Source organism: Parus major, chromosome 1A (genome assembly GCF_001522545.3).
Source record: "Parus major isolate Abel chromosome 1A, Parus_major1.1, whole genome shotgun sequence".
Lineage (NCBI taxonomy): Eukaryota > Metazoa > Chordata > Aves > Passeriformes > Paridae > Parus > Parus major.
Window position 1 is genome coordinate 62,250,710 of NC_031773.1, and position 72,089 is coordinate 62,322,798.

Here is a 72,089-nt window from a genome sequence, read left to right on the forward strand (position 1 = left end):
GGTAAATCCCCTCCCTGGCCACGGCCGAGGGGAGCAGGGGGATGCCAAGGGGGACAGCGGGGCACCGAACGGGGAAAGGCGGATGCTGGAGGGGCCGGGCAGGTGAGGAGAGCGGGCGGGGAGCCGGGGCACAGGGCCGGGCTGGGCCAGGCAGGGCTGGGTTGGGTTGGGTTGGGTTGGGTTGGGTTGGGTTGGGCAGGGCTCGGCCCGGCTCCGCCCGCTCTCCCAGGCTGCTCCGCGTTGCAGCCGGGGGAGGTGGAGCCGCTTTATCGGCAGCCGAAGTGGAAATTTCCCCGTCAGTTCCCGGCTCCGCCGCGAAGGAAGCACTGGTGGGAGCCGCCTGCCCTCGTCTCCCCGTGCCGCGCCGCGTCCTGCCTGCTGTCATGTCCAACTACATCCACGTCCCGCCTGGCTCGCCGGAGGTGCCCAAATTGGACATCACCGTCAGCGAGCGGGAGGGGCTCGGGTATCGCCAGGGCGCCCTGCAGCTCCTGCGCCGGCTGCGCCCGCACTGGAGACCCGAGGAGGTGACGCTGCAGGTACGGCGGGGTCCGCGCCCCGCTTGGCGCGGGGGATGCGGCAGCCGGGGCGCGGGGAGCGAGGGGAAAAGCAAGGCAAGGAAGGGGGGAGGGCGGGCGGCCATTGTGCGGGGGAGCTGCCGCCTTGTTTCCTCCCCCTCCCTCCTTCCATCCCCCGCTCCCTCCATCCCCCGCTCTCCGCCGCAGCCCCCTGCGCGGAGCCCCATTTGCCAGGCGGCCCGGCGGCGGGGCGGGGCGGCGTGGCAGCATCCACGGCTCCCGCCTTCTCTCCTTCCTTCCCGGCGCTCCTCCTTCTCCCCACCGCCTGCTTTCGGCCTCCTCCTCCTCCCGTACCCCCCCCGCTGAAGCTCGGCCGCTCGCTATAGCGGCAGGGAGAGCTCTGGAGCCGGGGGCGAGGGGAGGAAGGCGAGGTGTTCCCGAGGGTCCCCTCTGTCTCTGCTGGGTGGGGAGTGTTGGTGAAGCGGGGGACAGGCCACCGGAGGAGGACACACCGCCGCCGCGGGACTGGAGCGCTCCCACGGGCGGTGGAGCCCTTGTCGGGTGTTTCCCGTAATAAAAAGATATAATAAATAGGTGTCTGGTATTGGCAGGCGGGCTGGGGTTTAGGCTGGCGGTGTCGGAGCGCCCCTTGCTCGCCGCTCCTGGCAGAAGTACCGCTGCTCTCCGGTGTTCTCTAGGTGAGCAGTCATTCGTACTCATGACGAGTCATCTGCCGGAGGATTGGCTGCTTTCGTGCTTCTAGAATATACTTAACATGGCCCCCTGCACTTAAAAACTCTTCAGCCAACTTGCGTGGCTAAAATAGCGCTTCAGCCTGTGGTTAGTTGAGGATTTTATTTGACGCTCAGCTGCGTTATTCAGCAGTTGTTATTACATGGCGGTGTCTTATTTCAATTAAGTTCCTCTTCAGAGGGCTGCTGAACTAATTTGTACAGGAAAGCTGAGCACATTGAGGTAATGGCTCATAATTTGACTGAAATTTTCTGATGTCATGAAAGAAAAATGAAACTTGACACGTGCCAGGCCAGTTAGCATGCAAATAAAGCTAATGAGCTTTTTCTAAATAATTTGTTTGAGGCAGCGGCCATAAGTTATGCACAGTCCCAACATCTTGAGGTGCAATGAAAACAGCTTTACAAAATGTAATGCTAAATGAGGCTATTCAAGTTCATAGAATATCTTGAGTTGGAAGGGATCCATAGGCATAATCCAACTTCCTGCTCCTTGCAGAGTTACATTAAAGTTATACGTGGTTTTAATTTTTTGGTTCTTTGATCAGTGCAGTTCTCAGCAGAATATTTTTCTTTCTTTCATTCAGGATTGTTGAAAAGTGAAACCAAAACATTATCCTGTTAAAGAAGTAAGACTTTATCCTTTGGGTAAAGTTGTAGTAGGCTCAAGAAGAAAAATAAAAATTGCTTCCTTCTGCCACTCACTTCACAAGAAACAATTAACAGAATAAAAAACACCAGTACCATTGGTGTGGAACAGGGACTCTTGACTGGTCACACAGAAGTGGAGATTACTGTCTGTGGTTAGAGGTTTCTGTCTAAAAATGTCTTGAGTTTTGTTTTAACCTATTTATTTTAACAACACAACTTTTCAGCTTGGTATTTTCCTTTTGAAAAGTGGAAGAACATTCTATTCAAAAGGCCCTTAATGGCCTTTTATTTTTAACTCTTTAGCTCGTGTTTAAGCTGCTGTAAGTGTGTAACTAGCAGGAATGCCTGTGGTTTGAAACAGATTCCAGCAGCAGTGATGGCAGTACAACCAATTACAGATTGATGTTGTACGTGCATCAGATAGAGAAAGGTGTTGAAATGAAAGGTGGCTCTTTTTGTGAGGATGAAGGAGGGAACAGGAGGATGCCTTGGAGTTCTCCTTTAGACCCTCTGTTTAGGAGGGAGATGAGGATGGGACTCCTCTTGTATTACGTGGAATATATGCCTGACTAATCTGAAACAGCAAAGCAGACAAAGAACAGTGATAGGTTTGATGAACTACTGCTTCCTCTGGTGAACTCTGCCATTTGCTACCTTTGCTCTTAGTAATTCGTGGGTCAGAACAATTAGTAAGAAGCTGAAGAGTCCAGAGTTTGATTTGAAAGTTAATTAACTTCTCTTGTAAAAATTCACTGTTATGTGTTAATTTGTTTAGTCAGCTGAACAATTTTGAAACTGTAGTTAGTTAGTATATGTTAATGCTTAATCCTCACTTTTCCTAAGATTTATAAGTACCTAAAATGAGGAACATATTTTAACATTTAATTTTTTTTACACCATAGCATAAAACACAAATGTAGGACGGAAGATGAAAATCATCAAAATCTTAAGTGCTTAAGTTATTCTTTTATTATGTTATTTATCAGAAAGGCTATAACATCAGAAGCCTTGCCCATTACTTTTTGAAATGGAAGCAGCTATACTGTAATACATCTCCTTTATATCAAGTTGTATGTGAATTTTGTCCCTTCAGGGCAGTACAAATGTTGAAGTTATTCTACATTGCTAGGGAGAAACAGAATTTTTCTGTCTAAATGCTCATCTTCATGTACATTGTGCAGTTGTCAACTGAAAATGTCCTAGGAACTGTATAGAATTGGGTGCTTGATTTTCTGACTTCTGAACTTTTGATGTTTGCTTTCTCTGCTTTTTGCAGTAGTCACTTAACAGCAATGTTGGGTAGTTCTGGTTGGAAGGAGTCTCTAGAGGTCTTCCAAACTTCTGCTGAAAAACTCGCCGCTTGCTAGATTGAGAAATTGGCTGTTGTGAACAGGAGAAACAGGTTTTTAAAATTATATTTAAAAAGTGCTCTTCGAACTCAAAACAGGGCTTCTGAGTTTTGTAAGCAGCCTGAATTTTGATGGTGGGCATCCCAGTTCTTATATTCTGCACAATTATTAATGAAATATAAATATTTAATAGTTTTAACTCTTTTAAGGAGGTTGTATTACCTTTCCTAATTTAAAAATACACTCACAGATTGGATTTTGTTGCCCATCTTATTTTTCCTCTTTTTGTGGATATTCAAGGAAGATCAGTGTTTGCTTACAGTATGGGAAAATTAGTTACCACTTGAGTAGTGCTGATTCAGGATTCTTTTATCCCGTGACTGTCTAGCTCTTGTAAGTCTGGTGGCAAAGAAGGATTCAGTAGGATAATACACAATTTCTTCTCTGCAGTGTGATATAGTGCAGGAAAAGCCATTAGTACTTCTTACCATTCTGAAGTAATATTTAATATTGAGAATAAAGACTGCCTGTTTTTATTGGTGAAAAGGCTTAATACTAATAATGTTAATTTATGCCATTATTTGGGTAGACCAGAATGATATATATGGGAAAAAATTGGCTGAAGAATCACTCAAAGATCTAAAATCATGAAAATGTTAGGCTGGCTAAGAGTGCTCCTGTCCCAGATGAAACCTGGAGAGGTGGAAAGAATGGGTTTTACAAAGGGGATTAAATTTTTTGTAAAGACACCCCCATAACCTCCCCTGTAAATATTGCAAGCAACTATTATCTCCAGATAAGTTGGATTAATAGGCTTTTTTAATTCTCTGAAATAATTTGGCCTTGCTTGTTTTCTGGTACTGTGGTGGTTTTCTGGGATTTTTCCCTGAGATTTACATGTCTTCACACTTATCAACACTTTGCAGGATTTTACTACTGCAACACTTCATAATTTGCAAAGATTTGTTCCTGCAGCTATGGAATGTGAACAGGATGGACTCAGGCTTATAAAAAATTGTACTTTCACCAGTGAAATGACCACCTATTTAATTTTATGTTTACCAGATTAGCTTTTGTCCTTGTTTCTTTCATTTTTCATCCTGATTTGCACTCAGTAGCTTTTCTTCAGGCAGTATTTTCTGGCCACTGCTCTAATTTATTTGCTTGTGTTGATATTGTTATTCTTTTTATAACAAACTTTAATTTGGTTCAGGGTTCTGAACTTGTTGGAATATTTTTTAGTTTATTTAAACAGACTGAGTGTGGGTTTAAAAGCATTGAAATAATTGAAAATGTTAGTTTCTGGGAAACAAAGCAAACTAACTTTTTGTATCTCAGTGCTGTTACATTTTTCAAGTGAGTTGTTTATTGCTCTGCTGGTTTTGGCACATCACCCACTTCAGCAGTTGGGAAAGCAGTTGCCACATAAAGAGGAAGGACTGAATCCACAGAGAAGTGCTCCAAATGGAGAAGTGATGAGTGAGGAAAAGAATAAGAAAAGTTAGAATTGCAGCATGGGCTGAATTACTGATGTTCTGTGGAAAAACTGTAATTTGAGGTGTGCCTTGGATGCAATGTCACAGTAAGTGGGAAATGCCAGCAGTATTGGATGTCCTTGGAGGCTGGGTTGGTTTCTCCAGTCTCTTTAAGCTTCTGATGAAGTTTGAAGATCTCAGTCTGCTGTTTCTAGAGGTTTTTGTGGTGTCTGTGTGGGGCAGAAACTATAGTGGCATTTTATGTAACTGATGTGCCATATGTGCCTGATGTAATTCAGCTGTGCATGATAGAGGTGTGTTTATTCATGACTGGGGTTCGAATTTACAGAGAATCAGTATTTGTTTAGGTACACCTTGAATGAATCCATGTAAAGGCATACAACTTATGCTATAGGCTTGTAACATTGGAAAGGAATAATCCATGACAGTTTAGTTCCTGTCCCTCTGCCCCTCCCTCCCCAGCCTGCAGGCATTTCCTGTCAAAATCTTCCAGGGGGAGGAACAGCAAATTAATTATTTGATTCAGAATAAAGTTTTATGCTCCTTTCCTATTATTATTATGTCTGTAGCTGTTTTAATCAGTATCACAAAATTTGTAAAGCAAATTAATCACTTTCAAAGTGTTAACTAGCTACCTGATGTTAACTCTTTTCAGGTAGAAGACTGTTCTTCAGAAACAAGGTGAAAAATAAATAACTTTTTTTTTTCCCCCCTTGGCATTAAAAAACCCCCAAAACAAACAAAAAAAATCACTAAAGACCAAACAAAAACCCAACAAAACAAAAACACCAAAAAATTTCACATATTGTCACACATTTCAATCAAAACCAGCCCTCAACCCAAAAATGTTCAAAACAAAACCCACACACACCATGAAGCTGAAGTGTTTATGGTTTGGGAGCCCAAAAAAAAAAATCCATGTGAAAGTTATACTAGCTCAATCTATGTTGGAGAAAACATTGCTTTCTCCATGCTGCTGTCATGCAGAGCCCCCCAAGAGCTCAGCAGAAACTGCTAGCTCAAACTGTGGCCAAACTTAGCAGAGAATAGTGCTGCAGACTTGCTTCCTGTTTGTCTTGGTGTTTTTATTATCAAATGATCCTGCTCCTGGTCATCTGAGCACCTGAATCATGCAGACAGTGACTTTCACCTGCTGAGTGTAAAGAACTAGAGGATATGGCTCCAGAGCCTGGAGACCTTGGAATGAGGTTTCTTGTGAGCCCTGCTGATCATGTGAGAATTTACCCAAGGCATTTTCCAGTAGTTGTACTTTGTCCTTCTTTTATGAATAGCTACAGAAAGAGAGCTGCAATAGCTGCAGAGAGAGAAACAACTAACCTTGTTTCAAGAAATTAAGTTCTTGATCTGTGCACCTGTGGATATGTCTGTGTAGGCTAGACTTCCAGAAGAGATCAACTTAGATTTACAATATGAAGTTGAAGTTTTGTGCACTAAAGAAGCATGTTATTGACGTCTGTTCCTTTCTGGAGATCTTAAAGTCAGTCTGGGTTTAGCAGCAGAATCCGGGGAATTCCTGCTTGTTTATGCTGCAACGTCACATCACTGTTCTGTTTTTATGGCACTACTGTTTCCTGCATTCTCTGCCTATGTATGTAATAACTCAATCTAGAGGGGAAAAATCAGCCCTTCTGAGTCATGAGTACTTTCTACTTTGCCCCATGACATTTTTATTTATGTCTGTTCGTTCTTGTTACGTGTGATTGCAATTTTGTTCTCATTCTTTTGAACTCTTGGAGCAGTGGGATGTTTTGCTCTGCTTCATTTCAGGTTATGTTTTGTGCAAGGCCTTCTAAGCTGATTCTTTAAATGCTGGAGTAAAGGCATTCTGAATAAAAGAATGAAGTGACTATTATGTTATTTTACTGTTGGCAGTAAACACTAGATGCTTTCTTTTGATGGAATATGGAAATTGTCTAGTTTGAATAATGTTATTAGAAAAGTAAGTGAACCCTTCTGCCTTTTTAAGAAGCAGGAGCTAAAATGCTCCAGTGTGTAAATAATTATTTGTAGCAGCATGCTACAAATAGATACTAATAAGTAGAGTTCCTAAATTAACAGTTGAGGGAGTCCAATTTCCTTGTTCCAGATTTCTTTTTATTAGTGCTAATGAAACTGGTTTTAAGGGGATATTAGACCTATGACAGAAGGTGTAATGTGCCCAGCAGTTTCTCTTCAACAGCATAACAACTCAAATTCTTGCTGTTTCTTTGCATCAGCATTATTAACTGTTATTTTTTTTAGCATCACTATTTCTGATGACGTTAGGACCTGTGTCTTTTTCATAGTACATATTTTTTTTCCTTTAAACTGCATTTTGGAAGTTTTTATCTAAGTATAGCAGACAAGATGCTTTTTAATTTGAACAGCTCAACATGAATCACTTCTGCGAAGTGCTCTTCATGCTTTTTAACAAATTAATTCTGGGTTTATGTTAAAAGGTATAAGAATCAGTACTTGTATGTTGATTTTCTATCTTTAAGTGTTTGTGACCTGCTCTGTGACCATACACTTATGACTGGGAAGGCTATGAATGGATACATTTATAGGATCAGGGTGTAATTTGTGATTTACAAGCATTTTGAAATGCATTTAAGTACTGCTTGTTCAAATACATGAAACACTGCTCAAGCCCAGTATCTATGAGGCTGTTTTCTTAGTTGCAGTGCTTAACATTGTTACAGTTACTATGAAGACTGTTCAAGATTCTTCATTATTCGTCTTGAGTTGTTCAAGTGATAGCTAATAATATGTGCCCACAAATGGTAAAGTCTTAATTTTGAGTCAGTCAAAGAGGCCTTATAAGCAGCTTTGTTTGAATTTATGGTTACCCTGTTTAGATGGAAGTGAAAATTTGCTATACCTGCTTCAAGATTGAGTGTTTATAACTGTTCAAGAAAATAGAATACCTTTGTATCTTCTGCATCTCTCCTCAGGAGCTTGAGCTATTTCTTCTAATTTGTGATGACAACTGGAACTTTCCCACTTCTTTTCTGCATGTTGATGAAACTGTTGGCCACATCAAATTAGTTGGAGAAAGCAAGGCATATGAGCTAAAACACATCTACTGTAAAAGTCTCATCTTTTCCTAAACAGGGAGACTTGACCTGACTTCAGAATTATTTTTTCTTTAGTAATTAAAAAAAATTGCTCCTAATACTCAATTTTTCTAAACCCTTGAGATGTGGAAATAATCTGTCACTTGTGTTTGAGTGATATTACTTTTCAAAATAAAGGCTTTATCTTGAAGGGAAAGGGGGAGTAGTAGTCAAACTTTCTGAATTGTGTTTTACTGGTCTATAAAACAAACAAAACTAAAAAAAACCCTCCCACCCAAAAACCCATAAAACTCCACCCAAACTGTCCAAGGTTCTAAAGAATTATGATTCCTGTAGATATATTTCCTGTTGTTGGCATGTGTTTTTAGCAAAAACACTTTTTAAAATTGTTATTTAAATTAAATATTTTAAATTATTATTTAAATTAAATATTATGGCTCAGAATAATGTCTGACACAGAACAGATCACTGCATTTGTCAGTACTTTTGTTCTAGGCTTGACTTAGGGGTTCAGGGAGAATTCATACCTCAGAGGGTGCATGACTGGACATGAGTAAATAAGGAAATCACACTGTTGCCATTGAACACTTAGTATTCTGATCCTGATAAATAGGTTTCTTTTTCAGCTGGTTTTCTGACCTCATTGCTGTTAAGAATGAAAAAATGTATGTTATCCAACTTAAGGCTACTTTTGCCTGCTTGCTTGTTTTACTGTGAGGATGTTTTGTGGGAGGGTTTATTCTTTTTGAATTAAGGATTAGGGTTTTGAGGGCAAAGAGTGGAAGAAGAGATGTAAATGTAAATATGAAAAATACCTCACATTCATATTCAAGTATTTTCTCTGTGATATTCCTCTGTCTTAAAGGTTTCTTCATGCTCGATCTAGTAAACATTTATGTTTTGGGAACTAAAGGACAACTTGGCATTCTCTTCCTACTTTTGGAAGATGCAGAGTTGAGTTGCTTATTGCCTTATTTTTGCTTTTCAGCTGTTCACTGATGGTATCACCAATAAATTAATTGGCTGCTACGTAGGTGACATAACAGATGATGTTGTTCTAGTTCGGATCTATGGGAACAAGACCGAGCTCCTGGTGGATCGGGATGAGGAGGTGAAGAGTTTCCGCGTGTTGCAGGCCCATGGCTGTGCACCTCAGCTCTACTGTACCTTTAACAATGGCCTGTGCTATGAGTTCATGCAGGGAGAAGCCCTGGATCCAGAGCATGTGTGCAATCCAGATATTTTCAGGTAAGCTTTTAAAAATTTCCTTTTAAATCTCATCATTTCATTGTGTGTTTATGAAGCTCTGCCTGGCCTGAAGGGCTTTGAGTTGAAGTTGAGCAGAAAATATCTATTTCTATAAGGCTGCACTTAGCTGATGTTCACACTGTCTTAGTTACAGTATTTCAGTGCTGCACAAATGATCCTTGGTGCTTCCACAGAAGACTGTGCTCATTAAAATTCTGTTCATTTCTATTTATTGTATTTAACACTTGCACATCACAATTACAGAGGTCATCAAATATGGTGGAGTTGTAGGGGGCTGGACTTGGTTAAAGTACTTCCAGCTGTTTCCAAGATACTCCTTTTGTGAATAGATACCATTTCTCCATTGAGAAATGATTTTTTAAACTGTTATCAGCACTTTCTGTTCTCTGCTGTCTTAAGATTTTAGTTTTTCATGTGTGTGCTGAACTGTATTTGCCTAAAAATAGCAGTTAATTCAAATCAGTACTTCAAAAAACAAGCAAGAGTAGACTGTGAATGCAGGTAAAGTTTGTGTGCTGTAACTGAGCTTCAATCCTTCCCCCTTCCCTTCCCACAGGTAGGGATCAATGATCCTATTGAACTTTTGAGTCTTGAAATGTGCTACCCTGTGGCTGTGCTTCTCTTGTTTAAATCTTTGAATTCCTGAGCTGTGTTTTTTGAATTTTTCAGTTAAATATGACATGAATTTAATTTTATTTTTTTAGGCTCATTGCTAGACAGCTTGCTAAAATCCATACTATTCATGCACACAATGGATGGATCCCTAAATCTAATTTGTGGCTGAAAATGGGGAAATACTTCTCTCTCATACCCACAGAATTTGCAGATGAGGAAGTAAATAAAAGGTGGGTATTTTGTCATGTTCTTTTCCAGACTTCACATTCCTTCTGCTGGAGTTGTTGTTTATACAATATCATCAGACATTGTATGGTTCAGAAAGCAAATTCCAGCTTAAAAATACTCTTCATGTGACTTTGAAATCATGGATGCCCCTCTTGTTGCATTGTAATTAAAGAATGCTCTAGCAAAGTTGTTTTTCTTTTACATCAAATTCTTCAGAAAACTGAGAAAACATAACTGAAAATGTAGAGGGAAAATGGCTATTTAAGTGCATACTGTGGCTAGACTAAAAATTAGTGTTAATTTGCTCAGTTATAGATACATATAGTACATAATAGTGTTGTGTAATCTTGGAGGAAGTAATGTGAACAAAAAGTGAATGAAATTCATGCAATAATTCTTTTAATCTTTTCACCTTTAAAATGTGTGGGAGTGTATTCATATTCTGCTCCTGATTTTTGGACTACTGTTGTGTTTACAGCACAGATAATCTTCAGAAAGTTATTTTCCAGGGAGGACAGAGAAAAATGTCATAACTTGACTGCTGTTGTGCCTTGGGAAAGAATGCCCTGATTTGGGAGAGGGTCTGTTGAGCTATTTTTAGGAAGAATGTAGAGAAAAATACTTCATTACAAATGCTTGATATGGAACACAGAGTACTAAATGTTAACTCTGTTTCCTTGTACCTGAAAAGATTCTTAAGTGACATTCCAAGTCCTCAAGTTCTTCAGGAGGAGATGGCCTGGATGAAGGAAAGACTGTCAAATTTAGGATCGCCAGTGGTGCTCTGTCACAATGACCTGTTGTGTAAGAATATTATTTACAACAAGAAAAGAGGTAGGTGTTGAACTAAGCAGTGAGTGGCTTTATCTGTGCTGTAATTGCATGTGCTGCATCAGTGGTGTTGTCCTACTCATTTGTGGAGGTGAACTCAGTCTGAGCTTTTAAGACCCTTTAAACTTTTAATGGTAGTGATACCTGTGCAAATACTAAGTTGCTTAATTAGCTAATTTCTCATCTGAATGCTACAGTATAGAGGAAGAAAATCAGTGTTCTTTGCTTTTCTTTAATGAACTCATGAATTTGTTAATCCCCAGCTTGCCTGTATGCCTAGGCTTCAAAGTATGTAACTGAATGTAAATTCTATTCTGGTTTATAAAGCTTTTAGGAAGAAAAGAAAATCGTGCAAGTGTAGAAAATAACATGAAAATTGTCTCCTGTATTGTTTTGATCTGGTTTGTAATTGTGGGGAATACCCTTTCATAGTGAAGTATCTTAATGATATTAACTGCTACATTCAGTAGCTCAGTTTGTTTTCTGCATGAGCCACACAGACATCTTAGAAGATTTCTTTTGTTAATGCATGCTTTGTTTAAACAGTTGTAGGCAGCACACATCTTGGTAAAAATTAATCAGTTTTTTGTTTCTATTACCATATATTTAACTCTTAGTTCGTGTTATTAAGATCTGTGAAAGCTTCCATATGAACCCACAGCTTATTGATTTTAGTGGTTCAGGGTTTGGTTACTGAGTGAATCAATCGGGTATTAAAACAAACAAGGCAAACTTTTGACACTAAAATGGCCATTGTGCAGTAAAAATACACAATTTTCCTCCCATTTCAAATACCTGAGCTCAGCTAAGTGTGACTAATCAGATTACAAGGTTTTATTTTGAAATAAGGATGACTCATTCCTTCTACTGCATATTTTTGTGTCAGTTGAGAAAGATTGTTGGTATGTGAGTTATGTGACTTAACTACTAAAGAAAAAGAAAAACAAAACCAAGCTGGTGCTGGTTCTAATATGAAAATTGGCTGTATGTGCTAACACATTTCTGCATCATATGTGAATTCTGCATCACCATGTGAACTGAGGAAATAAACTCTTTTGGTGATTTGTATGCAAGTTTCCCTCTGAGTAATACTGCTTCGAAGTAGTATTGAGAATTGCTGGTACTTTTAGTTATATATTGCCTATATGTGTATATGCACCCTAACAATGCTGTTAACATAAATTTTAAATTCTATGAAAACCACCAAGCTTGAGTGGTTTTACTGATTTTCAATGATGGACTGTAGTTGTGCTTAAAAAGAGGAAGGGGAGAAAGCATGAAAAGTATACATAAGACTGGACTTGTGGTCTTATACACTTGGAGTTGTGATTCTGTAGTACCAAAAATAAATCTCATTACCATGTGTTTTTATTAGTGCTGAAATTACCTTGAGTTTTAGCATTCCAGAGCAGACCCACTGAGGTAAAAGTAATTTTTGTAGTCACTTTTCAAAGTAGAACAATGCAACAAAAAGAAAAAAAATATGAGGAATTCCTTGAAAAGCTTCACTGTTATGGTCAATAGGCTTGAAGCTCCTAATTGAAAAACAAATGCTGTGTGCTTTTCTTTTTGTAAACAGAGTGGAGGAAAAAGCAATGCCAGTAGTGCATCACTTGTGAGCAATCCTACAAGTGTGTGAGTGGAGACTGGGTGGGGAGGAGGGAGGTGTGTAAAGTACTTAGGCTTCAAGCAAGCTGTAAACAGCTGGGGGAAACACTTGGAAATATGAAGTAAACATATTATTAAACTTGTGTTTAAGTATTGTACATGTACTGTGTTGTAAAATTTGTGCAATCTGGATACAGCAGGGATCATTTTCATAGTAACCAAACCTCCACGCTATCTGTAGAAGGGATGATTGTCATTTGGAAGCTGTTCTTTATAACACACTTTTTACAGAGCATAAATGGGATGCTCAGCTTTAACTGTAAAGAAGCATGTATAACTGGAACTGTGTTTAGCAGAACAAAAGCTTTTCTTGGTATAAAAAAGTAATTTTGGAAGAGCACAAAACATAATATTTTTAAAGATGAGCATTACTAGGAATGGCATCAAATTGTCTGAAGGTAGTTAACAGCTTTGGTGAATGCAATACTCTTGACTGAATTCACTCTTCCATCTAGAAAAGCTTCTGTGTATCCAAAAGACCTTGGTGGCCCTAAAGTGAAAACAAGAGAGAATTGATTTTCTAGATTAACTACCTTATTTTTTCTTTATTCTTCAGTGAAATTTGTGCAAAACTGGTAGTATTGTCTGGCTTTTCAGAAGCTGGTACAAAGACAACCTAGTTTATTTGTTTTAGTGATACTGTATTTATAATTTTGTTTTTGAATGCTTAATTTGCACATTTACTAGTCAGGGGGGTATGTGTGGCTGTGTGTTTGAGCTACAGACTCTCAGGATGTATTAGGACTTGTGTCCAGTGCAGTATGAATAATTATGGCTTGTTCCTGAGCTTTGCCTTAGACTTGTCCTCTGCATTAAATTCACATTAAGTTTTCAGACTTGAAAGAAAAATCACAGTCATGCCACATACTGCTTTTAGGAAAAATCAGTCTCCGGTCGTTATTTATGAGCCTGGAAGAGTGTGTTGAGTGTTAACTTCATTTAATGGAGTTTCACTCATCTGATTTGAATTTGTTCCTGCTGTGGCTGAGAGAACTCTGCCTCTTGCTGTTCTGTTAATGTCCATTCTCAGTCACTCAGGATATGAAAATCTGCAAGTGTTACTTTACATAACTTATAATTATTGCTGTCATCTACCCTTTGAAGGATATAGTTCAGCTCTTCACATTGCTTTTTATTGCAGCTTTGACATCAATAATACTCAAAATATGCTTGAAGCTTGGTACTGCTTATTTATAAACCTTGTGTTCTGATGCTCCTGAATTTGTTTGGGTTTGTTGATTTGGTATTTTTTTTTGTTTTGTTTTGTGTTTTAGCATGACCTGGGAATTTCAAAAAATAGCTGGTATTTTAAGAGTATTCAAATACTTGCTATTCAACATGATCAAGTATCAGAATTTTTTTTCTGCTTCTATGTGTGCTCTTTTTGCATATATGAAAATCAGTTGGCAGGGAGTTGTGTGTAGGTAGATGGATACTTTGGTTCTGTTTACTCCCTCTGACTGCTCAGTGTTTTCTGTGATCTTTGGTAGGAGTCTGTGGGTGCTCGGTGCTTCTGAAGACTGAGGTATTTTTAAGGCTTGTGGTTTTGATCTGAAAGCCTGTTTTGTTTTGCAGAGCTCTTTTGTGTATTTACAGCTAGAATTATCCTTTGGGTGGGTGACCTGTTTGTGAATTTTCAAGTATCTTCCTAGCACAGATCCTTGTCTTTGAAGCTGTTTTCTAGGGGCTCAGTGGCTCACCTGATGAGCAGGATGGGACAGAACTCAGGATACATAATTCAGGTGTAGTAACTACAGCCAAGACTTGGACAGGGGAAGTGTTTTCCCTATTAAACCATTAAAAAGAAAAAGCAGCTAGATAGAGAGGTGTCTTCACCCTCCTACCTGTCAGAACCCTGAGGAGATCTCACAGATGCTTTTGTTGATTACCACTTGATCTATTTAAAAGTGGATTTCTGGGGTATGCAAACACAATGAATTCCATTCTGTATCTTTCTGTGGTTTTGTGGGGTATGTTGCATATTGTCTGTCCTAGGAAATGCCCAGTAAAAAGAAATGTTTCAACTTGAAATGTTCCACACTCTTGACGTGTCTATTCCTGTCAATAGCAGTAACTTCTCCAGAGAGATGGCAGAGCTTGTTTTTAAATTTTTTCATTTCAATAAAGCACAGATGCACTTAGACCAGTGTCTCTTGTTGGGCTGCCTGCTCTCAGGGATATTGATGGATTGTACAATTTGTGGATAGCTTTTAGAAACCTTGAATCAACAGTTTCCTGCTAAACCAGTAATGCAAGCCATAGCTTTTAGAAGTGTATTTCTCATATGAACTGCAGTAAGTCTTAAAAGTAACTTCTAGTACAATGATTATTTAAACAATAACTGCAAACTTCTGCTTTTTCTAAAGCAGGGTAGATGTGTGCATGTGTACATTTAAGTACAGATGTTGCACATTTTTGAAGCAGAAAACTTCAACGTTGTTGCTTTCTTTCTGTTCCACAGGAAGAACTGTGCCTCTTTATTTTGAGCCTTTGTGCAAAAATTAACTTTATAGGTTGAGTTTCACAGTAGTATGAGTCTGAAATGGATCAGCATAAATGCAAAGCTTTTTTTGCTTTGAACTTTTGTCTTATCAAATGGGAGTTTGCCAAGTTTTCTCCGTCTGCTAGCCAAGGGCTGGGTATGCCCTTGTTCCTGCTTTGTGAGGACAGCTCCTAGTAACAGCCCCAGCATCTTTTTGTTAGCTTCAATTTTGGCTTGTATGTAATATTCTTTATATCTGGAAGCAAGTTTTTTAAATGTTATCTGTAATTAAAAATTCGTGGTGGCACATAGGGATGTTTTAGGTGAAATCTGCACGTGAAAAATTTAAAGTATTTTATGTATGTATTTTACGAGCAGACTTGGTGTGTTTGGATTTTATGTGAGGAAGAAAGAAAAACTTCTCTTAGTACAAGCAATAGTACTTGTTTTGGGGGGCAGAGGGGGTTCAGGAGGTCAGTTGTTTAGCAGAATGTTGGACAGGCTTGGGATTTTAGCTGGTTTGTAACTTTAGAGGTGTCTGTTTTGAAAAGCAGTGCAGGAGAACCATGGGGAAGAGCTAGCCTGTGAATCTGCCAGTCACACAGCAGCAGAAGTTCAATTGTGACAATAATATCTTGCCTGCAGCTGCTGTAAGATTTGCTGCTTCAAAGCTCTAGGGAACTTCAATTTTTCCACTGCCAACAGAATTTCCTGGAAGGAGCTTGCCACTTTGCAGGGCTGTTGGTTTGTTAGAAGATTTAACATCATAACCTTGATAAACAAGCCTCTCTTTCAGTGAAAGTAAGGGTGAACTCAGACGTGGAGGATTTGTGACTATGTGAATTATATTTGTGTTGTAGAGTTTAATTTCTGTTTTAAGTGCTTAGACAAAGATTTGTCCATCTGGAAAGCATAATTGTGTTAGTAGTTCAAGAATGGCAAAGATGAATTGCATAGAAAAGAACAATTCTAAAAAGCTTCTTCTGTGTGAACTTGGTCAGGACATAGGTGAAACTATTTTATTTGAGATGTGCAATATCCTTAAATCTTAAGGAGGCAGTGCAGTAGGCACTTAAAATCCTTAGTCTAGGAAATACATACATAATGTACTTAATTTTAATATTGTTCTTGATTTTCTTTTTAGCTTAGAGTTTTGAGTCAAAAGATTTTTCTCATTATAATAGAATGAATGTTTTTTGTTAATTAAATAATGCAGATAGTAATAAAAAAAGAGAAGAGTGTAGGATATAAACCATTCCTGGATGTGTTTAAAAAAGACTGAGTGTGGCACTTGGTGCCATGGAGTAGTTGAGGTGTTAGGGCTGGGTTGGTCTCAGTCTTGGAGGTCTCTTCCAACCCAGTCATTCTGTGAGGGAGAAGGGTGCAATGGTGAAAACCATATGTTAACCCATTGCTTCATTTTCTGATTGTTTAGTAATTTTGCTGGTTTCCCTTAAAATACAAGAGTTTTGATTTTATCTAATATATCTAGTTTAGATTTTGACTCTTTTATGTGCTGTAGACTTTCTTGAGCAGCTTCAATGCATTTTCCCCAGCTTCACTGCAGGTAAATGTAATTTAGAAACATTTTGGGCTGTGTTTTGCTGCTTTATCAGCCCTTGTTGACACAATACTACATAGTTTGATGGCTTTGTGGGCACTATGATTGTCTGATGGTTTCTTGAGACTAGTTGAATCCAGCTTAAAAAAGCAACAATTAAGAATAATCTTACTTTGTATCAGCATGTTGCAATGTGTTAGTCTACTGTGGCTGCACATATGTGTGAGAATAACAGGATATATAAATAACAGGACTGTTATTTTTTAAGTCAGGGGGAAATGGATCTGCTATTTCTACATAAAGTTTAAATAAAGAATATGCTACTGTGCTTCTCATTTTGAGAGTAAGGGAGGCCCTCATGTGGTAGAAATTAAAATTGATATTCTCCTACTTGGACTTGAAGCAGAGAGAATTGGAAGCTCTAAATTTAAGAGATTTCCTGAATTAATATTTACCCTTAAATATGACATATCCTAGAAGTCCCAGCCTTCCCCTGAAATGTCTGTGCGCACACAGCTGGGTACAAGGTGGGTTTGTGGTTTGTTTTCCCCAGAAATCTTCAAAGGACACCAAAATATTAGGGCTGTGACTTGATTTGATCTGGACTCTAATGTTGCTGCTGTTGTCTCATCACAGGTGATGTGCAGTTCATAGACTATGAGTACTCTGGGTACAACTACCTGGCTTACGACATTGGAAATCACTTCAATGAATTTGCAGGTAAGATTTGGGTTTCTGAGGTAAAAGTTGTCTGGTTTTACTAGAAACTCCAACAAACTCATTCTTGTGCATTCTCCTTTTTTGTTTGTATATCTAGTTACATTCTTACAGCTGTCAGCTCATGGTACCAGAATGTGTTGATATTTTACAGGCCAGTTATGCCCTTCCTTTGCAGTTCTTCTAACCCAGAAATGGAAACATCATGTCCTAAGTTCTGATGGAATTAGACAAGTTCAGAACACACAGCTTTCACCCTGTCCTTCTGTGAAGTGTCACAGAAACAGAGACAGCCCACTGTAGTGAAATACTGTGGGTATCACACTAGAGGTGTAGGTAGTGACAGTATTCTGTGTGATTCCACAGTGCCAAATGGCAGGATTGTGTGGTTTTTGGTGGTTTTGAATGTGTGCACGAAGTACTTGACCTGTCCTGAAGTAAGAAGTAAAGGCTAAGACTACGTCATAAGAAAAATGTGGGATTTTAGGTATAAGGTGTTTTTAGAAGAATTTATTAACTAGTTCAATTTTTTTTACAGTGAATGCCTGTTTCACTTACTCCATAAGGGAGAAATAACCTCAAGTGTGTGCTGTAATATTTCAGAGCATGGCCAGCAGGGAAAACCTACATAATGATTAGAGCAGATGGAAAGCACACTGTGGTGAAATGAAGAGCCTTAATCTACCAGTTGCTTCACAAACAATGTTAGGTTTAGATAACTTATATATATATTTATCAGGTGTGTATTTGGTAATTTGAGTTCTATAATTGGTAATTTAAACATTTGGAAAGTAAGCTAAATTATTTTACAAAATTGTATTTGAAACCTTGATTTTTCATTTTATGCTTCTGAAATCTACATCAGTAAGAGGAATACATACAGAAATACATTTTTTTTTCGCTTATGAAGAACAGTTGTGCTTCAGTTTTATTCTCTATCTAGTAGAAATGAGAATTATTTTTAAAATCTAAATTTATGTGGCTCTAACACACAAACACATTTAGGTGCTAGAAGATTGCAATGTTCATAATATAAGAATTAATGAGAATCCCTAAATTTACTGCGAGTGATAATGGAAGTGAACTGTAATCTGGGTTTGGGGATCCTAGGAGATTCCCTCTAGCCTGTGACTAAGCACCTCCAATATAGGAAGAAAAATAGGATAAAAATTGATTATGGGCTCCTAATTCTGCCAATGCCCTATGCAGGAGAGAGGCAGACTCATCTTAAATTTTTCTTAAAAAAACTTAGTGATAACTGGATATACATCTGGATTTGGTTTGGGATATTGTGGCATACAAGGCTTTTTTCCTACAAAATATGTAATAGTTCATCTGTTTGTGAGGTTTTTTGTTTCATAAAGCAAATACTTTTTTTTAAAGCTTTTTCTCAAAGCCCAAGGTGTTGAATCCCAACATACAGGCAGGTTCTATCTGGCTGAAACAAATTTGTAATGTGGAACACACTGATTTGCATGTGGGAAATTCTTGGTAACATGTAATTTATAAGGTCAGGTCAAAGTAACAATGTAGTTATTTGTCCATGTCAATTTGTGTATTGGGTTGGGAAGGAGTACAGTAATGGACTACTAATGGTAGTACTAAAGGGTTTCTAATGGTCTTTTTGTGCAACTTAAGGTCCTAACAGTATTCTTTTCTTTTTCCTAGGAGTAAATGAGGTAGACTACAGCCTTTATCCCAACAGAAAATTACAGGAGCAATGGCTGAGATCTTACCTTGAGGCCTACAAAGAATATAAAGGATTTGGCACAGAAGTCAGTGAAAAAGAAGTTGAAGTTCTGTATGTCCAAGTCAATCAGTTTGCACTGGTGAGTAACAAACACCTGATTAAAATATTTTAAATGATGCAGAGAAACCTTATACTCTTTGAACAAATGTTGTTGCTATTTTCTTGATTTTGATGTGGCATGTAGAGAAAACTTCCATAAGAAATAAAACTTGGATGTTCCATGGAAACTTGCTTCCCTGTTTCATATTAAATATTACCTGTAGAATATTCCTACTGAAGGAGGCACTGCACATCCAGAAAACAAGGAGATGAGCTTTGAGTGAGGATTTCTGTTGGCTGTTTATTGCTCTGGCAAGTTTAATTTGGCCACAGCTTATGGTGGCTCTTAGCTGAACTTTTGCTTGTAATAGTAAGAAGACAGAAGAACAAGATAGTGCTTCATGAAGATTTATAAACTTTAAAACCCTTTTTAAAAATAAAGACTATAGCATTTTCTTAAACTAGGATATTTTGATTTTATTTATTTTTTTCTATAGCAGATAAATAGGTGACTCTAGAGTCTCTGATCTTGTTTTGCACAGATAATGTGACAGGAAATGTTGCAGCTCACGTGCTTGTATTTTTTTTCTTCTGAAGACTAACATTCCCAGCTATTTGTAGGAGGAATAAGGTAGCCACTTTGGCTTTTTTAGTCCTCTTTCCTACTAATTCAAGCACGCCTCTGTTACTGTAATACCCTCAGTTTTCTGACAAAAGCTACTATTTGCAGTGAGGAAGTATAGTTAACAGGAAGATGATTACTAAACAAGCTTTAAAAACAACAGCCTGTGTGCTGCTATGCTTTTAAAATGTTAGTTGTTACTGTTAAAATCAGCTGTCCCATTCATTTAGGGAAGGTAGAGCTGCAATTAGGCAGGCTGCTGGTCTGTTTGAAAATATACAGCACTGTTTTGTCAGTTTTAAACAATGGTCATAGTAATGTTTGAGAAGATGGAGTTGTGTTTAGGGAGCAGGTCAGGACTTGCCCATACACTCCCCATGGTGCACAAACACCGAGGGACTCTTGTGTCAGTTCATGTGGGAACCTCTGTTAAGGGAAAACGACGTGGAGTTAATGGACGTTGATGTAAAATGATGAACTGCAACTCTCTGGCAGAGTTATCTGAACTAGAGGCACAAGAATCACATGGACACAGATTAGTTGCTGTTTTGAGGTGTTTTCAGGTATGTCCATGGATGTCTACTAAATTCCTGGTCAAGTGTTACATGCAAGCTTCAGGAAGACATTTAATTGATTAATATGAGCAATGATTTGCTGAAGTTCAAAGTCTGTCATTCATAACCTGGATGTCCAGAAATGTCTTCCACAAAGACAGTGTCAAGCTTATGTCCATTATATGTTCAATTTGAAATATAGTAACAGTCCTATCATTAATATAATTCATACTTTCAATCTGAAAGTGAACAGAGGCCTCCAGGCTACTTCTCTGGACTCCTAATGGAAATAAGTCTGGAACAGATGAGAAATTTGTGTAAATGCTGATGAATTAGAGGTTTTCCTAAAGCATTACATATCTTTGTCCAACTCAGGAGTGAAAGTGAGTGTAATTATAGAGGTCTAAGGGTAAAATCAAAAATTCAGAAGGAATTTCCTGTTTGCACTTGAGTTCAATATATATGGAGTAATGCAAATTTAATTAGCAGCACTAGAGGTGGTAGTTACATATCTGTGCATTTTTTTAGCATGGTGTACATAGTCATACAACAATCTACTTAATAAGTGACAAAGTTTATAAATGCAATATTGTTTCTCTTGAAAATGACAGATGGGGAGTTAGACTCCAGTGGATTTTTTCATCTACTTGTAATTTATTCTATAATACTGCTTATAAATCTCTTTGGTAAAGAGAGATCAAGTAAGTGCAAGAAGACTGGGTTTTGGGTGTTCTCTTAGGGCTAAAGTTTTGTGTCTGTGAGAATAGGTTTATGTGTTAGGTTTAAGATAAGGTTAATTTTTTGCTGCTGAATTTTTTTCTTTCAGGCTTCACACTTCTTTTGGGGATTGTGGGCTTTAATTCAAGCCAAATATTCCACCATTGATTTTGATTTTCTTGGGTAAGTCTGCTTGCTATGTACAATCATGGAATACTAGAGGGTGGAAAGGGGTTTGTGGGGCCATTTAGTCCAACACCCCAGCTATCAGAAACTGAGATCTGAGCAACACACCTGACCTCTGTGATCATACAATAAAACTCTACATTTTTAAGGAAAAACAAGGCAGTAAAAGCTGTCTGTGTTTTTGTTGCTGAAAGTTCTCTAAATTGTGTCCCTGGGTTAAAATGCATGGTTTACAAGGCAAAGAACATAATGTTTTTGGGTATTAAGTGTTTCTTGCTGGGGTGACAAAGGTGTAAAAGCCAAGGTGAGGTGTGCTGTAAGATGCAAGACCTGTGTTTCCAACAATAAGAATCAAAGATATAGTACAAAAGAGCTGGATTACTTATTGCATGGAGTGTTGATCCTGGAAGTTGCTATTCTTGTTTTAAAGAGTCTTTGTGCCACCAATGAATGTTAAGTTCTGTTTTGGGTATATACCTGTGTCTTTGGCCTTTTTAAAATGGTCGTTCATGGCAACAAGCAGAGGAATTAATTTTTCCACTGGAGAAGATTGAACAAGGTGATAAAATTCATCATTTTACCTGGAAAAAGGTCCCAGTTCAGAATTTTTTGCACTGACTAGTCCAGTTTACTGAGCTTAATTATGTCAGTTTTGTGATTAAGACCGATGTGGATTCCTAATTATCTCAGGCCGCAGTACCTGGCAGTCACCACAAGATGGAGTGAAAACACCAGAGATAAACCCCAAAAACTTGTCACCTTTGGCACATTTGTTTTTATTATCAAGATCAAATTTCTGTGGTACTGTAGTCCATAAAGAACAACTAAACACTAAACCACTACCTTTGATAATCCTGGAGCAGCATCTCTTTTGCAAACTGGGATTGGGGGATGGTGGAGAAATATGGTAATATCATTGCTCTGTTCTTAATTTCTTGCCTTGGCAGCTGCTAAGAGTCAGTTTTGGGAACAGGGTGCTGGGGTCAGTGGAATTTTGTCTAGTCCTACTTTAGCATGGCTGTTGTCATGTGAAGAGTTAGCTGTTCCTAACCTGGAATGTGTCTCTCCCTTTGACCAGGTATGCAATTGTTCGGTTTAACCAGTATTTCAAAATGAAACTGGAGGTCATGTCGTTAACTCTTCCTGAGTAATGAAGAGGAGGACTCTTACCAAGTGGATAGACAACCCCTGAATCTTTTCTGAGAACAGATACTGGAAAAAAGCTAAACATTTGTTGAAGTGCTGTAATGCTCACTTGGTGGTTCTTGCTTTATAAATAATGCCTCTAGACAGTCCTTCAATGTTAAATTTATTATGAAGAACATACGTACTGCTGTTGATATAAAACAGATTAGAAACTTGCTAAATCTATAAAAAGTTGTAGAAATGGCAATTTAATCCTTCTTTGTAATTTAACATATGTTGTATGTGAATTATTTATTATACGTTTAACATGATTCTGTTGCTGCTTTCATCAGTTTTTGTTAAAGTTGGGTGCAGACAGTGAAGTTGTTCCAAAGGATTCATTTAACAACTTATTTTATTGAAGTTGCTTAGCTTATGCTAAAGAAGACATGTCAGAGAATTCTTCTTTTAGAGGCCTACGAGCAAAAGGAGTGACAATAGACTTGTGAGATCTCTAGTGTGGTATAGCTAGGGAGAAGGGTTAGGATGATCTTTATTTCCTCCCTCCCTTTTTTTTTTTTTTAAAGGTAGCTTTCCATATGGTGGTACTTTTCTTTTGCACAAGAATCAAGCATCTTTTTGAAATTATAAATAACATTTTGTTCTTTTTTTCTTTCTTTTTTTTTTTTTTGCTTATTGAGCTGTAGAAATGTTCAAGCTCTGTGACCACAAGATTCTCTGAGGATATTGTACCAATCACTGGTGTTAGATGGACAACCTTCCATCTTTAACTTCCATTGGAAAGCTGCTTGTTTATTAAGTGCACTCTTAAAATCAAAAGACCACTATTCCAAACCTCTCTTCCTTTTTGAAACTTGATTCTAGATTTGAACACTATTCTGGTGTCTGTATCTGTTGTGCTCCAGTGGCAGAATGGACTGTTGGACTGGAGATAGGAGAGCAGAGATCCTGTTGCACTGGGGAGCAAGACACAGGTTTACAGTTCCTGTATGGATGACAACTTTCTGCTTTGTCATCTTCTAACCTTGGACTCTTAAGTCTTAAATGCCTGGTCCTGTAGTTGTGCAGATTCTGGTATGTCTGGTGGTCCTTTTGTTTTTTTTTTTCCTGTCAGCAAATTGTTTTCCAAAGCCTCCAGTTTGAAGGACAGTAAGGAAAAGTGTATGACTTGAGCAGTGAGGCTTTGATCATCACACACACTTTATTTCTTAAGGGTATTATACCAAGAATGGTCTGGATTACAAAATATTAACTGAAAAGAAAATGTTTACCTAATGGAACAATTCATAAGTTTGTGTGGAAAAGAGGCTTTAACTCTGAAAGGGAGGGTGGGATTGGGGGACAGGAGGTGGGAAGGAACCCATAGCAGAAAACTCAAGCCCAGCAATTGCAGTTTGGGGCTAGGCAGGCATGGACTTGACTCTCATGATACTCTGAAAAACTTTGCACTTTGGTCACATAAGTGCCCACATGTACAAAGTCTGTGCATGTGCATGAACACATGCAAACACAAACTTAGGTGGGGAGTCTGTTGTACAGACTCCAGCAAAGATATTTATTCAAAATTGCTTTAAGGCACATGGCAGTGTGGGTATGTGTGTATAGTACATATACACATACATACATATGTGCTTTTCAAAAGCTTGGAGTGATTCAGGACAAAGAAAATTCATGTGAATGAAAAATCTTCACCAATAAAGACCATTTCCAATGGTATTCTGTTGTTTTACAAAAGCACAGTTTAGGGTTTGTTTTTCCTCTTGTTTGTATTAATCTCTGAATGTTTCCATTTTTTTTTTTTTTTTTATTCAGTCAAAACCTTAAAAATCTTTATACAAATGGGAGAACTGGGAATTTTTTTCTAACTTGAAATGAGGTAACCATTTTCATTATCTGGAGGCTACAATACTGGACAAACTCTCTTTGATTGGAAACAAATAGGTAAAATAGACATTTATAATTTACTTTGTAGCAGTTATCAAGGATGTTGCTAGAGCTCACGAAGGCACTGAAGACCTTAATCTTCTGTACTTTCTCCCTATGGACTTCATTGACATTTGATGAATGCTGTCTTGTATTTCCTTTAAGTTCAGCAAGATGTCCTTGGAACTAAGATTGCTAAAGGTTTTTGAACTCTGTTACTATTTTCTTCCAAGCAGTGGCTTTATTTCTGATAGTGTTGCTTTGTATTTATGAAATATTTTGAAAGAAGGCTGTGAAGTTCATTTGGTCTTGGGAAATCCAACACTTGACAGATCCTAAGTTTCCCAATGGCTGGCAAAACACATTCCCCTTTCAGGTACCAGTACTACTTAGGTTTGGAGTTACTGTAATTTTTGTCAGTAGTATTTTTGTTTGTATAGCTCAAGTAGCAATAACTGCAGGAATGGAAGTTTGCTTCCGCAGAACCAAAGTTTTTCCTGAGTGCAGCTCAATCTCATCCTTGTGGAGTGAATCCTGTAAAAGCACTTTGAAGCAGGTAGCAAATAGTCCAAGCTTTTCCTGAGCCACTTTGAAGGAGCACAAGGACTGTCACAGGTTACAGTGGTTGACTTTGCAGTACTGGTCAAGGCTTTAAGTTTGCACGTTGGAATTCCCTTCAGACACTTCAACACTGCTCTGCATCAGCTTTCTCTCAGGAGAAGTGCAGGTTAAATCCATTTGTGATCAGCTCTGAGGAAATACTGTAAAACATCTCCCAAAATGAAATGCCAGTTACCTTGAGCCTTGTTCCACATCTGTTTGAGCCAGTAGCACTCGGATATCCTCGTTTCCTGAGGAATATCTACAGATGCATTAAGTTGGAAGTAGTAATTTGCATTGCAGATGATAAGGTAGCTTGAAACTGTGAATACAGGACATTCTGAATGTAAGTTAGGTACTAGAGAACATGTACTTGTTTCACGTAATTTATCTCGGTCTCTGTAATAGCAACATGAAGATAATTGAAGTAGGACAAAAAAAAAATGACTGGGCTCTAGGAACATCCTGTAGTAGTTTTGACTGTGACTTGCCAAGAAGATACTCTGTTGCCTTTGTTAAGTTAAGGGCATGAATGCCAAAATTAATAATTCTTGCTGTAGTTAAAGCTATATTGTAAATATAAAGAGGATTATTAATCTGGGCTTTCTTGCAGAAATAGCATCAAGTCAATAGACTGTAGTGGCCTGGTTGCTTTTGTAAAGCAGAATAGTGTGATTTTTTTTCCTTCTCATTTCTGCAGTCAGATCTGGCTAATCCAGGCCTAATTTCTTAGGTCATCCAAGCACTAAAGGTTTTTGAATGGTCAGTAGTCTCCTTTCACATAATTTTAAATGCCTTCATTGATATTTGCTGATTTACTTTTTAAAAGGACATATAAAATTTGCATTAACCAGGTCTGACTGTACATGTATATACAACAGTGTAAATAACCATTTGTAAATTAATGTGAATTGTACTCTATCTTGCGTTTATGTGTATGGCATTGTATTCTCTCCTATTTTGTAGAAATCTTGATGTAAAGAAGAAATCTAACTCTGTGTGCAGACTTCTTTTGTTAAATTGATTTATAACGGAGCATAATACTTTCATGTTAAGATATCTGTTTATAGCCTTGGACACCCAGTGTCTTTTTTCCTCATTAGCTTTTTTGAAATCTTGCTCTTGGGAATGATTCTGGGAATAAAGAGATTTATACAGTACTTACATTAAGAGAAAATCTGTTCTAATAATAGGGCAAACCATGTGTCAGAGGTATATGCAGTTACCAGTGGGATAGGGAAACCTGTTAAAACTTCATTTAAACTTCCAAAAACATTTCCTATGCGTTCTTGAATGCTGTTGACTTCTAAACTAAGGGTGTTGGGTTGAAGCACTCCTGAAGTGTGTGTTCCCATAGGGACACTGATTGAGGTAGCTGTGAGAGGAGTCCCTCAAATGTTTTTGGTGGATATAGCCTTCTAATAGGATTAGTTGCTAACTTTTAAGTGCTTATATTGAGTGCCCAAATCACTCATACAGTTCTGTCAGTTAATTTACTTCAACATTAGAACTATTGGTACTCAGAGTATTTAAAACTTATAGTGGACATATTTTCCCTGTGTGTGATTCCCTCCCCCTCCTCCTTGTGCCCACAACCCTACTTCTTTTAGCATAAACATGAATATAAAATCTTCCTTTCCATACTTGGCTTATCACTGTTTCTATTTGGACTAAAATTACGTTCTGCTTTGTCAGTACATGACTTCTCAATAGATCTTTTTTTGTGTAAAAAGTCCCTTTCTGAAGAGGCTTTTAACCTTGCAAACACAGACGAAGGTTAGTTTTTTCCCTGGCTGTATTTCATCACTGTTGCCTTTCGTTGTCTGTCATGAACTCCATTGTGTCTTTCAAGCTGTTAGTTTATTCTTCTCACTGGTGTGTTTAATACCTCGGCTGGAAAATTCTGGTTTGCAAATCTTATTCTCCATCTGACAAATTGATCTTGATGCAGTTTGTACAACCTCTCAGCCTTACCTGTGGTGACACTTGAGGTTACAAAGGTCCTGGGAAGTGAGTTTATCCAAGAAGTACTAGTCAAGAGGAGGGATGGGCTTGGTAAATGTAAGTAAAAGGAAATCACTCACTTGGAAGCTCAAGTTTTTTGCTATAGCAAGGTATTGAATATGCTTGTTTACTTTCATGGTTTAAGGACAAAAGCAAATTATAAAGTTTGTTTCAGAATGTTCAGATTTTTTTAAAGCCTTTGGTAGGTAACAGAAGCTTACAAATACTCTTTTGTTACTCATACCAAAAGAAATCTTAAAACTGGTTAACTTTTTGATTAAATAAAACATTGGTCTAAACTGCAGTGACACTATAATCTCTCGGTTGGGGCAGTCCTTGTAGTTAGCAGAGCAGGTTGACCACGTCTCATGTGTCTGTTCTAGGTGGTTGTGTGTTCCTTGTTTTCATGTTTTTTGTTATTTTCTCTGTTCTAAGACAGCTAAACTGCTGCACTTGGCAACTCTCTACTGTCATCTTCCACACCAAGCAGGTTGCACTCACAGTAGTGGAGCAGAAAGCATTTTTTCAAACCCTAAGGGAAATACAAGGCCGATGTGGAGCAGTCTTGCTGACAATTTTCCCTCCCTCTTTATGACTGTGAGTGACAAACTGATTTGTTTTCAATAGCTGTGAAAGATAGGAAAGACCTTTGAGCTTGTGCAAGGTAGATGTTTTGTTAGCCAAACACAAGATCTTTAGGAAAGGGGCTCTCTCAACAGTGAGATATCACACCTTTCCAGATGGAACGTGTTGGATTAAACCAGACTTTGAGGCTTAGAGACCTTCAGTGGGAAGGAAAATGTGTAAAAGGTTTGCACAGGCTGGTAGTAAGGAGGTGCTCCATCCAAGTGAAGTGCTGAGACCCTGGAAAAGTTTGATTTTGTTTTTTTTTTTTTTAATTTTTTCTTTTAAAGTGACTTTTACAGTTGGTTTGACCTGTAGAGGTTGTGTAATTCGGAAACCAGTCAACCTGCAGAGAGTGGGAAGAGACTGTTCAAAAAAATCATTTATTAAAAAGGAAGCACCTTTGTAGCTGATTAGTTTGCAATACATTGTGTTTTGGGTCTTTCTGTGTATTTAATAGTGTGGATGGTGCTCTGGACTGAATTCTTTCATAAAGGGTTTTATTACTATTGGGAAATGTCAGAAAACTGGTGGCCAGGCTTCACCAGATGACTAAATTTTTGGTTCAATGTTTCATACTGTTTCTGCAGCCTTCTAAAGTTGTCAAGCTGTTATCATAGTTTCCCAGTGGTGTAGAATTTAGTTTATGGACTTCCCAAATATCTTTGATTTGATGTTTAGAGAGAGAGGACACAGAGGGAAACTTCATGGAAATAAAAGGGAAAGGAAAATAAGTTACTTGAAGTCTAGGAAGCAGACTTTGACACTAAATGCTGAAATAATTTCAGATCCTGCACCAGCCTATTTCTGTGGCATTGCAACAAAAATATGTGTTTTTCCTCTATTAAGTGAATTTGCGTTTTTTTCCCATGTAGACTACTGTGCAAAATATGAGATGAAGGAGACCTTGGAAGAGAAACATGAAAAATATAAAACAGATAAAATATAGCATGATCTGGAGAAGAAGTATATGCTTCTAAATTTTTGGTAGTAGTAATTCTTAAGTGTTATCAGAAAATAAGTGTCCAGTCTTCAGTGTGTGAAAGTTATTTTTTTTGTAGCAAGTTTCCATTTGCCATTTTGTATCACACTGTAGTAGTTGATGCTGCTGTTTCATACTCAAGTGCTTTGGATAGTCTCAGCACAGAGAATGTATCCAATCTTTCTAAGGTGTGACTTCAAGTTTTGGTTCTAAGCCTCTTCACTAAAACCTCTTGAACACTTGCAGACACAGGGCCACAGCGTATTTGGAATATATTCCATTTTGTGTCATTTTCTTTGTTACTGCGGATTTTTTCAGTGTTTTTTCAAACACAAGTCCACCTGTGAGTAAACTAAGCTCAATTTATAAAAGAGCCTTTGTCATCTTCTAGCACCATCATTCCCCAAAAGAGTCCCTATGCCTCTTGTATGTTGTGGTATTTAGGTGCATCATTTATTCATTGGAGTGAATTGTATTTCTTTTGAGCTAAATGTGATTGAAACTATTCTAAGGCCTTCTACCACTGATTAAATGAAGTAATGTACCTTTCAAAGAGATTTATATTGTGTAAATAATTTCAAACTGCAACAATAAAGTTGGTTTCTAATGGCGCTGTTAGTATATATTGTGATGATTTTGCTTTCCCCAGGTTTGAAAACTCATGATACAGAATAGTCAAGAGCTCCTCAAAGGTTTTGGCTTATGTCCAAGTGCATACCTCTCTATGGGATTGACAATGCAGCTAAAAATAAATATTTTCAGCCAGAATTTGGCTTTCACAGAGTTAACTGTTAACCATTTTGCATATTAGATAGGCTTGGTCATTATCTGCTGAAATTTAATGTAGGAGATAAGAATTAGATGGAACACGGCTGTCAGGAGCGATTGCTGCCATTGGAAAGCATGCAAAGATAGGGCTGCACTGAAGTTTAGTTTAGTTTAAAACAGCTTCAGAAGTGCTGTTTTAACTCTGGGGGACCATTTTGTAGGCTGATCCATGATGCTGAAAATAAGCCCTGCATCCAGTGCCAGTGGCACTTGCTTGTGGATCTGCTGCAATGTGTTCAAGGCCAGATTGGATTGGGCTCTGAGCAACCTTGGGTAGTAGAAGGTGCTCCTGCCTATGGCAGGGAGCTGGAATTGGATGAACTTTTAGGATTCCTTCAAACCATTCTATGATTTCAATTTAATAGAGAACACTCAGACTATGACTGGGTTTCTATCCCTACTGAATTGCTGCTTAGAGCCGAGAGATGGTGTTTCTGTGGCATCCACTGCTCAAATCCTCGAAGATCCACAGGGAGGGCTAAGCTGTGGCTAATCATTGTTCACTCTTGTAGTTGCAGTGGAAAGGAGATCTGTGCTGATGAATTAATCCAAGGTAACCTGGAATCTCTTTTCTTCTCTATGTAAAAATCCTTCACAGCTTGGCTGGAAAATTCAGACTGAGATGGAAGTTGTCCATGGGAAGTAATGAAGAGGTTTTTTGAGGCCACCCCAGAAAATATGGTCCTGAATAAGTCATTAATTCTGCTTTAGATAAAGAACAAAATAGAGACACAAAGTAGAAGGGAAAACAATGGCATGTGTAGTGGATTCCAATGCTTAGCATATTTAAATGTCCACTTTATAAAGTGTGTGCTCCTAGGAGTCTTCCTGAGTGATTTAACCTTAGCAGCAATACAAAGCTGATTGGTGTTATTTAGTGTATATATATAGGATTCTAGGGTTATATATTTAACATGTATACATATTGTTATAGGTAACAATAATTATATCTATATATGTTTCCTTCCCATTCCTTGTTAATATTCCCTGCAACCAATTGGCAGGTTACCATCATCCCGGTCTCTTGCTCTGCTGTTTAGAATGAAGTTGCTCATCTGGATCTTTAGGAGTGTGAAAGGATCAGTATATAAAATTGTTGAAGAGGTAGTACTTGCCTGAGAGGCCAAAGGTGATGTCTACTTGAAACTGTTTTCTGGCTGACCAGGTATTCTGCCAATTGCTGGGTCAAATTAAAGGACACAGACACCAGTGGAAAGAATGGTCTTATTTTACTGTGAATATTAAGGCAGCACAAAAGTAAAATGATACATCCAATAAATCTACACACTTGGCTTTAGCATCAAGCAAAAGTAGGAAAGGAAAAACACCTAAACATTACTATACAAGAGAAAGGATAGTGACTGAGAAAGATGCATCACCAATTGCCTAAATACGTCACCATCATCCAGAGTCACTGGGGAGCCCTGTTTCACAGGGAGGACTTGGAGAACACTTCCCAGCAATTGGGAAAATCCTACACAGTGCTTCCATCCACAGGTGAGGTCTCCAAATTCACCCCAAAAGGGGGTCCAGCTTTTATAGGCCCAAATCAGCAAGTCAAAGTGACTTGAGTGTATTTTTAGCACAGTCTGATGGCACACTTCCTGACCAGCCAGGACCAGGGTTTGGCCAGAACCCATGCCTTGGCTGGGAGGGTTTTCCCCACAAATAGATCTATTCATGCCCGGTGAGAAAGTTTTTTAAAATGATACATGACTTGCAGATAATTACACAAGGTTATACAGAGCTAGCATAAGCGTCTTTGTAATCTATTTTTAGCTAAATAATACTGGTAGTGTTAGTCACACACTACCCAGGATTCATCTTGTAAATCAAGTCTGGCTGAGACCTGCTGCTCAGGCCTCAGCACATCCCCAGGGCAAGTTAGAAGCATGGCTTTTACTTTTCATCCTCCTTTTCTGTGGATACCTTCTTTTTCCCTGTGCTCTGGGAAATAAAGCAGGATGACAGACTCCAGCACCTACCCGCAGGTGGCAATGGAGCTGCAGGCTGTGCCTCATTGTTGGAGAAGCTTTTTCAAGACAGCTCTTTTCTGTAGTGCAGCATGTCATACATTGAGTTAAACAGGAAAAAGGGTATTCTTTTATCTCTCAATGAGTTGCAGCCAAGATCTGTAATTGCCTTGCTCTTAATGTTGCATAACTGTTAGCAAGACTCAAGCCAAGCATTAATGAATTTCCTCAGAACTTCATTTTTTAATGAGCATCATTAATCATTAGTCATGCATGCTACAACCTACACTTTTCTAAAGTGGGGCTTTGCCAGTCCTGTTACACTATAAAAACAGCAGCATGTCCTCCCCAGATTTTCAGTGAAGTATCAAGAAAAGACTGTGGAGAGAGTGAGACACAAAAAAATAATAATTATTTGACCTTTTAAATACTTAAGATACTCTCTGAAAGTTGGGCTGAAGCTTCAGCTTGTGAGCAGCTGCTGCTCCACTTTTCTCTGGGCTGTGGTGACAATGTGAGAACTCTGAAGTTGCTCTAAGCCCCAGTGGCTCTGCACATGGATTAATTGGGCTCCCTTGTTTTGTTACAAAATTCAGTGAATCTTTGAAGGTAAAACTTGAAAATAAGTTTGAAGAAAGGTGTCTAGAGGTCTACTGGCTGCTCTTTACTCTTCTGGATTGTGCAACAGGTTGTATTTAAAAGCTACAGAAGAAGCAGTGGGTTCCTGGCTGTCCCAGCATACTTACCTAGATTTAGCAATTCCAGTAACAAGCAAGGGGCAGTGTTTTGTCTGCACCAAACTGTCTTGCAGCTCCTTCATGCTTCTTCTGCATAAAACAGAGCTAACTTAATTCACCCACCTCTGCAAGTTAAGCTGTCATGAAGGTGCCAGACTGGCAGAGCTATACAGAAACAAAAGCTTTTTCTTGGTGTGTCCTACAGACACGCAATGATTCCCTACTCCTCCCAGTCAGCCAGCGGCAGGACAAGAGCAAATGGCCTCAAGCTGCACCAGGACAGATTCAGGCTGGAAATCAAGAGGAAATTCTTCACCAAAAGGGCTGTCAAGCAGCAGAATGGGCTGCCAAGGGAAGTGGTGGAATCATCATCCATGGAAGTGCTCAAGAAATGACTCTACATGGCACGGTTTAGTTGAGAAGGTGATGCTGGATTCCATGATCTTGGAGGTCTTTTCCCACCTTAATTGTTATGTGATTCTAAGTCTGACCCAAAAGGTGCAGTCTCCCACTGCAGCTGCTGACTAGAAGCAAGATTTCAGAATCAGATTAAGCCAAAGAAAACTAATGAAATTTTGTCTAATAATTCTGCACAAGGAAAAGCTCTTTTTTGTATCTTATGCACTATACCAAGAAAATGTTTTACCCTGATCTTGACCTATGTGAATACTAATGTTTATGGTTAAAACAGAGGAGTTGTCTGAGGTAGTGTTGTATAGGGGGAAGAGTAAAATCATGGACAGAATCACAGGTTGGAAAAGACCTCCAAGGTTACTGAGTTCAAACTTTGACCAAACACCACCTTGTCAACTAAACTAGAGCACTGGGTGCCAAGTAATTTCTTAATGTATCACAGATAATAACAATAATAATATTATCGAGGGATATTCATATATTGAAATATGGGATCTTCATTTGCAGGGATCAGAAAGAAGAGTGTGCTTCCCTGATGGGAATAGGAGCTAGTACAGTGGAGGAGAAAGACAAGGAAAGAATTATGGGACAGGTAATGGAAAAAAAAAATTAATGAAAAGGTGCACTGACATGGAAGGCAGTTGAGGGTTTAAAAACATGGACATGAAATAAAAGGAAGCACCCAAGATGGGGGGGAGGAGATACTGAATAGAGTGCAAGATTAAGGCAAGAGGTTTGCTGCAAATAATCAATTTGTCTTCCAGAAAATCAAGGGAGATACAATTCAGTACAACAACTATAACACAGTAAAATAAATACAATGTAAACCTATCTATAAATATAGGCTGAAAATACCAAAAGATGATAAAAAATTTTCTACCACTATGTTATTTGACTTAGTTGTTGACAATGTTCTAGTGAAAATATCAGTCCTAACCCCTAGCAATGGGGAAAAAAGACACATGGATCTCTGTGCTTCTTCCAAAGAAGATCATTTATTGTAACAAACCAAACCCTTTTATGTTTAAAACAAAATTTTATTTCACTGTCACATTGTCCTGCAAAGAAACACATGGCATACAATGAACTAATTTCTTCAAATAATTCAATATTTTTTCTAAATATATAATATTCTAGTCATGGATGACAGATAAAATCTCTGACTTGCACTTCCTAACTGTTGGCTGTATTTTTTTCAAAATAGAGCAGTAGAAGGACAAGCACCATCTTTGTTACAAAAGAACTTATATGTTTCTTACTTTGTGTGTAATTATACACACACAGGTGTCTTCTGCCCAAGGACCTTACAACGGATATAAAGGTAGAAGAAGATCAGATTCCCATTTTACATGTAGAGAAGAACGTAATAGAAATATAAATTGCAAACCTAGTTCCGCATAATTAGTTTTGTAGCATGAGCAGGAATTAAACACTGATATTATATTGATCAAGCTTTTAATTTCTTTCCTGATGAAATGGTGCTTGCTGAGAGCAAAATGTTTCTACAGAAATGTTCTTCTTGCTGAAAATATCCTGAGGTTCTGGGCAATGAAGGAGGCAGCAGGGAAGCTTTGAATCGGGAAGGAAAGCAGGTATCCCTCTTGCATCTGTGTGTCCCCCTGCCACCAGGGCAGAGATTCCACATCTGCTCTCTTTTTCTATTCCTAGAACAAAGGTTAAAAGTTCAGTCTCATTAGATTTATGACCACAGTTTTGAATTAGAAATAGTTTTGTGAAACCACGACCAGGACAGTGTTTTTAATTCAAACTTTCAACAACTGTTGACAGTGTTGATAATAAATTCCTGATTTTTGGCATAATTTGATTCAGTTGAAAAATCTTGGCTATCTTCAGATTACTCACAATGTGCAAAAAATTGATGTGTGGACTCCCATACATTATAAATATAATGGATATTTTAAAAACACTTATTCTGTTATTTTCTGTAATTCAGGTTAGATAGTTTTCCCCCTTCTTCTCCTGGGCTGAACCAAAATAACTTGGCCTTCAGTAAAGTTTTGATTTAAAGACATCCTGAAATTATAAGCTCACCCTGTTGATAATTACCAAATTTTGTGGTCGGTCAGACTCATCAGTAAAAGAAGTTGCTTCATTTTTCCTCTGAACTTGTCTGCTTTGAACTCTTTTTTCAAACTGTCCTTAAAAAAAAAAACCCAGTTACTTTTTATCATCATAACAAAGGGCACTAACTTGACTTGTCCTTTCCTCAGTGTATTTTTCCACTTTCACAGTTTTTGTTGTTGGTATCAGAGCAGGACACCACATTCCTCCATTGGTCTCCTCTCAGTACCTTGCTTGTTTCTCCCCTGCTTTCATTTACTGCTCAGTTATTTACCCATTAAAACCCCTTAGTCCTATCCTACAAGGCAGACTTGTTTGTGGGGTCAATGTCTGGATTTTCCTGACTTCAAACAGCTGCTATTTGAGTCACAGATCTCCCAAAGTGTTCTCCACCACACTGTGATGGCCCCGGTCACTCTGCTAAACTCCTTAGTGTCTAGAAATTATTCAGAAATGTTTTTATATTTATTTCAGGATCACAGATCAGAATATTAAATATCACTGTCCCATTAACTAATCCCTTCCATCAAACAGTTGACTCACTTGGTAATAGTTCACCACTGACAATATTTTTTGGGATTTGTGAGTTAGCCAGTTTTTAATTAGAGCTCAGTGAAACAATTCTTCTACAAAAAAGAATTCTGTTTGTTGAAATCCAAATGTTTTGCAGGAACATGTCAATATTGACATGTATTTTTAACAAGGAAAAGTCAAAACATTTCATTTTTACTTTCTTGATTTATTTTAATAAGATCAAAACTTTTTTTTTATATAATATAAAACTGTTTTGACTTTATCATGTTTTCATTTAATTTCCTTTCTATATTAAAGTATCTTTAACATGTTTCATATTAAATACACCAGCTAACACATCATATTTAACATAAGAGAAGCTCAAATGAGATGGATAAACATTATCCAAATGAATTGTTGGAAATATGTTCACTGTTCTAAATTAAATTGAAAGCAAATTTTAATCCATTACTGATCTTTGAAGTCACAAGATTTTGCTCTGAATTGGAAACCTTTTCAGCTCCTCTCCACAGCCCTGAATTTTCCACAAGGTAAGTTTGCATTCTTGATCTATTCAACACCCACTCTGTAAATGATAAGCAGTAACAGTGGTTTAGTTATAAAAATAGCATTGCTCCAGCTACTAAAGTGAGCCCATTTTGTCACTTTATGATTGGAATAATACATATTTTTAAGTTTTGGGTTTTTTAAAATTTTAACAATTCAAGTTATGTTCTTACAGTTCTTCATCTTGAAGGGTCATGGTTTAAGAGGTTGAAGCTGTATTCCTTAATACAGTTTATGTATTAAAGTAATGTAAGCACATTAATTATAATGTATGTATTAATTAATATCATGTAAGCACATTACAGACACTGCACAGCCGTCTACACACCAGGTGTTGCAAAACTGGGGCCATTCCAATGAAACACAGCAGTAAAACTCTGGAGTTCTCTCCCAGATTTCCTGGCAAACACATGAACAATGCGCAGCAAAGTCTCTAGCTGTGCCACTCTCCACTTCCCATCAGCAGGAGCCTGCCAGCCAGAGGTTATTTGGAGACTCCCAGTCTTGGTGCAGTCCTGGGCAGGAGCAGGCTGACCCCCAAAACTCAAATTTTGACAGCCCTTCATTTTCAGCCAGAGCATCTCTTGACCCAATTTATGGCATGGCCATGGGACCCACTAATCTGGAAGGGTGTGGCAGGAGGATGGGATCCAAAATGAGACCAAGGCTGGGCTTTTGGGCAGCAGTCTCTGGCTGGGTTGGGCTGTAAGTGTTTGTAATGGCTGCTGTGCTGCTCCCTGGCCATCAAAACATGAAACACTGCAGTGTGCCAAAGTCACGTATCCTCTGATGGGTAGCTGGGCAATAAGAGAATCACTTGTCCAAGACTGATTTTTCCAAGTTGTCCATGGCTGGAGTGGGAGAGGAAAAGAAAAAAGAGATAATAAATTGAATAGCTGAGGAATGGAGTTCAAAATACGCTTGAAAATGTAGGGAATAACAGTAAAGAGATGAAAGATGGAGGACCCAAGAAAAATAGATGGAAAAGAAGTCATACATGAAGCCAAAGATAAAGCTCCAGTATTTCCCTTTGTGAATAATTAATTTGAGACTTATCTCTAAAGGAGAAATCTGCAAGGTACCTGATCATCAGGTAAGTTTATGTGAGCACAGGTACAGCCTTTGGCTCCTGGGAAGGTTCTGGTGTGATAAGGACCATGATAAAGTTGTGTGTCACATTCCCCTTCTGTCCCTCTGTCAGATCATCCATGGTGTATCTCCACTTTAGGCATTAAAAAATAGACCTGATCTGAATAAAACTGGTAGAAATGTTCCAAGGAGTTTAAACATATTTCATTTTTACAGGCTTCAACAGTAGACTGTGATTTCTGAGTAGGACATGGGTAGTGACATTGTGAGCAAAAGGCATCCCTGGTAGAAATTCCTGCTGAGATTCACCTCAGTTACTCAGGTCAGGAAGAGTGATCTCATTTTCAATGAAAGTCTCATGGGAGGGAATGGAGATACTAATTGTGACAATTCACAGATTGTGAAGGTGACAACATCCCTGGTAACTGCTATTTTTTGTAAAATAGGATTATTTTGTAAAAGCCTCTGTTGGCACAGTAAAGAGCAATAGCCAGGACCAAGCTGATTCTGAGTCCATATTCCCAGGTATAGCTATGGCTGCTCCACTGCACACCCATCACATGCAGGACATAGAAATACTGGGGTGCCACTGACTCCTCAAAGTAACTCTGCTCTCTTAATCTCTGTGTGTGTGTGACAAAGGAACAAGTGAAAGACTTTCAAATTAAGACAGAGACTGCAGGCTTCCCTTGATCTGGAAGTTAAATAGTGTTTATCATTTTGCAGTTCATATGTGGGTAAAGAGAGGCTCAAAAAGATGGTGATTTGCCAAAGCCCACTCCAAGAAGGATTAAAAATTAAAAGACATTCTGACACAATGGGGAGCCTGTGTCAAGGCTCTAGATGATGTTAGGGAGCCTGGCTCACTTGACATCCACTCTCAGCCCTCCCTCCTCTTTGAATGTCTTCCCTCCCCTTATTGCTAACAGAGTATAGTCATTTTTATAATGAAGGGCCTGGTCTTCATCTTGTGTTCAATCACCAAAAATCCCTGGAGACTGACAGGTTCAGACCAGCTGAGGCTCCAAAACCTGACAATTCAAGCCCAGTGCAGAAGGTGGAGACCAGCATTGCTGCTTGGGAGTCTGAGCAGAAGAGATGAGCAGAAGCAAAAACTGGAGATTTGCTCTGTTCTCCCCTCCCACGACTGGCTCTGCTTATAAGGCACAGTATCCTTACCCAAACAACACATTGGATTCTTATCAGCCAATTAAAAACCATATTGCTAGGCACAATCCTGTCTTTTACTGCAGTTTCTGGCTATCATACAGGTTCTTAATTTCAGCTTCTCTGCTCCCCTGTCTTTTTTCTTTCACTCCCCTCCTCCTGTCCCTGCTGCAGCCTGGCTGAGCTTCTGCCCATGACAAAGAAATAATACCACTGTTGAGTCTTCATATGACTGAGACATCCCAATATGAATCAGGCATAACTGGTGCTCAAGAATCACCAGTCACCTCTTCTACAGCTACACAACACTGCAAGGGATGGCTGGAAAAAATCAGATGGAATTTCCCTCATGAATGCCCCTCATGGAATAGCTTTTCTTCCACATAGGACCCTGTTGCTGTGGAAAAGCACAGTGAGCAGATGAGAGGCAATCTAGAACCTGCCTCTCTGGAGCAAGTGGCATTTTAAATGACCAAATGGAGTTAGGAGTTGACTGAAGATTTTACCCTTGCAGAGGAGCTGAAGGCATCTGCTTGCTAATAAATGTGTGAAGGAAATGCTTGCTTATATCAAGCTCTGGTGGAAGACAGCCTGCTTTAAAACTAGTAAGATATAAATAAGCTCCAAGTGAAGCCTTTTTGTTATTAATCCTGGCTGGGGAATGAGCAGATGGAGCAGCCCTGGGAGAAGGAGGATGAGAGATGTCCATGCCTAGGCCACATGCAGTGGGACCCAGAGCCCCCCTGTGCTGGGCTGAGCCCCCAATGTGGGCAGCAGGGGAGGGGAGGATTCTGCCCCACTCTGCTGAGACCTCTACAGAGCTGCCTCCAGCCCAGGGGTCCCAGCACAGGAGGGATGTGAAGCTGCTGGGGTGAGTCCAGAGAAGGGATGAAATGGAAAAATAGAAACTTCCCCAGATAATGAAGGGTTTGACTTACAGCCTTGGAAGGAGCTTGGGTTAATGTAATGATAAAGGTACACAGGTATTAAGCAGAGAAATAATAAACTTTTGTCCCTATAATTTCAAGTAAGAATATGCCTTAAGTAAGTAAGAAACTGTATTGAGTGAGATGGTGGAGGGTTTTAAACGGTAATAGTGTGATTTCATAGAGTGAGCTAGGAATCTAGAGGTTATACTAAGAAGCATATGTGTACGTGAGCTAGCAGTCTATTGGCTGAAAAGCAGACGCAATGCGGCGCAACTCAGCAATGGTGATAGGTGAGAAAGTAAAAATAAACCCCGTGCCAATTGTCTATTGGACCAAAATGTTATATATTGCTGTGTAACAAAGAAACTCGTGACTACCTTTGAGCTATGGCCCACTTGTTACTCCTCTAAATTCTCATGCCTTCAGGCTGAGGCTTTATCTGATGTATTTGAGCAATAAATCATCTGAATAGCATTGGTAGTCCCATCCCTCGTTATTTACAGCCCAACAGAGGGACACCAAGGAGATCAGAGGGATGGAGAAGATCTACTGTGATGAAAGGCTGGGAGAATTGGGATTGTCCAGCCTGGAGAAGGAAGGCTTTGGAGTGACCTCATTGTGGCCTTCAGTACCTGAGGGGAGCAGACAAGAAAGATGGAGATTAACTATTTACAAGAGCCTGGAGTGACAGGGTAGGAGGGAATGGACTCTAACTGAGAGAGGATAGGTTTGGATAGGATATTAGGAAGAAATTCTTCCCTGTGAGGGTGGTGAGGCCCTGGCACAGGGTGCCCAGGAAGCTCTGGCTGCCCCAGCCCTGGAAATGTCCAAGGCCAGGTTGGATGGGGCTCTGAGCAACCTGGGATAGTGGAAGATGTCCCTGCCCATGGCAGAGGGTTGGAAGAAGATGATCTTTAAGGTCCTTTCCAGCACAAACTATTCTGATTCCCAGCAACAGCAGGTGCCTAAACCTGATGGAGTAGGGGCAGCCAGCAGCTCTGTAACCCAACTCAAAGGTGAGCATAATATATAAAGTAAGAAATTATAGTAAAGGTAATAGAAAACTGGTGATGAAACTTCTGTCCCACCTTGTGTGTAGAAAAACAACAGTTTAGTAAAAGTGGAAAATTTGATGAAATGGATATTCCTGGTTTTTAATTCTGGGTCATGCACCAAGACTTAAATCTGTTACTGTTTTGGTTTTCTCAACAAAAAATTATTTTCTTTAGCAAGTGTTTGGTTTGTTTTTTTCTTTAAAAAGAAAAATTTTATTTCCAAAGTACAGTTAAACTTTAAAACTCTTTAATAATAGCCACTACGTATCCAGCCTGATGAAATATTTGGCTAAAAAATAGCACATGCTATTTCAGCTCCAGCATTTCAACTTGTACATATCCAAACCCTTATGGTCTGAAATATTGGACAAAAGAATATTTCAGAAAAAAAATTGATTGCCTACCCTGTTAACATTTTTCATTAAAAGTAACAAACTTTTACCTCAGCTATGAAGCTGCTCTCCCATGTAGCAGTAACATTATACCCAAAAATATACTTTCTTTATTGTATCATGGTGATGTTACTGGCAGTGACTAATCTCTCTAGAACTCGAAGTCCTCTCCCCATCTGCAAAGCTGAGATGTCACCTCTTAAGGATAAATAATCTTAACCCAATCTGCTTTTGAAATACAAAAGCTTACAGTGTTCCTAAAATTTTTGCAGGCTTAGATACTTAGATCTACCATTTTAATTCATTAAGTGACTCCTTAATTAAATTAACACCCCCCCCCCTTTCCTAATCAGTAGATTGTCTGTCTCTTATTCTGAGTCATATTCCAAATGACAAAAAATTATTACGTTTTCTCTCATTAACACTGCAGAGCAACAGTAGCAATGACTGACCTAGATGCTCTTTTGCTTCAGGAAGAGAGTTTTACTAAACTTTATTTATATCCCCCAAATAAATGTATGCAAATTCAATAAATCACATTTTTAATGGAGAATCTAGGTTTTTCTTGAAGGATCTTTAATACCAGTGGTGCAATAAGGAAGATGCTTTGCTTATGGCACTCAGTAAAGAACACTGATAGAACAGGAAAAGTGATTAGATTTTGATTCAGGTGCCTACAGATTTTGACACAGAGGCCTGAATTTTTGTGTTTAAGATAGCATATTCAGTGCTGGTAGCAGAATACACAAGCTTAGTGACAACCTGTGCAGGTTATAAATGCACAGTTCCATTTCTCTGGCTTCTCTACCTAAAGAGGACACAAGCTCTGCTTTTCAAACTACATTTTACTGAAGTTGAAAAAAAGATGTCTCACAAGATTTCCTACTTACTTTTTTGTCCTGGAGCAATACCTAACAAATTTAAAGAAAGCAAAGAGTGAAAGAGAATTAGGAAAACATTCAACCTAAACAAAACAAGCCAGTCATGTAACAAGAGATACTGAAGAAATATAAGAGAAGTGCAAGAAGGAAGGAAGACCACATCAACACCAGGAAGTATTAAACATATGAACATCTCTTATGAATATGAACATCAGCTTGTGCTTTATCCTCACTGTAACATGGCCAGGTATATGTAATTTTCTTCTTTTATTCAGGAGGAGCTTATCAGGAGAATGCTGTTCTACAGCAAGGCTTTTACAACACCACTCTATTCATTACTACATCAGAGAAGACCCAACAGGCAACCTGTGGAGATCACAGTTATCTATCAGTTGTATTTTTAGAAACAGTGCTCCTGCTGCCTTTAAGCCTGTTGAATCTGTCCAAGAAGAGCAAAATTTGTGTGAAGCAGTAATATAGAATTAATTCTAAATAGAAAGTCTGCCAGGTGCCCCCTAAGGTCTTTGGGCAGTATAAGAGCAGAACTGATATTTTCAGATGGACACAAAAGAGAGGAGTTACAAATCACAGAATGACATAATAACATAATGGTTTGGGTTGGAAATGACCTTTAAGGTCCTCTCATTCCAACCCCCTGCCATGGGCAGGGACACCTTCCATTAGGCCAGGTTGCTCAGAGCCTGTCCTTGAACACTTTCAGGGATGAGGCATCCACGACTTCTCTGGATAAACTCTTTGAGTACCTCCTTTCACTCTGAGTAAAGAATTTCTTCCTAATATCTAACCTAAATCTCGCCTCTTTTTGTTTAAAACTATTCCCCATGTCTATCACTACCTGCCCTTGTGAAAAGTTGCTCAGACGACATTTTCAGCTCAATCCCCCTGAAATGTTGGTTACACCTATATGTAAGACCCTGCAATTGTGAAATGTGATGGAGAGCAGGGTGGGCACAGCAGTTTGTATGAGACAGGCTGCACTTGCATACCCTGGGTCCTGTGCACAAGAACAGGGGATTTTCATCTTGGGTGCACTATATCTTATCAGTAAATGGATTTCACACCCTTCAATGAGAAGACTGATTGCATCTGCCTGAGGTAGTTGAAAATCTGGTTTCATCTATAGCTTCCTTGTTTCATGTCTCTAAGTTTCTCAAACCTTCACCATTTGGACTGGAATTTTCCATGCCAGCTTTGTGTCCAAAGGTGATCATATAAAGATCATTATGATAAAAGAAAAAAGGAGGGTTTTATTTTTCCTTGTTTGTTTTTGAGAAAGACTGGATTACTTCTACTTTTTTTCATGGATAGCTCTGCTCTCTGGAAAAGAACACTGCATTTTTACCTCCTCTCCATGCAGACTTCTCTGGATTTAGCTTATTCACAGTTGCTCACTGCTAAAGCTTGTTCAATGAGATGATGAGTTCAGTGTGCTCTAGAAGAAAATAGGACTAAAGCCTGAGGCAGACTGGCTGCCACCCCCAACCGTCTGCAAGATTTGGACAGGAATCTTCCTTTCTACTTAATTTAGGATGTGACCCTGATCAAGCTTTTCAAATGAATATTTTATTCCACTCTATAATATAATCTATATAATGCATATAATCTTCCTTATGGAGTAGAATAATTCTTGTATATCTGAGATCCAAAAGGCACAGGGCATACCTTGCACAGGGGGAGAGTAGTTGAAGGTAGGAGACAGGTAGTTTTCCCAGCAGATCCTGCAGGGTTCAGCCAGCCATACAGCTGGGTCTTAGGACACTCCAGTGACAGCAGGCTGGGCAGCTAATTTGGGAACACTGGGATAGCATTAGAGTGTCAGACCAGACAACATTTTTTGCTTCCTATGAAAATTAAAAAAGGAGTGCAGGAAGGGATCTAATGTGTAATAAAGTTTTTCCCTCCCTGTTACTCAGGGATCTTCTGAGCTGGAGACTTGTGGCTTTGTGTTCCACAAGCCACTATAGATTTTCCTCCATGAATTTGTCAAATTACATTTTCAACCATACTTTTGGCTTCCAGATTTATCTGTATTTGAGCTTAATTATGTGCCACATGGAAAAGTTCATTCCAGTTCTGTTGCAAGATAATTCATTTCATGTCCTTAGGTCTTAGATACTGAGAAGGAGCCACGAATCTCCCCCTTGTGCAGTTTGCTGCAGACACCAGCACATGGAAGATCAAGTTCCTGCTTCTCCAGGCTGGAGAGTCCCAGACTGCCCACACAAATGTTGCTATGAGCTGTGATACAACTCTTGCTGTATTATTTCAATATATGCTGTATCACAGCTCGGGGGTCAGTGGGATGCAGAGACCCTGCACCTCTCCTGAGCTGCCATTGTGATTTTAGCTTTAGCCTTTAACAAGGCTGTTTGGGTGAAAATCAGCTCTTTGGAACAATGCAGGAGAAAGAGAGATGGAGCTTTGTATCTGATCTCCTCCAGGCTTTTAATCCATCTCTTTGTCCCAAGAAATCTACGAGTGAATGCCAAGGGGCTTACAGAGAAGCTGACTTTCCATGCCCTGTAGGTCAGGGCAGTTCCAAGGAGATAACCAATGAAAAACATAAAATTAACATGAAACAGGAAACCTGCTGGGGACAGGTGGCTCCTAGAAGCTCTCTTCGGGTGTACCATGGGCTGGCTCACTGTCCCCCACAAAGCTGCATCATTTTTGAGGGTAACAACAGGGCCAAGTAGACACAAGTACAGTGATTCTCCTTTCTGTTCTCTCTGCCTTGCCTTCCCCCATGGTTCTCTGTGTCTTTGTCTTTTCAGCCTTCTTGAAGCATGGGCTCAATGTTCCAATGGCACTATGCACAGTGACACTGAACTCTTTCCTGAATTAGTGATTCCATGCCCGAGTGCAGTTCTTTGCTTTTCTTGGTGTTCATGTGCTTTTCCTGGCTACCTCATCACCTCCTCACCCAATAACTTTCTCCCACAGATGGACCTTTGGATTTCCGAGATGCTGCCTATGCCAAATAGTTGTGCTGCTGGCTTGTGTCACAGTCCCAGCGTGGAAGCTGCACTTGAGATGTTTGGGAGCTCGACTTGGCTGCTGCTGCTCTATGAGAGGTTTCTGCTCTGTTTTCACTCTCAATTTTGAAATGTGTCTCAAATATTTCATAAAACCCCTCAGTGCCAAATGAGTTCTTCCTGGTGCTGCCTCCCTCCCAGCTCTCCTCCTGCTCTGCTGAGAAGACTTTCACAGCTTTGTGTATTGTCCCCTTTGAAAAGCATGGCTGTTTATTTTGTATGTGCTTAGGCTGGAGCTGTTTCCTTTTCAAAGGCACAAATCAGCAAGTTGACTTACATTCCTTGATTGGCTGGTTAAGCTTAGCCAAGATTCAAAACTCAGTCTTGAACAGAACTAAATGTGACATTTTCTTTTCCAGCTGCTTTTCTGAGTTTAAAATGCCACACACTTGTGAAGGAGAGTCTCAAAATAGAGCTGTTTATCTAACCCTGGACAAGACACTTAACCAACACAGGAAAAAAATGCATTATTTATAAAATTCCCCTTTCCATCCCTCAGGGTAAACAGGGTGTGTGCCCTCAGGGCTGCTCGGGCAAGAGGGAGCAAAAGTCCTTGTGCCATGTGTGAAATACTGTCTGAACTCTCAATTTCTGTTAGTCTGCCCAAATAAAAAAATCACTGGCACTGTAAATTCACAGTAGCATACACTGCTGTTATCTTAGCTCATGGCACAATGGCTCAAAGGAAGGCACTGGGGAACTGCTGGGGCAGGATTCACTGGTGAAGATGTCTCTTCCAGGATGTTTGTTACTACTGCCATCACATCTTATTGGGAATACAGATAGGACAATGACTATTTCATGCTGTGGTCTCCTTTCAAAATGAACAAAACCCCAGTGCCCATAGAGGTGTTTCTTGGTTTTTTTTATCAACAAAAAATTAGACATAATGGTATTTTTTCTGAAGGAACAGTGTACAAGTTACTGAGCATCTTAGTTTTTTAGCCCATGTGCAAAACCATACTCCCTGAAAAAATTAATTGGTAACAATTAATTTACTGCAGCTGGCAATGTCAAAAATCCTACTCTATGTATTAAGTTTATGGTGTGCCACTTCTATTGCTGGTTTCCCACATTCCAAAACAATGTAACAATCTGTCTTCAAGTTAAGCACAAGAATGGTATGAGGTTGCCATGACTAGGAGTGATTGCTAAACAGATCTCCTTATTATATATAATTACCTCACTGTCTAAGCAAGCAGCCACCCAGAGCAGCTTAATTTTTGTTATATTTAATTCAAATCTGACAGTATTATAAACCTTCAGAACACTGCAACAAAAGGACTTGGCATTCATAAAGTAATTTGTTGCTAATTTTGTCCAATACCTTAAAAGGTTGCTGGAACTAGGGGACCACAAAAGAATATACTGCTCTAAGCTGGGATTTTTATCACTTTCTAAATGACACAGTGAATGTAAGGGAAAAGCTGTGTGATAGTGGCTGAATGGGTATTGATGGTTGCTGTAGCGCTAAATGATGCATTGGCACCAATATAGAGCCAAAGAATAAATCATCAGTGACTTTTTCAATTTTACTCTTTCAGGGTGAAAAACTCACATCATGACTTGCAAAACCTGAATTAGCTGAAGGAAACCTGCAGCAGACAAACCCAGTTTTGTGCCCACGTTCTTTCACCCATCGCTGCAGCAGCACAATAAGCAGGGGGCTCTAAAAAAGCACAAGAACAATTTTGTTCAGATCCTTGCTGTTCTTTTTACAGACCTGACGAGCTCTGAAGCATGGCTGGAAAACTTCTGGAGGGAGCAAAAAAAAACACCAACCAAAAACCCAACCCCCCCCACCCCCCAAAAACTACATGGGAAGAGGTGTTGTTCCATGTCCTCACTTTTGTATACCAAACCAATTTTTGTACACCCAGCTCTGCTGCCTATGTTAAAAAGCTGGTCTTCCTCATCTCTGCATGGGGACAAGCTCTTCCAGTTGCTTATACAGGTGGGAAAAACAGGTCCCTGGGATCTCTGCTGTCCAAACCAGACTGAGTCCAATGCACAATGCATATTAAACACTGTATCTGATGCTTTGGCTGGTAGTAGGGAAGAGAACTGGGAACCTCCCTGAATACTGTGTAAGTATTTCTCCATTTCAGGTTAATACGCTTTGGCTCTGAGAAACGTGACTGACTTTTTAAATTTGCCCTGTGGTTTTGGCACCCACAGACACCTAATATGACAACCAGTTTTCAACTGTGCATGCACCTGTGTTTGTGGGACAGATTCCCAGGCTGGCCAAGTTCAGCTCTGTGATACATCAGGTCAGAAAGTGCAGAGAGTAGGTGGATCTAGATTTCTCTTTAAGCAGAGAGGGTACAGGGACTTGTAAACAACATCAGCTGGGGTGGTGGACTAGACAGAGGAGCAGTCTGGAAATTCCTGACCCCCTACGCCCCTTGGCTGGCAGGGCTGAGCTCAATTCCTGCTAAAACAGCAGCAGTTGTGCTCCAAAAATATGGGAAGTGTAGATGAGCTCACTGATGGGATGTGGACTCCACCCTCCTTTCTCCATGGCGGGTGATAGCTGCCATGAGCATGACTGCAAGTCCCCTGCCTCCTGACATGAGCTGAACACCAGCAGTGACCTCATGGGCATATTAACTCTTCTTACTTCATTTGCGGTTTTTCACTTTAGCTTTTCATTTAGCCATCCAAGATTTTAATTCTCTCAGTATTTCTTAAGTTACCCTTGGGTCTTATTATCAGGAAAAAAAGGGGAGCTAAGAATAATTTTGCTTATGCTGCTAGGGTAAAGATCAGTCTTTGGCAGCAAAGATGTTTGTAGTTCTACTAATAAAAATTTACTTAAAAACAAAAAAAGAAGCAACCAATCAGCTCTCATATAAAATGAGAGTTCATTCTCAACATCCTCTGTCTATCCAGGTTTGTTTCCTGGCAGACCTTTGAGGGAAAAATCATACCTCACTGTGACAATATTTAGTTGGCATATAGGGAAGAGAAGAGCCAAAATATTTCCAACAGTCCCTGCATACTAGACTGTTTCTCAGGGAAAGAAGAAGCCCAGAGTGATGCATCTGAAGGAGTCTAAGCAAAAACACTGATGCAATGCCTGCACTGTGGAAGCAGCAGGCTGGGAGGTAGAAATGATTGTGCTCAAGCAGCAGTGGAGCTGCTGCCCATGTTCTGTGCAATAGGGTCTTTTGGAGAACACTGGAATACATCCAGCAGGAATGCATGGAAATAATGTAGAGGTAGAGAAACAGCTTTGTGGCACAGCTGTGACCAGGGAAAGGGAATTCAGAAATTGCTTGCTTCTGTGGGGTCACCTGTTTTAATTTGAGTCACTTAACCAATGCTCTCAAAACAGGAATTGAGAGGATGTGTCAATAAAAGTGAATGAGCACCTACAGCTTGGGCAGGTTGATAAAATTTCATGAATAAATCATGAGAGTTCCTTCAGTAGCATGTAGCAGCTTAATGAAATTGTGAAGTGACATGCTTCACTTTTAGGGCCTACACAGGTAATTGATAACCCAGGAACACACTGCATTAAGAAAGAAATACTTAGCCTTGCTTAGTGAGGTCAGCACAGGTCAGAGCACAGTACCTAAAGTCTGTCCTTTCACACCTCTCCCTGGGTTGTGAGGAAACTGAAGCATCTGCACCTCAAGTCCTGTCTTTAGTTTTGGGTCCCTCGCTGCAAGGAAGACATTGAAGCGTTGGAGTGTGTCCAGAGAAGGGCAACAGAGCTGGGGACAGATCTGGAGCACAGGTTTTATGAGGAGAATTTGAGGTAGCTGGGGGTGCTTACTCTGGAGAAAAGGAGCCTCAGAGGGGGTCCCTATGGATCTCTACAACTCCTTGAAAGGAGGCTATAAAAAGAAGGGGGGAGCAGGGGGGGAAGGTGGGAAATCAGTCTCTTCTGCCAAGTAAAAAGTGATAGGATGAGAGGTGATGGCCTCAAATTGCACCAGGGGAGGTTTAGACTGGACATTAGGAAAAATTTCTACACTGAAATTTTGGTAAATCATTGAAACCAGCTGCCCAGAGAAGTTTTCAAAAGACATTTGGATGAGGCATATAGAATTGTGGTGCAGTAGTGAGTAAGGATGGTGCTGGATTAAATGCTGGTCAATGACCTAAGAGATCTTTCCAACCTAAGCGATTCTGTGATTTGTGAGCATTCCTGTCTGAGAAACAAGGTGTGCAGCCATAGAGAGTGTCTTTTACTGGTTTTGCATTTTTAAATAACTTTTTACACTGTGTACTTTCTTGTTCAGGCACTGAAAGGAGGCAGATGTAAGAGTGTGCCCATGCAACATCCTGTCTACAACCATGAAGGGGCACTGCAGGGACGGGAAATGGGGCTCTTAGGAGCAATGGATGTTTCTCCTTTCCTGGTTTCCTAGCGAGTTTGTCATTGCAGGAATCTGTAACCAGCAAGTTGATTCAGTCAATGAAACAAAAATGAGCCAAAGATGTTGAATGGCAGTGCCACCATCTTGGCTCCAACTCAAGGAACCTTTGACTCTAGAAAACCTCCACAACTTTCCAGAAGAGAGTTACAAATGTAAGTGGAGTTTTTTAGATAAGTCCCTGCCCTTAGTCCAGGCCTCTGGTAGCAGGCAGTATCTTTATTGAGGTGGCAAGCACCTCAAAATCCACTCCCATTCACAAGTTCTTTAATAATAATTGATTTGGTCTATTATAGAATGAATTACTTAGTTAATAGACATAAAACTAACAGACATAAGACTTAAAACAGACGAATACTACACAGGAGTAAGGACAAAAAAGAGACTACAAGTAGATATATACAGCACAAGGTTGAAGGTATCTATTAATGTTACAGCCAGTGAAGAAATAACATAATTTAGGATTCAATGTATCTTACCATCCAGTCATTGGTGGGACACACATCGAGATCCTTTCCCTCAATTCCCAGGGAAGTAATCACAGAATCTGCATCCAGGCTCCAGGGAGAAGTCTCCAACACTTCAGAGTGTGTGTGTAAGAGGCTTCTTCCTCTGTGATAACTTGTGTGTCTTTTATAGTTTGTAAAATAGTGTCTCTCAGTCAAGACTATTTATTTTATCTCCTCCCACATCTGCTCTCCAGACTGAGATGTTGATTCTCAGCTGAGGCCTGAGCCTTTCTGGCACCTTTTTGGCACCCTTTCAGCCTGGGTTATCTCTTCATGCTCCAACTATGTGCAGTGGGGTGAAGTGGGGAGTGGAGGGGTAGACACCCTGCCACAAAGTGAGAACAGAAAAAAAGAAGTAACACAGATGAGAAATTAAATTCCCCCACACCAGACAGCTGGCTCTTCTGCTTATGTGTCCCTGAGCCTCAGAAGGGCTCTGTGTCTCCTGAGGGAGCTTTAGGTACCCATGTAAGAGGGGCAGGAGGTGTAAGTTGAAGCAGGTGAGGGCAGGTTGAGGCCTCAGCAGGGAGCAGTGAGGAAGGAGAGGTTTTGACTAAGTTATAACCTGGTCTCCCAGACATCATCCCTCAAATTATCTCTCAGGGTTTTTACCTGGACACTCCAGAAAGCCCCTGTGCATGGCTGCTTGGCGTGGTTGTTGTAGCACGTGAAGGCCAGGCTGTTGTCTGGCTCTCAGGAGTGTGTGAGGCTGGCCCGGCCTGGTCCAGGAGAAGGGAAGGAGCAGCAGTGAGAGGCAGACATGCCTCCATCAGTGGCTGGCATTGCAGTGTCATTAGGCAGAAGAGGTTAAAAATAGGATTTTGCAATCTAGTGAGCAGAAGCATCAACCAGATGGCAGAGGAAGGAGAGAGGCATTATTCCTACTGTCTAGGTAAGGATTTTTGTTAAATTGTTCTGGATCACAGAACTAGAAAGGAAGAAGGGGCTGTGCAGCCCTGCAATAACAGGGTGTGGGGGACAGCCACAAGCCTGGGCTCTCTCAGGGAGCTGCTTTCTGCCTGTCCATTATGGTGTGGCTAATGGGGGGCTACCCTGGTCCTACCAAGTATTGTGGTGAAGGTGTGAGAAGCTGCAAGCAACTTCTACATGCTGGGGTAGGTGCTGTATCTGCTGTGGGCAGTGGCTGGGTAAAGCTTCACTGAGGGAGGAAAATGGAATCCTTTGTGCCTGTGTGTGCTGTTTTCAGGTGTGAAGCTTTGCCTTTCACCTGAGGCACATGAGCTTCTCAGCAAAGTGCTGATAGCTCTGAGGTTGCTCACGTCAGGTGTCCCCTGTTGTGTGCTGGAATGTCATGGAGAAAGGATTGACTGGGGAGCTTTGGCACCGGGGTCTCATCCCACTGCTGGGTGGGCCTGTATCCGATGGAATGTGTGTGACAGAGAGGTCTTTGTGTTGCCACATTTACAGTGACTTGTCCTGTGGCAAGGGAGGAAACCTACTTGTGGTGCCATGGAACAGGCCAGGTCTCCTGTGCCACCATCCCCTCTCCCTCCTTCTGCCCCATTTCTTGGTCCTGAGGCTCCTCTGCTCTCCTGATGTGCTTCTTGCAAACAGCAAATACAACCGATAAGTTAGTGCAGGGTGAGGCTCCCTTTCTTACCCAGCCTCATTTATGCCTTAAATTAAAATTCTTAGGTGAAAATTTGGACCTAATGTTTAGCTGAAATAAATCCTGGTTACAACTGAGTCTTTTTTCGGCTGGTAAGAGGTAAAAAAGGAAACTGCTATGTGTTAACTCCATTATAACACGTTGCATCTCTACATCATTCAGATGTCACTTTCTCAACCTCCTTCCCAGAGTGAAATTATGTGGTCATGATAGGAACTGCTGGGATGGTGGGACATGGGGCTGTTCTGGGACTTGGTAGTTGTGCAAAAGGATCACAGTCAGACACAGTGCAGTAAATTATCTGATATTTTTCATTTACTTCTTACAGCTTTCTTTCTCTTAGCTTATAATGGATTCACTCTGTAAAAGTAAAGCTGTGTATGAAAAGGTGCTCTGATGAAATGAGCGTTGCCTAATGGAATCAATACAAAAATATTTAATACTAATTTTCCAGCTACTATGACAGAAAACTGTGGAAGGAGGAGGGATCCTCTTGCAGATGGGAAACCCTATGACTCCCTCAGTTATCCCCCACTTAAAAGCTATCAATTTAGAGCTGTCCTGTGTACTGCCCCGTGAATTGAACAAGCCTTTTCAGTCTTTAATTAAGGGTGACAAACTCTTTGAACATCACAGCATTCATCTGTTCATGTGTGGAAAGCCTGGTATAACAAAAGAATTTAATCAAACTACAAGCCTAATGAAGACTGCATTGCCTGAACTAAATGATGTTATTGCTGCTGCAGCTCATAGTTTTACATTTAAAAAAGCGGGTCAGAGTGTTCATTCATCTTGATTAGCAATGCCAACCTAATTACTTCTGGAGGAAACAGTAATTAGCTGGAGTCTCACCTCATTAATCATGACATTCTTCTAGCAGACTATTTTTATCTCATAAATGGCTTGGATTGGAACAAGGTGTATATTTGAATTCTAGTTAATTGTACACAGCTTGCTGCATAACATTTCACATTTTTATCATTTAACTGCTTCCTTCCTGTAAACCTCTAAGCTATTTTTGTAGGTTGCTCTTGTTAAATAAGAGATGAATGGCCCACATAAGATAAGTCAGCTTTAATTATGGATGGAAGGAGATGAAGGTGTGTTCCAGCAGCAGGGAAATGGAGTCCCTGCTTGCACAGGAGAATAAAGGGATCTTTTCTCAGGCAAAAATCAGGGCACAACTTCTATTGCACTGACACTTAAGAGAAGTCTGGGCCAAGATTTTCAATGGGGAAAAATGATTAAATACATCCTCATTATTAAAGCCAAGCTCCTGGGGATGCTTCCATGTAGGCACCTTGAAGTCAGTGCACCTGAGTTGCCAGTCACTTCTGACAGCATTGCAGTATTGATTATTACATGGTTTAAAAATGTGTGTTGTTAGAAACTTGGTTTTGCATTTATTAAAACCCATGAAGAAGCAAGTACTTTTTATTTTTGTGTATGTGTGTGTGTGTGTGTAGGGGTGGTGGTTTTTTTAAAAGTTGCTTTAAACAACTTCTTAATTTTACAAATCATAATTATTTTTCTGAACTTTGAGAACAAGGAAAGAGAGAGAGTATGGGAACCAAAGTTCCAGATTCAGTTCACTAATAAAACTATTAGAGCCTAATTTTCTAGGGAGGTTGATCATGGATGCATTAGTCTGGGAACATCAGATTTTTTAGAGGTAGTAAAATAAATGGATCTTTGTATATATGCTTATAAAACATATGTCAAATGTGTCCCTATTACTGGACTACTGTGAAGGAAGTTCTCCTGCATGAGGCCGTGTTTTATACATATTTTTTTTAAGGTTGAAATGTAGGGTGTTTTTTCCTTACCTAAAATCTATCTTTTTAAACAAGCAGTAGGCTAACCTGAAGCAAGAGAGAAGATTCACAAATAAACATAGGAAAAAAAAAAGTTATTCTTCCATTTTCAACTAACAAATACTGTCAAGATTATACTTGGAATTAGTTGTATGTAATGTTTTACATTTCCAAAGCACACAAATGTTAGCATCAGCTTTTATTCGCTTTTAGCAAGTAGAGAAATAAACTGTATTTTAGAAGTTGGTCTATGAGTAGCTTTCCTCTTCCATAGTCTGGTAAACTAACATTATTACAAATGGAAACTAGTAGATATTTATGAGTACTTCCTGCAATAATATTTAGTTGTAACTGCCCCACAGATGAAGCTGTAATCCAGCAGCCATTGTGACACTTTTGGAACTTGCAAATAAAACAACAAGTATTCTTGTCACTTTTTGAAAAATTATTAAATTATTCTCATTTTAATAATTAAAGAAAGTATTCTGCATTTTTATGTAATTGTGTTTTTAAAAAGTTTTCCTGAAGTTCTCCTTCCTCTCGTTCAATTACAAAAAGAAAATGGAAAACACATGAAGAGAAAATCAAGTGTCCCTAAAACTGAACAAACACCTCTTCCTCCATCTCTTGACCTTGAAAAAGACATTTTTTCACAGGAAAGAATTTGATGTAAGAGGCAATTTTCATTCCAAAAATATGTCAAAAAGAGTCCACACAGTGATAAAGCAAAAAGTTTCTTAACTTCTCTGGCAGAAACAGCCCTGCTTTTTTTGTAGATGGGAAGTAGTTGCAAAAAAAGGGCATATTTGACTCATGCATATGCTACATGTAAGTGACTTTTTGATATTCAAGTGATTAATTTAAAAGTCTTTTTCAATTACTGGTATTGTTTCTAATCGTTAACTTTATTATTAGGATCCAATATGTTTAAGGCAGATACCTTTGATCATAGGTCCCATTACAGTGTTATGCTAGAGGCAGTGCTTGTCAAATGTTAGAAATGTAGGAGTTTTCTTAATGAGTATGTACTTATAAATTAATAAAAATTTAATAAATATTTAATGAAAATTGTAGGGTTGTTTGCCTGCAAATTACTTGTGTAGATACCATTGATGTCTCATAATTTCAGTCATAGAATTCTAGAGGATTCCTCAAATCTAGAGAAAATTACTTTTCCACTTCCAATAGACTAAAAGAAGCTCATACTAAGCTTTTGATATTTAAGTAGTACTTCTGACATCTCAAATGAATTTATAAAAAATTAATTAAGCCACTCCTGCATTTCTGATAGAGGCTGGCATTACCTGACCAGTTTTGAGGAGGAACTGAAAACTAATTTGATTAAGGACAGCTCTCTCAAAAAAAAAGGATTTGCTTGTGTGTAGGGTTCAGAATAACCAGCCTTGTCTCTTGCTACAGGTCAAAATGTCCGTATACCTTATACTTGAGCTTAGTGACTTTGTGAGCCATGTGCAGAGCCAAGAGCAGAAGACCAAAGTTGTTGTTACTTTTGTTGTTTTTCCAGCCATGAGATACAGACTCAAACTTCACTCTTGCCCTCTCTGGAGCAGAAATTTAATCAAAGACCCCTTAGTCAAGGGGCTGATGTAATATCCAATTGGAACACAATTTCTTATCCCGAAATCCACAATAAAGGGAACTGAGCCTCCTTTGTACCATTTCAGTGGTGAATTCTGTAGAGAAGTGGGGAGCTATGGCCAGATGTTTGGCTCCCCTGCCCTTGGGTCTTGGGGGCTCTGTGGCACAGGGAAAATGCCCTTCTGCTGTCTGGAGCATGCAAAGTTGCATTTCTGTGCATTTGTGGGGACTGTGGGAAGGGGCCAAACAGCCACTGGAGGAGTGGGATAGACCAGGATGCTTCTCTGATGGATTTGACACCTCCTATTTTCCCCTGCCTGCTGCTGCAGAATTGTAAGAAGTCCTTGAGCAGGTCTCCAAATTCTTTAATTTTGTAATTAGATAATTGTAATTTATGTCCAGATTCTCTTCTGCGAGGACTGCCGTACAAAACACTCCCACCATCCCAGAAATATTCCAGTCACAGGATTCAAGTGCTGTTTTTGGGTATGTTGTATCAGACATTATAAGCTTTGTGTATATCCAGTCCTGTTACTGCATTTAAAACATGTGATCCCGGTCTCAGGTATTGCCAGGGTGGCATCCTGTGTTTGCCTTGAAAGGCTTTTAAGAATGTCCAGGGGAAAAGTTTTAAACACTAAAATTCAATTACAAACTCTATAAAATTATTCAAAATTGCTACTGCTTGGTAACCAAAAGACAAAAAATAAACACAGTTTCTGGGCATTGAGAAAGACAGAATGAGCCTGCACTTTTAAATATGAGTATGGGACTTGAGTGGCATAACTTCTATCACTGTCTATACCTTTTGATGGCTCTATCCTCCAGATAATCCTAAAATGGATTACATTGCCACTGAAATAATCCTGCAAGTCTTTACTCTCACTCATTGCCATAGCTAAACAGAAAGCCAACAGAAAGCAGAGCAAACTTTTGAGCAATTATATATATATATATATATATATATATATATACACATATATATATGTATATATACTTCAATAACTATAATTATTTTGGTTTTTCTAGTAGCATAAGGTGGATACAAATGGTACTGTGGGCAACTGGTTTGTGGGGAAAAATAAAAGAATAAACCACAATGGAGAGGCATGGTGACCATGCATTACAAACATGGATGTCCTCCAGGGATAACCATGCACTGACATGAAGATTATCAGTATAAGGCACCCTTCTGGGAAAGACAAGTTATGTGTTATTTCTCCTTGCTGAAGACTAACTCATGTCTCCTAATCTTATATTAGTTTGAAGTTATCTAACACACATCACAAAATACATGTAGTAAAACAGATATTTAAAAGTTTCTAACACATTTAAAAGTAAAATCTAAGACACAACCTTATAACTGAAGGATTAAATCATGCCCTAGCCAGTAAAAATAGATTAAAAGCATGGGAAACTATTTTAAGCCCAGTGTTGGCTGTACTAGACAATTTTAGTTAGTTCTGTGTCTCAGTCTTCTCAGGGATTAGGATAGTCCAGAAGGCTGCAGTCAGTATGCCAAAAAAAGGTTTTGGCAGGGGGAATAAAATATTAAAAAAAACTATAGGAAGCCAATGTTTATAAATAAAATGGGACAGTAAACCTGTACCTGAAATCTAGAAGTGTGATAAAGATAAGCCTTGGAAACTGGTCACTGATGAAAAAATAGAAGAGTCTGTCAATGACAGCATCCAGTCCTGTTGTACGCAGTGGAAATTCTGCACTTTCATCTTTTGGCCAGACTTTTTCCGTATGGAATGGGCCTCCAGCTGGCACAGGCTGTTGCAGTTCCATAGTTTTCCATGTAATTATAACGTGTTTTTAACAATGTAGAATGGACTCAGTTTGAGGCTTTGCACCTTGTGCAGTCCTTCATGTCAATATGAGGAAGCTGGATCATTCAAACTTTACAGGACAAAGAAAAAAATTCAATCCCCTTGTTACTATAATCCCCTTTATTGGCAAGGGAAAAAAAATATCAGGCTAAGCTTCAAATATGTATTAGTCTTATTTTGCCCTTTTAATTTTATTTAATTGCTTACGTATGAGATTAAAATCTCTTAATTTGTGACGAATTTTCGGGTGATCTCCAATCCATGTTGTTTTAACAGCCTTGTCTGTGAGAAGACCCTCACAGTGTACACATTTAGGAAATAGCTGTGGTCTCATTACCATGGTCTTTACCCCACCCCTGAGAAGAGATGCAGATGTGTCTGAAGAGTTTGTAAGGGGGGAAAAACTCATGGATACTGAGTTTAGATTTATCCTGCTGAGACAACAGCCAGGAGTGACTGAATTTTAATGTAATGGCTTCCAGAATATATAGCAGCTTGAAGAGAGAAATTCTTAAATTCAGATTTTCAAAGTTCCAAAGCACTATTACCATCCCCTTCTGGTGGTGCACCACTGTTCTGAGGACCGATGGATTTTTTTCATATTGGATAGAATATGTGGAAGGCATGTTGTTATACCACAAACTGTCAGGGAAATTCCTGGTGACTTCTCTTTCTAATAATATGTCTTGGCTCAGGCTTTTTCTCTGTGGAGTCATTAATATTTTCAGTTTTTCCAGGAAATGCAAAGAGGTAGGGCTTCTGCCGCTCTTGTTCTGCCTCATATGCAAAACTGTCTTGCAAAAATGGTCTTGTTCTGACCTAGGAGTGCCTCAGAGCTTCTGCCATACATTTGAATTTGTCTTGACTTGGTTATTCTGTTCATTTGTAGACAATGTACTGTAATTATTCTTTGCCCCAGGGATTTGTTTGTACTGAGTCACTGAAGTTGAATGGCCCTTCCTTAAGCGTATTTTCTTTGCAGACATAATTTGCTCACTTAAATTATTAGTGTGTTTATGCTACTTATGTTTGATCTTGATTATAAAAAAATGCTTATTGTGGCCTTGAGTTGTAGATAATGCCTGGCATCAATTAATCACCTTAAGAAGTTAAAATACACAAAATGAACACCTTTTTCCTGGGGTTTAGCATGCTAAAAGATGTGCAAAAGTTGGGCAGTCTCAAGCTGTTTGGTTTAGCTGTTGCCAACTTGGTTGCTGTTGTCTGTGTGCCCATGTTTGCATCATTAAAAGCACTTGGTGAAGAGCAAGTGGGACAGAAGATCTGAAGGAAAACATATTTTAATCAAGACACTGGACAGCCCTAAAGGGCCTTGTTGTTGGGAGGCCAGGGTGCACAGGGCTGTGTGGTCCTACCCTCTCCCCCAGCTGTCTCCGAGGCTCATGAGAGCTTGCTACACTGAAAAAAAAACCCCCTTTTTCTTCTGGCTGAGTTAGTTTTGTGTCTGATTAGTGGATCACACACCTTGAAGGGGTCAGACATGCTAGGGCTGGGCCAGGCCAGCATGTGCTCACCTGGTAAAGGCTGGTGGTGCTTTGCTGCTTCAGATTCTGGCACTGCTGAAGTATGTTCGAGGAAAGGAGGATCAGGCTCAGAATACTGAAGTCCAGCATTAGAGTTTAAATTAGCCTCAGACAACTCTACTGAGTTCCAGAAACAAATGTGAACCTGTCTCTTCTATGCAGTGATGCTGCCTCACATAGCCTGGCCTCTTGGCAGGACTGGTGCAGCAGGAAACAAGAGGAGCAAAAATGAGGATGAGTCTTGGCATGTACGTATTTGTGCATCCTGGTACACATCTGATATTACAAAATGTTTGTGTGCAATCACACATGATTTTGAAGTTTCTATTTGAGTTTGGATAGCTTTCAATAATCTCATTTTATTCCTGTTTAGAACCTAGCTTAATTAAAATGTTCAGAGTATTCCCACAATGAGTATTGTTTCTTAACTGTGTGTCTCTTTCAAATTCCCAATATAAACAATACTGTAAATAGGTATTTAAAGCCATCTGCTTCTTGGTAGCCTAGTTACCTTTGTAGCATCATTTACATTTTTCTCCCCTTTAACTCAGGGAATTAAATTGCCATAAATTCTTACTTTAGTGGATAAAGTACTACAAAATAATGCTTATGGCACAGAATTTTTCAAGAAAAGTCATATTCTATTGAATTTGTCTTCTGAATAAACTGTTCCTCACAGCCACAAAAAACTGTGCTGTCAGATCATGGACATACCCATAAATTGTAATCCAGCAGAAGAGACTTAAAATTATGTGGTCACTGTCTCTGATCTTGTATTCCTTCTTTTTCTATGAAAATGGTACTTTTTATAAAGTCATTAAAGGTAAGTACTGATGTCTATGAACCTATTTTGAGCTAAAGATCTGACTCTTGTTTTAGGCCAGTTTCACAGAAGAGTAAACTGCAAGTCAGATTTTAGAATAATTCTTGGGAATGAATAAAAACAGAGTTCTGCCTTGTGGTCACCTCTTTTTTGTGAGAGAAAAAGAACCTCTCTTGTAGCAGTCTCGCTGATAATGTTAGGACTGTAGAGTGAAGATCTAAATGCACTCAGGCAGCTGCAAAGGCCTAGATTGTAGTGCTCAAGGTACTTGCTGGGATTCACAACTTCTGATAGAGCTGCAAATTATTTTTTCCCAGTAGCAGAGGAGGAAAAAATATCTTCTGAGTCTTTTCCAAGTTATTCCAAGCTCTTGGGAACTTCTGCACATTATTTCTGTGAGAGGAGAAACACTTCACTTCTACTTTCTCCCTCTTAAAAATAGCAAGTTCACTGCTGATTACTCACACTTGTAAGTTCTGAATTGACATTGTAGAATCTGGGGCGAAATATTGCAACATTCCACCTGACTGGTATGTTTTAAAAGTAGAATCTACTTAAAAGGGAGTAGAAGGCCTTCTGCCATCCCAAATCACAAATGCAAAAACCTGGTATATAGTTCTCATTGCATTAGTGGCACTTTCTGAAAGGACCTTTCACAACTTTCAAGCACAAAGTAAAGGTATTTGAGCTCTTTAGCCCATTAAACTCTTTAGGGCATCAAAGCAAGCAACACTGTTGCAAAACTTCCTATTAAAAGGATTATCTCTAGATGTGGGAAAGAAAAAAACAAACAAAAAAACCCATAACAAAGTAACCAGGTTCTGTCTGTGACCTTGGGTTTTCTTTAAAACTCAAGCTGAAGCTTGGTGGTGAAGCGAGCTGATTCTGCATCGATACAGCAAATAACTTACTGCCACTTTGAGTTTATTCAGGAACTACCTAAGACACATAAAATAGTGTGTGAACACCTTTAGGAAAAGAACTTAGTACTGCTGGTTATAGTTATTTTCTGAGGATGATGACATGACCTGGCAGGCTAGATATGTACAATCTTAGCCTCAAGTTATTAAAACATCCTCTTAAATGAACAAAAATTGGAAAAGTAAGCCTAATTATGGGATTACTTATTTAATATAAATAACCTTTTAGTGGGTTTATATAGTTGCATCACTGGGAGTTGAGATACATGTAGAGTATTATTGCATAACTGAACAAGTGTTGTAAAATAGTAACCTACATTTGTCTTTTTTGGTTATGACCAATTGAAGTTTTAATTATATTTTGTTTGCTCTGCAGGTGATACAAAAATGGATTTTGGATTTGCATTTTAAGAGCTTGTTCATAATTTCTGAGTCTGGTGGTGTTTCTGCTCCACACACAGTTTTCTGTAAGCAGATTTTGTCTTGTAGGTACATGGCACTTGGTTCAAAGAAAACTGATTTCAGTTCTAGTGGTTGTGGTTTATCTTAGAAATAGGTGCAAAGGGAAAAGCTCACCAAGCTGAAAAAAATGAAAATGCTTTTGACCTTGAACAAAAACAGAGGGAGTGACTTGTAGAGGGAGGAGTGTCTCCCAGTAGAACAGGCACATTGTGCTTTTTTGCATGTGGTAGAAGTGCTGGTGGGTGGAGAGAGAGGAAAACAGGGCCATGGGCCATAGCAGAGCTGGCACTGAGGAGGAGCCTCCTCTGTGAAGGAATGCTGCTATGGACCATTAGCAGTCATTGAAGTACAGGCAGAGGAAAATAATCCCTTTTTTTTCTCTCTCTGCAATTTTTGGATCCATATCCTAGAAATAAAATCTGCATTAAGAGATAAAATTTCTTCTTACTGTCAGTACAGAAAAATTATTTGCACTGAGGGAATCAAGGGTCCTCTCCCAACGAATGCCACTCCTTCCTTCCAGTATCTGAAGAGGGACACCAAGGAAGCCAGAGAGGGATCCTTCATCAGAAACTGTAGTCACAGGACAAGGAGTCATGGCTTTAAACTGAGAAAGGAAAAATTTAGGTTAGATATGCAATTCTTTACTGTAAGATTGGTGAGGCACTGGCACAGGTTTCCCAGAGAAGTTGTGGATGCCCCATCCCTGGAAGTGTTCAAGGCCAGGCTGGATGGGGCTCTCAGCAACCTGGTCTAGTGGAAGGTGTACCTGGCCATGGCAGGGGGTTGGAACTGGATGATATTTAAGTCTTCCAACCCAAGCCATTCTGAGATTCTATGATTTTTGCCAAAGAAGATGGAATTCTAGGAAAGAGCAGGTAGTTTCAGTGGAGGACAGATGATGGATGTGTATTCCAGGAAATACAGTTCCTGATGAATAGGGAGTGTCCTGGTTTAGGGCAAATTTAGGAGAAAACCTTTGAATGGGGTCTCTCCAGAAGGCAAATTCAAGTGGCCCCTCCCCCAACTGGTTCAGGAAAAGATTTCCTTGGAGAAAAGTGGAAAAAACGGTTTATTTAACAAGCAAAATATCTACAAGCATAAAATTTTAATAATATTAAACAATTAAACCTCTTGCTGTTCAAAGAGATGGCAAATCCAGAAAAGTCCTTTCCATAGGTGTAGCTCAGCTCACTCAGTCTCTTATCAGTCCCTCTGGTGCTGGAAAGTGCTGAGGCCCAGGCCCCGGTGGGCCACAGGCGTGAACTCCCGGGGTTTGTCTGGGTTTTCAGTCCAGAGCAGATTTGAACAGATCCAAGGAAAAGGGAAAAAACCAGTCTGGGGAACTTCTCTGCCTCAGTGAGCTAAAAACTAACTGAAAGCAAAGGAGAGCTCTGTCCCTCTGTCTGTCCATGCTGCAGACAGCACAGTCCAGGAGCAGGATGGGGGACAGTGAGGGCTCTTTCTGAACACAAACTGTGCACTGCTTCTTCTTCCCCCTCTTTGCTCTCAGAGCCAGTCTTACAGGTGCAGAACTTAATATGTAACATAAACAGAACAGACAACTGGGGATACAAACATCATAAAGTCACCCCAGGACAGAGATTCATGAAATTCATGTACATTCATACATACATTTATGTATAAATTAAAATGTATATGTTTTAATTTTTGTCAGGGCTGGTAGCAACTTCTTGTTATATTTCAAGCTGAGATACCACTGGAAATGCAACCAGGGGTTTGGTTGCCTTGGGGATATTGGGAGAAGTGATGCTGTTTTGGTTTTTGCCTATTTATCTTTAATATGTTCTCTGTATTCTTCACACATTTATTTGTAGCTCTGTAGCCTATTGAATTAGTGGCTGATTTTCCCAGTAATTTTCCATGCCCTTTCCCTAAGCAGAAAAATAAAACAAATTCTAGAACTCCAAGCCCTGGGATACAAGGCCCCTGTGATATCTTTGTTCTTCCTGGCTACCGAGGTTGAGAACAACTCTTCAAGATACATTCTCATGGACAAAGTACAACTAATACCAAAGGGGAGACTCCAGAGAAGGGGCTTGATTGGGGGAGGAATTCCATCACCACTTGTCCTCCTAACTGATGCTTTTCTGTCTATTATACAAATTTGCTAAGCATATAAAAACTCTATTCACCCCACACAGCTGAGCTTTTGTCGACATCTTTCTACCAATGCCCCCAAAAGCCTTCAATAAAGGTCCACTTTTATATTACTTCCCATACTAAAATTATTTTGAATTTTGTTTCTAGGCTGGAAAAGGCAACAGAAGAAATTAGTTATTAAAACACCATGAAGATGAAAGTTCCTTTATAAATCCTATCTCTGTTTCCTCCCCAAGAACATTGCTGAGCTGGCTATTCAGGCCTTCAACTGCTATAAATTAACATTAAGATAAATGTTTTCCAGAGAAAGTACTTTTAATTTGCATCTGCAGAAGATCTGGCTTCCTTTATTCAATGATGCTACAAACTTCCTTTGTAGGTAAGAGAAAGACAGACTTTTTCCAACAGTTCATATTCAACATAATTTTCCACCAAGGAGACGGTAACAGTTTGCCAGAGTTGTCACATGCCTTGATGTCTTTGAATTTCTTCCTTGGAAGCTGCTGAAATCCTTCATGCAACTGCTCCACTTGGGCATAATCCAGGAAGAGCTTTCTCCAGCTGCTTTGGTTTATTATGTATTGGCTCGGAGAATTTGAGATCACAAGTCGAGCAAAAAGGCTAAATGTAGATTCACGCAGAACAGCCGGCTCTCTACGAACCTGTGCTCCGGGAAGCCCCTCTGACCTGTTCTCAGTGCTAATGTTCCTCAAGTTACTCCCAAGACCCCTGGGATTTGGGCTGTTGATGATAATAGGCCAACATATGTCATGCTGCATTTATGGGACAAAGGAAAAGCAAGCAGTAAAAAATCCCCTTATTTTCTTCTATATTTGTTGTATGGGGAGAGAAGCCCATTCCACATATCCTCCCTCACAAGCTAGAAATGAAGTGCTAAAGCTAAAATCTTGGCACTTAAGAAAACAGGAAGGAGAGAGGCTGAGGTCCAACACAGTGAGATATAAATCTTTGATGCTACAAGACTACCCTTGCTATTGCTTTTGGTTGTGTTTGTATGCTTTGAATATTTTTCTCTTGTGCAAATTCAGGACATTCAAGCTTATCAATGTGTTCTTATGGGAGATAAGCTCCTTCCTTCAATTTGATAAGAAGAACAGTGTCTTATTCCTCAGGCAGAACTGTCAGGTAGAAAAATATGATTGAGATAAATGAGGTTTATGTAGGTTAGAGTGGGCTCCCTGTTGCTGTAGCTGTGGTAGGGTGGAAAAATATCTCCAGCACCCTAGTGGCAAAGTAGCAGGTGTTTGCTGCCAGCTACAGCATCTTCCACCCTTCATGCTTCAGGTATTGCCATTCAGGTCTGTCTCAGTTTTGCAGCTGGATATTGAGGTTAGTCTGGATATTCTTCTTTCCTCCCTTTCCTCTCTGTCCTTCACCCTTCCCCTTTTTCGCAGTGCTGTGCAATGAACTGTGTAAAAAACTAATAGTTGTGAGGATTGCATTTGTTCTTCATTGCATCAGAAGCCCAAGTCTGAGGTAGTACAGAGAAATGGAAAGGCTCAGGTTGGGATGGCAATGTTTACAGAAGACAAACACCAGGAAAGGCTCCACAGGCCCATGTGTTGTGGCTTGCAGAGTAGCAGCCACACCACATCTATCTGCAGTCTCACAGGTGAAGAGCTGGGAACAAATCCTAATGACCTACAGAGGTGGAGCAGGATGGAGATGCTAACTGCTTTCAGCTCCAGAATGCTACAAAAAGGCACAAACCCTGGTAACAATTTGTTGCCCACCAAAGAAGAAACCAGGAGGCATGAGAAGGTCTTAGTGTCCCTTGTCTTCCCTGGTGTCACGATGGAATGGACTTAATATCTGGACACAAGCACTGCTTGGCCCAGTGGCTGGATAGATTTCTTGGTACTACCCACACTGCTGTTTCTGTGTGTGAGAAATTGAAAACTGTTTTATTTCAGTTTTAATAATAATAATAATAAAAAAAATCTGTCAATTCTGTGTTCTGATGCAGTGTTGCAGCAGCATTTCCTCCAAGATGTGGACATTCAGGAATGGAAGATGTCATGATAACAGAGTTCCAGTATTCCAGGCTAGTCCAGCTAAGTGTTTAGGCATTCCTTTTGCAGGAATGAATAATCTCTATTAATTAAGAGGATTCTTAAGTGCTTTCTTGAAATGTATTACAGGATCAAATATACTTTCTTCCCAGAGCTCAGGGTTTTTTTTTCATTTTATTCTATCATTCATGATTTAAGAACAGTGCTTGAAAAACAGCTGCTGTGAAGACTTAAAGATCTCTATAATTCACATGTTCTAAACTCAGCAGTCCTAGGATACTTATGTTCCTTTAAAAAGCAGGGGAAGGAAGGGACATGCAGAATCTTTAAGATGCTATTTAAAAAAAAAGACTTAAAAGGAACAGGGAAAGTTTTATCCTTTCATTGCTGAAGAAAAGTATGCCAGAGTTGTGCAGATAATCAAGCATCTTCTCCACACTTTAAGAGTACAGAATGTCATTTGCCTCCTTCAGTTACATCTAAACACTTTATAACTTGAAAAGCTATACTTGTATTTTTAGATACATCTCAGGAGAGCTTAGGAGAGCTAACCTTAGTAAGTGTATACACATTTTATGTGAGCTGTTGTGCTCTTTAGTTATAATAAAATGTTTTTTTCTGATGATTTGCAGGAATATTTTATATGGAATCTCTGTTTGGCTTAGTCTGACTTTCTCACTATTGCAGTTTTACTGCAAGGAAAAACCCAGATAGACATTCCATGATTATTGTGTGTCCTGGTTTCCTGGATGTCACCTGCAGCAGTTTGGGAAGGACAGGGGAGTTCTGGCTCAGAAAAAGGGTGTGATTGGAGGAGGAAGAGAGTGGTTGGGTGATTGTGACCAGGGAAGAACAGTAGGGTTGAACAAGTATTTTTTTTTTAATCTTCCTAAAACAGAGAGCTGCAAAATGTACTATAATCCTAATCTTGACTGGTGAAGTCAATGGGAATTTTGCCTTTTTTTAGGACTAGTTTTTTTCTCCTTTCTGTGTGCTTGTCAGACAATATTTTTTTGCTATCAGAGTATTTTCTTAGGTATCAGGAATATATCCACAGTCTGAATATATGGCTCATACAATGCTAAATACTTTAAGTTTTTTCAATTTGTAGTCATTAAGGTCTAAATATTGGAAATTTGAACTTCTTTGCTGAAGGTATTCTTCCTCATTTATTCCACCTTGGATGAGCTGCATTTTTCTGTGCTTTACTGTTATGACCAAAAGCAGCAGTGGACATTTGAACATAACAGGAGAAAAACACCAAAGTCATTTACCAGTTAAGGCATCTCCTACCCTGTGAACTTGTCCCAGGTCAGGCATCCAGGGGCAATGAAAAAATACATATTTTTGTACCTGAAAGTGTTCCATCACTTTGGATTTTAGTATTTGCATAATATTTATTTAAATAAAAGATTTTACCTTTTGGTAAAATGTCACCGTGAATTTATGATTCTAATTTGCAGAATCAATATTTCTTTTTTGTTCATGACTGAAGCAGTTCAGCTCCTCTTGTCACAGTTATTTTTTCTGTTTACAGGGTTGAATTCTTGTCTTGAAACTAATATTTTCCAAGCCCATATGGTAATAAATATGTGCTAGCTCTTCCTTTTTCCCCCAATTTTGCTTTACAAGATAAGGCCGTCCCTGTCTTCTTTTTACAAACTATGCATAAAGCACACTCTGTGCTCAAATGTGATTATTAAAAAAATAAATTACATTTTTGAAAAACAATACAATATATAGAGGACAAACACAGGTTCTGAACTTGTGAATTAGTGTCTTTTTTCCCATTTCCTTGCTGATGGACTATTGCATCTTAGACAGTTTTAGGGTTTTTATCATGACTTTACTATTGGTAAAAGGCTTTAGACTTATGAACTGCTCAGAGTCCAATGAATACTGATTAACTTACTTATTTAAATGAATATTCCAGTGTGTGGAGACAGCATGCACCACTCATAAAGTTTTACCTTCTTACGTACTTTCCTTAAATTTAAAACCAATGCATATTATTACAGAACTTCATCATTAGAGGATGAAAGCATTTTCTTTCTGTGCCACTTTAAATAATTTTAAACCTAGAATATTTGAATTTGAGACCTGTTTTTTTATTTACTCAGCACTTATTTACATAATCAGTACTTAGACATTTCCCTGTACAGTTAAGCCCAGCCCATTGGGTGGTTAATTTTAGCTGTTAGTGTTTTTTCCTACTTTCTTTTTATTTTGCATGCTGCGCCTTTGGACTTCAGCTAAAGGATTCCAATACAAAACAAAAAAGCCATTTTTAAGACTGGATAGCTAATATTTCTCTGCACAGAGAGTCTTGGGAGCAGGTATTTTGGACCTATTTTTCTGTATTTTCAAAAGACTGAGGATGCATCTCAGAACACTTCTGTGTCAGTTGTGCAAAAAGGATTCTGAACTACAAACCTAAAAATCTGTCTGGATCCCTCTGATTGGCACTTTCTAGCTTTATTTGCTGAAGCTGGTCCATTTTTGCTTTCACATCAAGCTCTGCTTTTCTTCCATGTTTTTGGCAGAATAACTCTAAGATAGTTTTAAGGCTGTTGTGAACTAAGTGAGGCTGTTGTTTCCAGCGAGGTATTTGTGGTATTCCCTTGTCATTGTGCTTGCTGACAAGACAGTTTTGGGGCTAGAATTTCTCTTTATTCTTAGTGTGACTGGTTGCCAGAAAATGAGCACCATATGCTGTATTTAGTTTAATAAAGTTTTTGGTGTGTTATCTATGTCATTATTCCTTCTGTAACATGTTTGTAATGTAAAATTAGGAAGTTGGGAGAACTGGAAAGTCTATAAAGATGGCAGAGCTGCTGCTCAGAAGCAATGAGCAAAGAAAGCCCCATGGGGAGGGTTTGCAAGCCCTGGCTTTCTGCCATTTCAGCTTTCTTCAGGTGACAATAGAGAACAAATATTTGCATTCTGACTACTTGGAGACCCAGGGAAAAATATCCATTATCAAGGGATAGAATTAGAGTAGATTAAAAAAATTATTTTACCTGAAGATAGGCATAGTCAGTAGTGAGCTTTTTTTTTTCTTGGCTGACTCTAAAGATAGATATAGATATGTCCAGACATAACATTTGCTTGTCTTATAGGTAAAACTCCCTTGTTTCATGTTTGTCTTAATAATGGATAATGTTCAGCTCTCTGGCTTGCACAAATGTTATGCAAAACATTTCCTGTTTTCTAACTAGCTCTAGTTCTGAGCTTGGAGAAAGCTTTTGGCACTCCTCATCAGAGGAATTCAAACAGCTTCCCAGCATGCTTTTATGACCTGCTTAATACACAGGGACTTGGAAGCAAAAGTGGATGTAAACCAGGTTTTAGGGAACAGGCTTTACATATTTATTTTTTTTTTCTGATTAGCTTGCCTGAATTTCAACAATTGATTTACTTTCCAGAGTTTGTCACCACCTAAGTCTTGCATTAGCTACTGTCAGTGGTAGCAAACTCTCCATTTGTTTTCAAGCAGTTCTTTTCAGGTATCTTAGGTCTGCTTTCAGAAAATTAGAGACATCCACTTACAAGACTTTTTAAAAATAAGGCACTAAGGGAATTGTAGCTTTGCAATGTGTATGTATGTGATATCTCATAAGCTCTTTAGTTTGTTCTCTATCATAATAAAGCTATTTTTGTGATACAGTAATTCTGGTCCTGCTTGAACAAGAAATACAGAAAATCTCAGTCTCATAAGGAACCAAGATCTGCAGTATTTCTGTGCTGATTTTTTGAAGAGAGCAGATGTTGGGAACATACTTTATTAAGCTTTTAGATGTATATTTAGAAATGAAGAAACCTTCATGCTTGGTCCTGTGCAGCAGTCCATTCATCACTGGGTAGTACCTTGTCAGGGCAGGAATTTAGGAATTTCAGTGGAATTTGCAGAAACTCTCAAAGAGACAATTGCTGGACAGTCCTGCCCATTACAGACTACATTTCTTGCTTGCTTGTGGGTGATGATGCAGAAACCACAAGATTTGCTTGCTCATTCTGGTTTTCACATCTGTGTCTCTGTAACACTCATGGCAATGCACTCTGCAGAATAACAAGGTATTTTCTTTTTCTTGTTTTTTCAAAAACTGGTGTGCTTGTCATGTCTGGGTGCTTTGTCACACCAACCCAAGCATGTGGTCCACCCCATGTAAGACTTGTTGATGTGACTCACTGAGATGCCAGCTGTGGTGAGCCAGAGACGAGTTGTTAGCCTGAACACATCATTCACAAGGCCAGAGAAAATAAGCTATTAAAAACATTCTAGGATAAGTGTGACTCCCAGTCTGAAATTAGGATTTGGAAACAGCCAGATCATTCTAGGCTGAAAATGAAGACAAAGGTAACATGAGCTACAGCAATGAATACAAAACAGGTTCTGCAGCTGTGATCCAGCTGATCACAAGTTATTCCCTTTGCACTGTTACCTAAATTTGTAACGCAGCTGACCTATCAAGCCCAAGTGACCAGTTAGTACTGATGCATGGATCCTGAAAGTGGTTTAAAAGAAGAGAAGCCTCCACAGTATTGTGATGGGCCAGAAGAGACGAGTGTGTGTAGGTGGATAGAGGAAGGTTGACGGTGAAGGTGCTGTTGCAGTGTTGTCTCTTCTAGCTCCCTCCTGTGTCCTCAATTCTGCCACTGCAGAGGCCCTGGTCTTGATTTGCATATCAGTCGTAGGTTATAAACAGCTCAAAAGGGGCCTGGTATATTCCACTTTACCTTCATTGCTGCTGAATTTGGCCCCTTGAATCTGTTGAAGAGCTTTGATTTGTAGGGATGACTACTGCAGAGGCCCTCTCTCCTCCAGCAGTGATGGTTCCCTGCATGGCTCTGTGTGACAGAGCTCTGTGCCTTGTGGTGGCTAAAACAGGGACATGTAGGGAATGTCTTTCACCACATCTGCTAAATCAATTGCTAAAATATGATGTGACAGCCCTTGTCAGATTTTTTGTTTTGTGCACACTGAAGACGCAGTGTTGTGGCCTCTTTGTGGCAGGTTGCCATTGATCTTTGATCCCTTTTTAATCTCTATTTTCCTTGTTTATGATTTTAGTTGTATATTACTAGGACTGAGACTCTCATAAAACTGAAAACACCCATATCTGTACTTTCACTCAGAAAACCCAGCAAAGGCAGGCAAATGTCACAAGCTTTCTGAACACAAATGATTCTCCCTCAACCCTGCCAGACCAGTGGCAGAGGTTCTCACGGACATCCAGGGAGTGACATGGTGACTTGGGCACCAGGCTAAATACAGATTTTAGATGTTGGTGCTTAAGTGACAAACATGATGAATTATGAAGAATCAATGAGGTGAGCAGGGAGAGCAAAAGTTCTTATCACTGCTATGGGCTAAATTTTGAGCCAATTGCAAAAATAATTCAGGAAAATGTTGCAAAGAGGGATTGTCATTATTAGGAACAACTTTCTGCACTCTGTGAGCATCTGTAAACAAATCTTGGAAGTTAGAGCAGATAGATGATCTCTGAGACCAATATAAGCATGAGTGATGCACTAGAAATTTTAATGCATGTCAGAAATTATAATCCATACCTTTGCCAGATAAGGAATCTCTGGGACCTCTATGACTGTTTTTTGAATACTGTATGAGAAAAATCATAAATACAGAGCATGGAGTTTTCCTTTCTTGCCCTTTGAACCTGAAACATTGGTATTCATAGTGGATTTAGGGTCTTCCTGTTGTAAAAATCGTGTAGTGGAGAGGGACGGGGGATTGTTTTTATTCTTTCTTCCAGTAGCCCCCCCTATTCCCTCCCAAAAAGCTCTGTATTGTTGAATGCTAAAAGACCTGGGGTTTACAATGAACGTCCCTGTGTAAGATCTGTGATAAAATTGCAGGAACAGGCAATATTTCAAAGTTCTCTAAGATTTAAATATTAAAAGCTCTTATCTTGTGTAGATTCCTGCTAAGAATACTGGGACATGCCTCTGTACTGGAATATATATTATGTTTTAATCTTTGATGGTGTATTGTTGGTTATTAAAATGCTGGTAATTTTAGAGGTCAGTGTAAGCCTGCTGTAAAAATGTTTTGCAGGAATTTAAATGTAAATGTGGGGTTTGGCAGTCAAGTGACTGATTTCAGACCCTGTGGAAACCCCACTCTTTTTACGTTTTATTTTTCATACAACTCCCTATAAATGGGTAAGATTTACTTAATTTCAGCATTCTAACATCCAGTTGAAGGAGTCATCTGGATTCTCTCTGTAGTTAATGGAAAGAGATAAGCTCCTCCAGACAGTGCCTTATCTCAGAAAGGTGAGATAAATCTGCTTTTAGAGATCTTTATCCATTCCTATTGACAACAGAGGAATGTTGGAGAGGTGGTTCAGACTAGATGCTTATCTTTAGGTGGCTGAAGTTAGGTAGGATGTTTACTCCTTACCCTAGGTGGTTTTGAATCAGACTTTCTAGTTATGAACTGATAACAAGGGAAGAAGTTCCTCTAACACAATACCTGATCACACCAGTGAAGCTTCAGGTTTTTCTAAAAGTGGGCTGGAAGGTTAGAACAGCAGCTCACAGGAGGAATGGGAAGATGTTCCCATGATTGTGGCACTGGTTGAGGGAAATGTCTGTTCTGTTCCACCATGCAATTCCAGGCTGACCTGGGGCTCATCTCCCTCATCAAATGACACATCATTGTCTGGCAATCAAAATTTTGCCTCTCTGGAAGGCGTTTTTGAGGAGTTAAGACTAAGTAGTTAAGTACCCACTAAACTGGGAACAGCACAAATAACTGGAGAAGCAGAAGTAGGAGTACTGTGAGTGGGCAGGAGCTGCCTGTCACCCAGACTTTCCAATGCTTTTAATTACAGGGATCACATAAGAATGAGAACCTCAATGAGAACCTCCCCAAACCATTTATAGCACACCCCTCTGGCAGCTAGAGGTTGCTTCCAGGGAAAAGAAGGAAAGAAATCTTTGAAGAGACTCGTGATGGGAGGCAGCTGCTGTTGAATCAATGGAGAATTTCTTCTTAAGAATTTCTTCTTAATAATATAGTAAGATCAGAATACATAGGAAAATAAATGTGTGGGTATTTAAAGACTATTTCTCTATATGCATCTGTTACCATTCACTCTTATGGCTGGAAAATTATCATCTCTATATCCCACAACATTATACAGTGGAAAGAACACTTATACACATTATCTTTTCATGTATTGTTTTTATCATCAGGACCTCTCTAAACCAATGAAGCTCCTAGAAACAGATACAGTTTCTTTAAAACTTCCATATATCATTGTGTAGTCACAGGAAATAGTGAGAAAAATAATTGAAAAACAGTTTATAAAAGACTGCTCCTTCATTTTTATTAATGTGAAAGCAAAAGTGACTTCCTTGCAGAATACAGAAACAACAGAGACCTTCCATCCTGCAGTATCCAATATTTTTTTACTCCTCTGTACATAATTTTAGTGGATCCTGAAAGGAGAAATTTAAGAGGTGTGGTTTTTGTGGAGGCATCTGAAAAAGGTAAAGGAATCCTTTAAAATGGAAGAGTTTAGCAAGACTAGATCTCAGACCTTTAAAGCATGAATTTCCCAAACAAATATAACATGAAAGCCCATCTTTACACTAAATAAATGACAATTATAAAGATACCAAAAGCATGCATTAGAAAATTAGTAAATTTGTCAGTAATTGTTACAGTAGACCAATAAATATCTAACATGACCTGCAAAAGGAACATATAAAAATATCTTCTTCTCTTCTAAATTTCAAGATTACTTTAGTAATAGCATACTTGCCAAGATCACGGAGGTTTTTTTTTGTTATTAAAAATATTATTGATGTTGATATCTAGACAATATGATACATTCCTTTACACACTTTCTGTGCTATGAAGAGATAACACAATATTTATAGGAAAGCTGAAACCAGTAGCAATGGGTAAAAATACCACAAGATGTCACTGCTAACCCGGCAAAACGGCTGCTGCTGCCAAGCTCCTAGACAACATGCTATTAATTTATAATAAAAGGTATCTGACAGCTTTATTCTGATGAATTATGGGAATCCAAAGCACAATTCCAAGTCTTTGGTTTATAAATTGTCATTGATTTTAATGTTCTTTGTAAAGTTGTGGCACGCAACAAATTTTCCTGCCAAAAGCTGTTAAATAAATAGTCATCCTTTGCTCCGAATAGTACATTGAACTTGTTAGAGTGATGAGCAGAATGAATTGATGGTTGTCCATAAACCATTTATGACAGAACACACAGCAGCAATTCAAACAATTATTGAATGCATTTATTAGAGTTGTTTTTGTTTTTTTTTTAAATACTCCACTGAACAGAGAGGAGTGGGCACAGGTAATAC

The 72,089-nt window shown here is 39.2% G+C and overlaps 1 protein-coding gene across 1 annotated transcript; it reads left to right on the forward strand.

Annotated features, from left to right (window-relative positions):
- Positions 1–258: 258 nt before the first annotated feature.
- ETNK1 (ethanolamine kinase 1) lies at positions 259–28,972 on the forward strand. The gene is made up of 8 exons (XM_015628480.3): positions 259–539; positions 8,832–9,091; positions 9,817–9,957; positions 10,647–10,789; positions 17,134–17,217; positions 18,883–19,043; positions 21,006–21,079; positions 22,161–28,972. Exons 1-8 carry the CDS (start codon positions 384–386, stop codon positions 22,231–22,233), a joined length of 1,092 nt encoding a protein of 363 aa, XP_015483966.1. The 5' UTR covers positions 259–383; the 3' UTR covers positions 22,234–28,972.
- Positions 28,973–72,089: the final 43,117 nt, after the last annotated feature.

Coding starts and splice junctions, on each gene's coding strand:
- ETNK1 (XM_015628480.3), top strand. CDS start 384: ATGTCCAACTACATCCACGTCCCGCCTGGCTCGCCGGAGGTGCCCAAA. Junction 9,958..10,646: donor GATGAGGAAGTAAATAAAAG/GTGGGTATTTTG, acceptor GTACCTGAAAAG/ATTCTTAAGTGACATTCCAA. Junction 17,218..18,882: donor TCACTTCAATGAATTTGCAG/GTAAGATTTGGG, acceptor TCTTTTTCCTAG/GAGTAAATGAGGTAGACTAC.